The sequence below is a fragment of the Colossoma macropomum genome, unplaced genomic scaffold (genome assembly GCF_904425465.1).
Source record: "Colossoma macropomum unplaced genomic scaffold, Colossoma_macropomum, whole genome shotgun sequence".
Classification (NCBI taxonomy): Eukaryota; Metazoa; Chordata; class Actinopteri; order Characiformes; family Serrasalmidae; genus Colossoma; species Colossoma macropomum.
Window position 1 is genome coordinate 17,263,413 of NW_023494787.1, and position 60,948 is coordinate 17,324,360.

The window sequence follows — 60,948 nt, forward strand, 5'->3', positions numbered from 1 at the left end:
TATCTACAACATTTGGCTAAAATCATCACAGCTCTAAGAATGTTAGTAGCAAGCCATTTAAATATCTTTAAACTTGTGAGACTCTTAGCATCAGATACAGCCACTGGACTCATCCATCCATCATCTAAACCGCTTATCCTTCTGGGTCGCGGTGGGGTGCTGGAGCCTATCCCAGCTGTCATCGGGCGGAAGGCAGGATACACCCTGGACAGGTCGCCAGTCCATTGCAGGGCAGACAGACAGACAGACATACACATTCACACACACTCACACCTAGGGGCAACTTAGCATGTCCAATTGGCCTGACTGCATGTTTTTGGACTGTGGGAGGAAACCGGAGTACCCGGAGGAAACCCACACAGACACGGGGAGAACATGCAAACTCCACACAGAAATGACCCTGGTCACCTGGCCGGGAATCGAACCCAGGCCCTTCTTGCTGTGAGGCGACAGCGCTACCCACTGTGCCACCGTGCCGCCCCAGCCACTGGACTGAAAAAGTTAATTCTATCCCATTTTTAAGTTATTCAAGAATTTAGTTTGAAGCCATTAATAGCAAGTACATGAGTAATCACAGATGGTCGGTAAACTAGGCAGCTTTGTTTTCATTGCGGACATGTCATTCTTTGTTTTTGGCACATCAGTCAAACGTGCCAAAAGTCTATTGTTCATGGTGGTTAAGCGTGATTAAAATGCAACATCTCATTTTTGTAGCTTTACCATTATTCGATATGCAACTCTGACTCTGTTACAGTAAGCCAACCTTGGATACTACTGTGGTCATACTACATACCTGAGTAGTGACATTTTATCACACACCCCTGCACTGCAGCATCCCAGAGTTTGATGGAGGAATAGCATGAGAAAGAGGATGTTATGTGGATGATGGTGTAGTTTTAGTTTTAGCTTCAATGTGTAAATAAGTTCTGTCCATTTGATTTTACTAAATCAGTTTTTAAAACCAATTTTCTTAGTATATTAGTTGATGTGGTTAAAGTCACTTCTGACTTCCAGTGTTTGTTAGCAATATTAGCCTTGTAGTTCTAGTTCTAAACTAAAGTGCTAAAACTTGGACACCAAACATGTTTCATCTTGGCTGATCATCTGCATTTGGGTTAAGTGGAAAGCCAAGTAAATTGGAATTTTCACCAAAGTGCTCCTTTAAGTGAATGTGTATGTAAATAAAATATGACTGATATGAAACATATATTTTAATACAACTGGGTAAATGTTCCTAGGCTGGTTTTTTAGTTGCATTTAAATGTATTCTTTTTCTCCAAATACCAAACTATTGTCCAAATGTCCCATGATTTATGATCGAGAAGTAAAACAGATATGTAATCGTCCTCTGCTTACAAAGTGTTTAAAAATCAAAGCTTGCTGGTGTTTCCTTTGCCTCAGTGCACTAAAAATATTTTTATTTCACATAAAACCTGGTAACACATTACTCAAACTCTGCTAAATAACTTCGAAACCATTAAAACCATGGCATAACTATGCAATAACCATGTCATAAGTTGTCATTACAGACTGTGTCCAGTAATATAACAGTTTGTGTTACCATTACCATTAATTGTCATTACAGATGTAATAACGTTTGATATCATCCCTAACTAGATGACAAGGGAAATGATCATGTGACATCATATGACATCTGCCATGACAGGTTTATGGCATGGTTATTTTCAATATTATGCCGCAGGATTCAATAAACCACTACACTACACAATAAAGCGTTAGCCATCACTTCTTGGGCTATATATAAGCCTGAAGATCTCAAGATCTTGAGGATCCTGGAGATTATGATCAACATACATGCACATGTCTGCACACATACACAGATAAATACATACACACTACAACCATGTGCTAGATGACTCATTCGATGCAAAAGCAGCCCCAAAGAACAACAGTTGGACACATCCCTTAACATTATCTGACAAATAAGTTCACTCTAAGGCATAAGTGATGCCAAATCAGTTCACGCAAACATTGCTCTGGATGATTTACACCAACCAAATCACTGAGAACTGAGATGTGACCCAGTAATGTCAGTCTTTGCCTTTATGGCATAACTTGGGAGATGAAAACAGAGGAAGAATCACATACAAAGACCACGTGGATGAAGCGTTTTTGGTTAAATCCTGGTCCAGACTGAGAGAGAGAGAGAGAGAGAGAGAGAGAGAGAGAGAGAGATAATGTGTCATCCACTGTGCTGTTCTCAACATTTGCAACGTAATGAGGGACAAAGCAAGAAAGAAAGTATACACATTGCGACTAACACAAAAAGGACATGGCCACAGGCTAAAAGAAGAGATTTCCCCATAATCAAAGCTGACAGTTGCAGAGAAGGATTATGGAGATTTTATTATGTCTGAGGGTACAGGGTGCTAAGAGCAGACACACAACAAAGCAAGCAAGCACATGCATGCATGCCCATATGCCCATAAATAAAGTAAATTATCAACAAAGACACTTCACATTAAAGGCGTGAGGAGAAATAGGAAGATTAGAGCACTCTAAGACAAAATCTAACACAAATAAGTTTGGTGCTCCACTTTCTTGCACTGTTAAACTTCTTTGAACATGCTGAACTTTCTTACTTACGACCCACTGTCAACAAAACCAAACTTTTTTTAATCAAATCAAATCTTTCAGGTTTCAGATTTGTTCCCCCGCTCTGCTCATTTTCAGCAAAGCATCACCCTGCTGGGAAATGCATTTTGAAATCTGTGTCACATTGAAAACCATAAATATCTGCCGTCAATATCATCGTTCTTACACACCTACCTTGGCGAGAATTCCTTGGATGAAACGAGATGAGTGAAAAAGTAAACTTTGCAGGAAAATGAACAAGCCACTATGACACACACACAGAAAAAAATCTTTCCAAAAAAGTATTAGGCAATGCATCATCATTACTAGCTCTGAAACATAATGTAGCCATGTCAAACCACACCTTACAGATTTGTGGACCTCATTAGCCACAGCTACACAATGTGTGCTCTCTCTGTTTGGCTCTGTACTGGAATATAAAAACTAATAAGGATGAAAATCAATGCAGGCTGAAGTTTGTTAGCGTTTCGCCTACACCGCATGGTAGCATCAAAAAACTTTGTAAATGCTGAAAGAAACACTGGGATTGTGGGATTTTGTCTGAGTATTAACCAGTGAAGCCAAAGTGGATCCATTATGATTCCAGCAGAGCCATTTTACATCTCTACATTAGAGGTCTGCATGGGTATGAGACTGCAGCCCAAACCTGACCCATACCTGTGACCTTGAGACCTAATTCAACCAGGCCTGACTGGTACTGCTAAATGTGAAACTCAAACCCAAACCCAAACCTTAACCTACTCACACACAATAACACAGATGGGCTGTTGCAGAAAGTTTTACGTTTATGCTTTGCTTTGTTACTAAGAACTTGAGTTTGCCAACAGAAAATGTCTTATTGTAATATAGTGGTATTTTACACATCTGTCATAGATTAACAGTATTTATTATCAGTATATTTTTGTGGAATTGCCAATTGTACATTGCAGAGAACAGCATTCACTGTGCCCTTTCCACCTCCTAACACACCCCCCATCTCATAAACTATTGTTTGATTACAACTTATGTACTGTTTTCAATTAGGGCCACCCACTCCTCAACTCTGGAGCTATTCCGAGCGCAGATATCGACCCTAATGTTACTAGAAAGAGGGAAAGAAATAGAAGGAGCGTGTGATACATAGGCATATGCCTTCAAATAAAAATGAATAAACTTCATAAAAAGTTATTCATTAGAAAATACTAACCCAAACCAACCTAAACCTGTGAAAAATGAACAAGAAAAATCAGCCCAAATTCAGCCCAAAACCTTGTATTTTGTCATGTCATATTGGCTCGGGTCAGGCAGCAGACCTCTACTCTTCAAACCCAGGCCTGAAGCCCATCCATAAGCAAATGTGACACAGGTTAGAATTCAAATGCAAGCTCACTAAAAGTTGTAGATCCATAAGCTTTACCCAATGCACCAACAGGCAGACTAGTCCAAGCCGCAAGCTGGCCTTTCCATGCTCTACTCAAATGCATTGACAATGTTGAAAGTTGACAAAAATCTGTTCCAACCTAATGAGAAATTGTGGTGCATGTGTTTTTATTCACAATGGCTTCCTTTAGAATGAGTAATGAATTTTCAAACATTATTCACATAAGATCACACTTATAGGATAGATTGAGCAGGGATATGGGTGAAGTATTTTAAATTGGGGGCACTGAAAAAAAAGTCGAAGTGCTGAAATTTTAACCAGCATATAGTGCAAAAATATTTGCCTTTTTTAATTAGAATTTTTTTAGAAAAATAGGAAAAATATAATTTGTCATAATGTGCTATAATGAGGTGAGAGACAAAAAATTACACATATAATGGACGCATTAAACTGCTGTTGCAGACCTTGATCACTATGATCTCTTTCTCTTGTTCTGGACAAACTTTATGCAAATAAGCTAAGTGCAACTCCACCCTAAACTCAACCTTAAAACAAGCCCAAAAAAACAAATGATTTGAATATTCTGTGTTTTATACTTATTTTTATCTGTTGCCGTTAAACAATCCTGAGCTGCAGCCCCTTCAACACCTACAGTTCCCACATCCATGAGATCACATGTAGAATTTAAGTCATCTAACCAAGCTACAGTAGCATTAGCATGGTGATGAATCAATTTTTGACATTTCCAGCTTGCCTAGTTTTGATTAGCTGCAACAACATAAAGTCCAGTTCAGTAGCATAGCATTTTAAACTGAAAGCTCATTATGTAGTGAATTTGAATGACGTGCTCTAAAATTTGAATGAGATTTTTGCCCCCGTTACATAATTTTTCTCCAAACTGGCAGCAGTTGCTGCAAAAAAGCTTCTTTGTGGGAGGAGCATGGTAAGTCAGCTGGGCAATGAGTAGTAATGTTCTTGACTTTGTTCTACAGATTGGCTTACCAAAATACTGCACTACACTACATCCACCTCTTCTTGACTTTTCATTAAAGGCCCAACAGGCACCAAGTCATGGCACAAAAGTCCAATACTCAGTGTAAAAAGTCAGAATGGAAACAAAAATACTTTTAATCCAACATGTAAAAGTGGAACTTATCTCTTGATAATTGTATAAATATCCATTAAGTATCAAATGGTCATTTCTTGTACTGATGTCAAAGTGGCAGCACAACTCTAAGCATGCCTCTTAGCTCATTACTGTGTACTTATGAAATGGCCATGGTGACCTTGTTCTTGTCCGAGTTAAACGAATTGGGAGTTGCTTGAATAAATGGATGTGAAGTGACAGGCAATTACAATCCGTGATGGCCTCCTGTCCACCTGACCTCTCTTAGGCATTGTTATTTTTGCTCATTTCACCAGTTTTCATTTCACTTTGCCCAGTGGTCAGACAGAAAGTCAATACTGCCAGAGCACTCACATAGTCACACTGACTCTGACTCTATGCAGGTAAAATTCTAAGACTGACTGGAGCTACTAGATGGGAAAATGTAGGCTGCATCTGTTTTACATAAAAGTGTGAACTAAAAAGACAGCATACTGTATATACTTCATCCTTTAACCTTCAGAGGAAAATCTCTATATCATAATGAACTTGCAAACAAACATGTTCAGTGAGCTTCAGCGAAGCCCTTTTAACTTTTTGTCAACATAACCACTCCTTGTCCCCAGTGGGTGCTCAGCTCCTCGTCTCTGCTACAAAGGCAGAAATTTGCAAATGTAAAGAGTGCCTCTCCCCAGGGCACCAATTAAAACTTCCTTTGGCTGAACGGCAGCTTGAATTCCATCTTCCCGCTCCGTCTTTTTTTTTCTCCTTGCCATAACTTGTAACAAACTGGAAATCTGCACAATAGCGGCCTATTAAAAACAAGAGCCCTGGTGATAGAGAGGAGGGAAGCCACTATTAGTCATGCATTAGGTGAAAATTACTGGATAATTTCCAAAAGTATAATTGGACATTGGGTACTTGGCAATCATTATCATATACTTTGCATGAATTTGGCTGCTGAATAATTTATTTCGTACAGTATACTTGAACAAGATATAGGGATCAGTAAATTCCATTAATGCACAAGCAGAATTTCTGCTAGGAAATGTTAATGCCAGTCACAGTCTCCAGAAATGATTCAGTTTGCCAGGCAAACAGGTAAAGTACTGGGCATAGATTGGTCGTTGCACAAAAAACAAGATGCGACATGATAGGCTAGTCCAAGCTTCAACCATTGCAAAATTCAGACTTCAGACTCAAGACTTTAACCTTTAAACCAGAAGAATGCAGCACAAGCACCAAACTACTACCCAACAACATTGTGTAAAGGAAGATGAGAGCTTTGATGAGTCCACATTTCTGTGTTTTTCACAATGAATAACAATCAAATGTCTTTATTAAGCATAAGATTAGTTTAAACATGATTAGCCACTCATAAGTATGAAATAAAGGGCATGGAGACTTTTTAGCAGAGCTACAAAAGGGTCCACATGATAGATAACTGAATTGTCCTTGGGTTGTTGAAATAAAAGATTTTGACATAGCATGTAAACAGTGCTAATGTTTCAAACATTTCCCCCATGCAGCCCAATCATGGAAACTTAGCTACAAAAAGAGCCCGTGCTGAATTCAGGCCTTTTTTCATGTCACTACAAACAGCATTTTACATATCTCCACTGTCCAAAGAAAAACATGTATCTTCATTTTTGTCAGCTTTTAGTTTTCTGCATTATTTGAACATAGTGGCTGTCTTTTACATTGAGTGATAATTTTATGATGAATGGACCAATAGAAATGCCCCAAACTGACTTGGAATAAAATCTCTTCATATTGGCTTACATTAAAAGTAAAGAATGTTTTTGCCCTCTCCTGTAAAGTTACTGTTTTGGAGATACTTGATTTCCTTTGGACAGTGACGATATGGTCCCTTTGGAATTATAAGGTTCTGTGTGATATTTTTGTCAAAATTGAGTTATTCACATTTTCTTATTCTGTGACAACTTCTTAACATTATGTGAGGTGTTTTTTAAGTTGTGTGAATCTTTGGACTCTTTATCTAGAAAACAAAAAAGTCTCCAAAGTCAAACTCTAACTTAGTTCTATAAGGTTCTATTTTCAAGCAAATCCGCACTTCAAATACACACAAGAGGATCAGTCAGGTTCTGCTTTTTTTGCTATGTTGCCGCTCTGCTCAGTGACTGTGAAAAAAGTTTATAAAACTTTGTAAGACATGAACACATGTTGCTGAAACTCCTGTCTTCTTGCAGTTCTTTAAAAAGTCTTATTATCTTAAATGTTATAAATATTAAGTCTTAAAGGTAATTAAATTGTATACATTTGAATTGATGTGGTCTTAATGACAACACAAATATTAATTGAATTAATTCATCCATCTATTCTTTTTCTTCTTCTCCCAAATAAGACATTTTGGTGCATTAGAGTCAACATTTCTGATAAAAAACAAAACCTCTTAGCCTTTATACTGACCTGCTACACTTCTTTGCTGGGACAGTTTATTACAGTAGCTGTTTTTGTCTAACCTAAAGGAAACTTAAACTAATGGTTCTGCATAAAATTGACCTCTGCACTGGACTCAATATTTAGCACTACCTTTATATTTAATTTGCAATGCTTTTTTGAATAAGAAAAAGATGACAAGAAAGGAATGTTATAAAAATAAATACATAATAAAATGTCATAACAATGTCATAGAAAGCATTAAACCTTACTTTTAGATAGATGTAGCCACTCTAGTAGAAGTAAACTGCTGTTCTTAGGATTAGAAAGTTGTATCTGCATTCGACCTGTTCCAAAAAACTAATTTACAAATTTAATAAGAAAATTTTGATTTTGTATTTTTAGAATAAACTTAGGGTGTGTGTCATTTTCATGTATGAAAGAGGTATGTTCCCCATATCAGTTCTGCTATTTGAAATGCAAAATTTTTGAAGCTTTATATCTCAAAACTGCTCAGAACACAGATAGAACCTGATAGTTATAAGAGGACAATATATCTGCCTATTCAGCCTACAGCAGTTTAGCCCCACCTATTCACACATAAGCTATAGGGAGTGTTTTAGCTTTGACTGCTGTTTGTATGATGCACAATACCGGGCAGCTAATAAGAACATTGTTCATTTACAGGCACAGTAACAAAAAGCTTATTTATGTCTAAAAGATAAAGAGAGGTTTGAAAATGAGTTCTGGAATGACATTTGGTAAACATGTTCTATATATAGCTGTGTGTGATGCCGTGTGACATTAACTTTGATATTTCTTTTTGGGCCACAGGAGGGGACGTTTGTCAGTGAGTGCCACATCAGTCAGCTCATTAGAAGTGAAACATCTTCAACACTCACTGCATGCATGTTTAAAGGCTTGTGCAATATCATTCCACATCGTCATCCACACAATCAGCTATATTTGCAGCTAGCACAGAAACGGTTTAACTGGAACTTTGTCATGACAGCCACTGAACTGCTGTAAAATTAAAATATTGATCATATTCTGTAGAAAATATCATGTCTTTCTGTAGGATGAAAACTGCTTTTTTCAAATACTAGCTGAGGGCCATATTCAATATTCATTATCAAGATATGAGCAGCTAGAAAACCCAAGCTGGTTGAGTGGACTGTAGATTTCTACAGTGTGAAGCCACAGCTGCTATCCTACCAGGCTTTTAAATAGGAGCTGAAACACTGGAGGAGACTCACTATATACATATTGGCCTTAGTTACCATTTAAAAAGATGTTTAAGAAGTCACTTAATATTAAGGGGTTGGCAGAGATTATGGAAGGAGAAAATTGAGGATTAATGTTAAGGCAATATCACTGTATCCTTTGATACATCCAAAAAAGAATGTAATTCTATTGAAAATATGATATGTAAAAATATTCTTAAAGAGATAATGACATTAAACCTCCATACATTGTGCATAATTTATAATCTTAATCCATCCAACATGTTCACATTCTTATTCTAGTGACTGTAAAGAGAGCATATAACACGTGCATAAGCATTGAATAACATATTTGTAAATCAATGCTTACTTATTTATTGACAGCTTATATCAGTAATCACAAGATTGCACAATCCTGATCCATTTATGACCCTGTAATGAAGCAACTTCCCTAAGTAGTGAAACCTATAAAGCAAAGGCCTAGCTAAGTGCACCAAATATTAGTTCTATGGAAGAGCTTGACTGGTAACCCTGGTAACTTTTGTACTTTAACTCTAGTACAAACAAAAAAAAAAACTGATATATGGCATTCCTAAGTCAGCCTTTGCCTTCATAATAGTGTTATAAACAGAACAAACGTCTGTCACTTTCAGGCCCGGATGATCAAATGGGTTTTACAGGCACTTGCCCAGGGCCTAAGCCACTAGGGGGCTCCTGCAAGCAATTATGGGAACATCTAAACAGCTGTTTTGACTCGCAGTGGGAGCTTTACCAACAGCACAGCAGGAAAAATGAACTAACACCATGTCCTAACACTAAGTGACATAAGTGACAACGAAACCAAAATGCTTCCATTATAATCAATGATGCTGTCCACACTAGCTGTGGTGGCAGAGCGTGGTACAATGTGACATGCCGTTTTTAAAGAATGATCCGTTTCTGTTTTTGATGCGTCGCATCAAGCCTGTTACAAATTTTATTAAATACATGCCCTAAACCACAGCTCTGTCAGCAAAGCATCTTTTGACTTGATGCACACTTAACGTTTCTGGTGTAGACGTCCTGCAGCTCTTGCAATGCGATGCATTGCTACGTTTGAACATTAGCTTCCTCTTAGGACAGTAGTTTTGTGTCATGGCCGATCATAATCCTGACGATTTTCACGTCTTTTCCAAATGTCAATTTATTTTTCTCCTCCAATCAATGTTTAATTATCTCACTCAAGCTTTCAGGTTTTTAGCACTGAGCTAGCGTTCCTGTGAATGTACATTGAATAGGAAGCTCAAGGTTTTCAAAAGATGTGACTGAGGGATCTGTAAAAGCGAGACCTGAAACTTTAACAGACAATGCCTGTTTCTAAAGCCAAAGATAAAATGTCAACCATTCAAGTTAAAAAGTTTTTTTGTCCTTGTTGGTAGTGATCAGAGAAAAGATATGAACGTAGGAATGGAAGAAAAACATTTCCACACCTGCCACACCAGTGTGCTTTAGCTGGACTGCTTGACGGTTTGGGTTTTTAATTTGCTGCCTTTTGCCTTCTTTATGTACATTTCAGCTGTCAAACTGTTATTTACATTGTCTTCATGGGAATAGTGCCTTCATTGTCAAGAATGAATGCATGCTTTATAGAGAAGTGTGGAACTGGTTGTTGGGATTAAGTTAACCTGTGTTCTCATTAAAGTGTGCATAATCTTGCCACTATTTTGCTTTGCAAATTCATAATGGTGACATGCCAACAATGTGGTTAGTATGCTGCCATTGTGGTGCTGCATAGGCCTTCTTTAACCTGCTGTGATATCATAACAAGATCAATGACCATCCGAAAAAGGTAGCCTGATAGGGGTAAACCAAACACATGTGTCCAGGTGGCCATATCCCACTACATCACTGACCCCCTGAATGTCATTTACTTGCAATTACTGTCATAAGCTGTTTATAAATATTCAACTACTGCTTTAAAAATATGTGATTCAATGCTTGTCTATTGTTTGTCTATGTCTTATGAAGTCCCTATGTAGACAACATTTAAATAAAGTGTTACCCTTTTTGCGATACTGGCCATGTCATGCATTAAAAACTAGGTTTAGGTCAGCAATCAACAAATATCAATTAAATGTCAATGTCAGTACTGAAATTGTCAGTCTAAGTCCAGTTTACTATTTTGTTTGAAACAGGCCGGCCTGTTTAACAAAAACAAATCCACACAACAGGAAGCAAATAGTTAGACTTGTGACTTCTTGACTTAAGTACAATTTGGACAGGATATATTTTCTAGACATATGTCCGTGAAATGACATCTATAATGTTTAAGACTAATTTTATGATGGAATATTACCTGGGGTCATTTCAACAGTTCATTTTATAGAAGGTAAAACTACCATACTCTTTACAGAGTGTGCACTCTTTTAAAGATTACTGACATGTAAGATTTAGATGTGATTAAAATCACAGACACTCTCTTGCTGCACCTGCCCATATAAATTAACCATGTCCAAATGGTAATTTAGATGCAGGATGGCCGAAGTTCTGCCTCCTTTACCTGCCAACTTTTCTGGCAGATTAAATTCTCGATCAGCACTTCTCATCTCTGTCAATGCCTTCAGTGTGCCTTCTGGATGTCCATCTGTCTGTGGCAACAAGAAATTCAACAATGTCATTTTAGCTAATCAAACAGTGCTTGAGTGTTATTTATGCCCACCCAAAGCATTTAACATTCCATCACAGATGGTGATCTTTATATATAAACTGCTCATGTAATAAGTCTATGTGTTAACTGACTAATATCTGAAATTAGCTTTTTCCTATATTAGTACTCTGTTTAAGTTGAAGCATTATATAAGGTAGAAAATCACAATATTTGTGGATTCTATTCCTGGCAGAATGTCAAGATTCAATACTGTACAATACTGTACTTTAGCTGTAAAAGTTTATTGAGAAGCTGCTAATCCTGAAATATAATTAGCAAGCAAGCAAAAAGCAAATGTGTTTGATAATATAAATACTGCCTCCACTAAATTCCCAGCAAATTATTTTGTTCAGAGATCTCAATGTCAAGATAGTATGAATATAAATTTTACATTTATAAGTTGTTCCTCAAATATGCTTTTTTTTTTGTGGAATTCACAAAAACTCATTAATTACTTAAAGCGGCATCAGCAGACAGACAGGTGCAGACTGTCGTCATTGTTGTTCTATTAGGTACACTACATGGTCAAAAGTACACTCCCACCTTTGCTGCAGTAACAGCTTCCACTCTTTTGGGAAAGCTTTCCACTGTATGTTGGAACATGGTTGCATACATTTGCTTCCATGCAGCCACAAGAGCATTAGTAAGGATTTGCACCGATGTAAGAAAAGACCTGGGGCTGTATTACTGAAACATATTAACTCTGAAATCTTATCTGTTTCGTCACCATGACAACTTCAGTAAGGACTGAATTTAAGACTAAACCTATTACAGAACAACAGTTCTTGAGTTGATAATCTTATCCATTAACTGCAGATGAGAAAAACAGAATTACAGAAACATCCTAACTAGACTAAATTTCCAAAATACTGTCCTGACTGTAACGCAAACAGAAAATGAACACTTTTAAGATCACATTCGACCGACAGCCGATTTGGACTGACTCTGAAGATGAGACTACACTAAAGTCCCAAACTGTCATCACCACTGGACAAGCTTTTCAGTCGGCAGCTGTGACAGAAGAACAGCTAAACAACCTGGAATTAGCCAGAAATAAACCAAATACCATTCTCCAAACATGTAGTCTCATCTTCAGAGTCTGACCAAATCGGACTGAGCCATAAAACTGCCGCAATAAAAAACAAAAAAGCTGCTCAGTCATGATGACAGTTTCAGAATTTAGTGTAAGGAGCTGGAGAACTGCCGGCTATGCAGTGAGTGAGCGGAGCTTGTTACTGAGACGTAGCAACAAGCTAGGAATTGAAAGGAATTGAAAACGTTAAAACACATTAAATGCCACATTCACAGCCCAATTTATTTATTAATTTCTTACTTTATTTATTTAACTGTTGTATAAAAGCAATAGAACACTCGAGGTCATGTGTTATCATGTATAACAACACGGCTGTGATGATCTATGGCACTCGCCTTCGGCTCCTGCGACCAAATCATGGCCATGATGTTATTTTGCGATAACACACTCCCTCTCGTGTTCTATTCCTTAAACAGCAATGATGGTAAATAATGGGAAGATAGAGCTGAAGGTGGACACATTCAGAGACAGAGATGTGGCTTTTTACTGGGAAGAATAACGTTAGCGCAGCTGAACAATGTTTGGGAAATGTTAACTGAAACTGCAGAGCGACGACACTCTGATAAACAGCAGGGGGCAGTGTCACAGTATTCATAACTTCCAGTTGATCACAATTTAGTTTAGTTATGACCTTTTTACAATGGTTATCGTAACTGCCAGACTAACAAACTACATTTGTAACGTTATTTTAATCACATGTTTACATTTCAGCTCTGCACATATTGCTGGTTGCTTGGTAACAGACATGATAGTTGACTGTCTCATTTGATTGAGTAGGTTAAGATTTGCTGAGATAAGATGCTTTGATTAGGTAAGACAAGACAAAATTCTTAAAATAAGATTTGCTTCTGTAATACGAATTTTTGAAAAACCTCATCTTGACCTTGGCAGATCTTAACTTAGGATAAAAAATGGGAAGTCTGTTCTCAGCCCCTGGCTCTCAGTCAGCATTCCAATTCATCCCAAAGGTATTGGATAAAGTTGAGGTTCTTTGCAAGTTAGTCAGGTTCTTCCACACCAGATGTGGCAAAAATGTCTTTAATCACTCTGTCTACTCACTGCCCACTCTTTCAGACACACCTACCTTGTTGCTCCACTTTGTAGGGGGCTTATGAATAATGCAGAGAAACGGATGAACTGCAGTCTGTAACTGTAGAACTACAAAGTGCACCTGTATGGACAATGAGTGTAGATACAAAGTAGGTGTACCTAACAAAGTGGCCAGTATCTGGTATTTTTGTGTTTTGTTTTGTCATCACTTGGTAGCAAATCAGAAGATAAAATATAGAGATTTAGCTTTAGAGACCGTCCAACACCACACTTCATACAAGAGTCCCAAAGACAAAATGGCCTTGTAACATGAGGCCTGTGGATAAAAAGACATGCTGAATATTTTAATGTTATTCAGAATTGTAGTAAAAGAATGCAAAGCTTTTACTTCATTCACCATATTTGTAACAAAGAATAGTAATTCAACCTGGAATTCTAAAGTTTGTATCTACCCTGTATTTACACTAGTCATCCATATTATCAGGTCCACTTACCATACAGGTGCTTTAGTTATTGTTTATGATTGTTTTCAGAAGGTTTGGGTTGAATGTATTTACGTTATGTATGTAAACACATTCAGAGCAGAGAGGTTAATGCAGGGTGTTGTAGGGCAAAAAAAAAGTCCCCACAGAAAACCTTTTTTTTCAGATTTACCACTATTTTACCATTATCAACACTACATGTGTAGGTTCACTGGTGGTTTTAGATAGTAAATAAAATGGCTGCATTAGTGTTTGTTACTGTTAGACATTGCAACCCCTGGTTCTTGTCACCACCACTGTAAAGAAATCTGAGCTAGGAAGTTTCTGTACAGTGAACGCTTTCGAGTCACTCCACTCTGAATGACTTTGTGTACATCTCAGATATAGATTTATACAGAAATTTAAAAAATGGTATATAAAAATGGAAGTGCACTGCTCAATTTGTGCTGAGGTCGATGAAATACACTCTTTAAAAAGATGGTTCTTCAAGGGTTCATAAGTAAAGAAAATGGCTCTATAAAGAACAATGAACACTCAAAAACCCTTGATTATGATTAAAGGATCCTTTGCATCAAGAAATGGTTCTTTGGACTGATGGAGAATGGTGTTGTAGATGGTTCTGTATGTAGAACCTTTTTGAAAAAGGTTCTATATAGCACCCAAAAGGGTTCTTCTATTCTTATGATGTCAAGCTTGTAACAATAGAAGAATGCTTTTTGGTGCTGCATAGAACCTCTTTCAAAAAGGTTCATTATAGAACCATCTACAGTACGTTCTCCATCAAGAACCCTTTCACAATACAGAGAACACTTTAATTCTGCAAAAAGTTCTTTGAATGTTCATGGTTCTTTAAAGAACCATGTTCTTCACTCAAGAACTCTTGAAGAACCATCTTTTTAAGTGTGTAGGTTAGAGAAACACTGGGATTGTAAAAAAAAAGTAATACATGATCAGCCATAACATTATAATCACCTTCTTATATCCACACTCATTGTTCATTTTATCAGTTCTACTTACTATATAGGTGCCTTTTGTAGTTCTACAAGTACAGATTGTAGTCCATCTGTTTCTCTGCATGATTTGTAGGCCCTTCTTTACTAACATTATCATGACTCAAACCCCCACAAGTCCACCACTAGGCAGGCATTATTTGGGCTGTAGATCATTCTCAGTACTGCAGTGACTCTGACATGGTTAGTGAGTGTTAGATCAGATATAGCAGTGCTTCTGGAGTTTTTAATCACTCTGTCTACTCACTGCCCACTCTTTTAGACATACTTACCTTGTTGTTCCACTTTGTAGAGGGGCTAATGAATAATCAACAGGAACAGATGGACTCCAGTCTGTATTTGTTGAACTATAAAGTGCACCTGTATAGACGATGAGTGTAGATACATTGTCGCTGTTTTGTTTTGTCATCGCTTGGTAGCAAATCAAAGATAAAATATAGAGATTTACTTTTAGGGACCATCCAACACCACACTTCAAAATGTGACTGCTGGCATCAGTCCAGTGCAACTTCAGAAACAATTCAAAATTGTTTTTTTTTTTCAAGATGTGTGCTGAAAACCTACAAATGCTTTTCAAGGGCAGCAATGAGGAGGCTAAAGACACTTGAGAAATGTCAGGAGATGTGAAGCTATAGCAACACTAGAGGGTGGGAATCTTTAGGCACCTCACAATTCGATTTGATTACGATTCAGAGGGCTGTGATGCGATTATAAAACGATTATCAATGCATCTCGATGCATCTTTTTTCTCTATACAGGATTTCTATCTTCCTACTGTCTGAGGATTTGGTAGTTTTAAAGCAAAGTATTTGTAATGATCCATAATGTAAATTAATTATGGATCATTACAAATACTTTGCTTTAAATATCTAAAATATCTTTTATTAATAAATCAAATGGAAGTGATGTGGCAAGTGAACTAGAAGGCTCTCATTCAGAGACGCTGCTGCCACTCATCTGCGATAAAATGCGCTGTTACCCTGAAATAAGATCCAGTGGTAATGACTGGACGCTGAATCTTGGCTCCAAAGTGTGCAGCATAGCGCGAAAGCCCTGGTTCTCAACGACCGAGAACAGACAGCAGACAGCAGGTCACACAGCACCGAGGTCTGGCCTCGCCAGTAGCGAACGAAAAAACAGAGATTAAGACAAACATTTGGAGGACTTATTCGACTTATTATTTATAAGCAGCGCGGTTGGTTAAATCTGCAACGAGAGTTAAAAATGAACTCGCTTCTCTTTCGAATTTTCCCGTTCCACCTTAAATGGTGCAGCAGTTAAATTCGGCAGAATTTAAGGTGAAACGGGAAAATTAGAACGAGAAGCTGGCAAATGAGAAGCGACTTCAGCCTCGTAAAACAGGCGGATGCTGAGACATTTTACAAGAAACTCTTCTAGTTTTGAAGAAAGGTTTTCTGGCGGAGATGGGAGGAAAGCGGCTACAGCTAAAGCTTAAAGTAGAGCGAAGTAATTCTGCGCTCTTGTTTATATTTTTAGCCCATACTACGACATTAACACATACTGAGACATTAAATGTTGTGGCTCCCAAGGTGGTTTGACTTTGTTGAAAGGCAAAATGTCTCTTCTTAACATTTGTGTTGTGACTCCTGACCTAACCTGGCTTTAATGCAGAGGGAGCCGGTCGGATTTCTCGCTCATCCAGTAGTGTTTTTGTTATGTGCCGCCACAGACTGTCCGGGCGCTGCACTTACCCACTTCCAGTTCCGCCTTTTGCGTTCCGTCATCGTTACGTTATAAATTAAATATTTAGAAAATTGATTTTTGACATTTGTGAATCGATTCAGAATCGTTCACCTCTAAGAATCGAGTTTTTCCTGCACTCCTAAGCAACACACATCACCAGAAGGAGTAAAGTGAAAACGCCCCGACAGCGCTGAGAAAAATGAACACAGATTTGTATTTGTACACAGCAGAAACATCAAGTGACCTTTATAAGTTAATAAACAAGTTACTGCTCAGACTATTCATTCAAATCGATTTGTTCTCAGCATATTTTTGTTTATTTCAGTTAAAATGTTAAAAAAGTTTTGGATGTTTTTCCTTGCCATACTTTTTTGTTTTCAATGTTTAATACTTGCTTTCAGTAAACTGGTATTACTGAAAAGTTTGTGGTGAATCAGATGATATAAAACATTTAGGTAACACTTTATTTGAAATGGTCCTTTGTAGATGATTAATAAACTGTTAACAGATCATCAGTAACACATCAACAACATATCAGTGAATTATCAGTAGTGAAGCATCTGAATACACTGAAGTAAATATCTTGAAGATGTTCTGTTGATACATTACTAACATTAAGTAGATGTATGGTTAATATGTTACTTCCATTATGCAAAACCTAACCTTAAACCTGGTCCTAATCCTAACTTTAACCTCAACCCATAAACATATCCTAATATGTTTTTGACATGTTACTGAGAGTCTGTTGTGTGATTGTTTCATCTAAAAGGACCACTCAAAATAAACCCACCAACATTTATGGATAGTATTTTTAAGATTCTTAGTCCTTAAAAGTAAAAAAAAACATGCCAGCAGCCACACACACTAAAAAACAAAAAAAACACACAACACACAACACAAAAAAAAACACACACACACACACATTTTCCAAGCCGAAAATCCTCCTGGGTCACACACTTAAAATAAAAAAAAACTTAAATTATGTATTTTTTATTTGTCTAATGAAAGAGGTATGACTATGAAAACATTGTGGTTTTGGTGGCCTGACAGAGGACACAGCTAACATTTCCTTTTATTTTGAAAATGTTCAGTAACACAAATGTTCCAGATAGACTGGGAAATGAAAATGGTAACTCAGCATGAAATTTGTGAAGAGTTTAAAGGTGCTATAACTTGAAATGAAAGTAGCTAGTATAATACCTACTGTCATTGATGCTATTTACATGGTTCTAATTATGTTACCATGTGTTCAGCAAAAAAAATACAAATTATTGGTAAGGACATTTGGAAATTGCTGGTAGAGACGTCAGTATTGAAGAGAACATAAACCATGTCCTTTGCAAAATCTTTGTCTATGCAAATGACAAAAGTTTAGCTTGACAAATCAAGGTTCATAATAGACGTTTGATGATCTTCATTTCATTAATAAACTGCCCATAAAATGTTAAAAAAGAGAAGCCAGCACAGGCCAACCCTGCAAACATACACACTCACACAGTTTCCCGGAGACTTGGGCATCTCTTGCTCAATCCTTCTGCTTGCCTCCTGTCATGTGTTCATTTCTCTTACCTGTCACTTCAGTACAGAAATTGCGTCCGACATCATTATATTTCTGTGCTAGCTGCCATGCAGGTAAGGTCAGACAGCATTCATTTGTGACTGCATCATCTGCATGACAGCCCCTGTTGATCTTTCCTCAACATACCAAAACCAATCCCCATTCTACACACTGCTTGGGAAGCAGGCTATGACCACATTATCTCCAGGGTCATAGGCCAAATGTGAAAAGGGAAATCAGTGAATCAGGAGATGATTGAGAAGCCAACTTTTTTCACCTGTTGAAGGTCTCCTCATAGTGAGGACCTCCTGCTGTCAAGCCTAGCTCTGATTGCAATCTGTCACTGTCATTGGCTGTATTATAGATACAGACAGTGCTACACAATGCATCATGCAACCACAGCAATCACTTGTACATCTAAATGATTTGTATATCTAAATCATAGCGATCGTCTATATATCTAAGTATATCGCCATACCAAAAACATTCTATCTCCAAAATGATAACTTTACAGGAGAAGGAAAAAACCTACTTTACTTTTTATGTAAGTCAATGGAACTAGACTTTTTTCCAAGTAATTTTTTGGGTTTGGGTCATTTCATTTAGTCCATTCATCATGAAATTTACATACAATGTAAAGGGCAACAGGCATTTTCAAAAAAGGAACAAAAAAACTGAAAAACATGAGGTTTTCTCCCGACAACAGCAATATGTAAATTTATTTACCAAATTTAACGTGTTATATATTATGGTAAAGACTAAGGACGTGAAAATGAGTACAACTGAAGAAGAAAGGGGTGAAGAACAATCTGTTGTTTTGCCACCTTAAGCCTGCATATCTTGAAATCCATACAATATCTTCATTGTGACATTCAAACAAAAACTTTTTGATTAGAAATCTGGAGCCAGAGTCTAAATCATCAAGAGGAATGCAAAATAAGAGCTTGTGAGCTCTACAAGCATTTTTCTGCACTCTAAATAGCCAAGGTTAGCCTTTTGATCTCCCATCATCGTCCTCAGCCCACTCCCTTTTATCCTATAATTGACTCGCTTAAGGGCTGAGTTGCTTTATTCATCAATGTGAATAAATAATATTTTGATCCCACAACAAGGAGCCCACTGAATCCAAGGATAATGCACCCCTTATTCATTCAAGGCTTCTCTTGTCCTCCTCCAAAGACACCCACTCATCTGTTTGAGGGCAGTCGATTACTTTCCTTAAAACATCAAATGACCCCCATCAATGCATAATCAGTGTGTAGTAAGGAGATCTTAGCTTCAAAATCTGGTTAATGTCCATCTTTGAGCATAGCAAATGCATTAGTATGCTCTCATGACACTGACATTTAAAAGCATTCGTCTGGTGAACTTGCCTGTGGGTTAAAGTATGGCAGACAAAGCTCTATATAGGCATAAATTTCACATTATTGCAAACATGCAAAATAAAAGTTGTGCTAGAAAACAGCACTGAACCTTTGTCCACCTTTTCTCTGTGTTAATAAACCCTTTGGAAATTTCTGGATTTCAGGAATGTCTCTTTAAAAATGTCAACAAGTCATAATGCTGAATAAAGACAACACTGGTATCAACCCCTTAAAATCACAGGCTAATTATGTACTAAGACTTATTATTCAGTAACTACACAAACTTCAGTGCAAACTGGTTGAGCTATTCTTAGGTTGTAGAACTAATAAAACTTTGGGCCCATAATTAAGAGGTAAATTATGGTTTTAATGAAGCTTTATTTTACAGCTCTACAAGTTTGAAAAAAGACTTGTCCGTGTGGGCAAGACATACAGTTACCATTATCTTTAGGCATATTGCACTGCCCATTGGTTGGCCTTGTCTGAGTTGCATTGACACACATACTTTGACGAATTTGATCGACACTATATTGTGTGGTAGGATGGCATGTCACCCTAAAGCTAACCTAGATCCTGACCCCTTTCAAGAGGACCCTGTTTTCTTCCACCACACTAGCTTCACACCAAAGTCTGCTTTGGCTCTGTGTCTGCTATCTGAGACATTCTGATATTTTCAGTGATTTGTTGGTTTATACCTGATGCCATAGGCAAGACAGAAGCTACAGCAGTTCCATTACTGCCCTGTCATACAAAACCACAACATTTTGGTCATCTGCTCTCCACATCACAATTCTGTTCAAGTGCAATGTGACCTGATCGAGAGATTTTAGTGGACCTTGAAAGAAAAGTTGTTCAAACTTTTAGAATCAATATCATTGTTATATACTTTTCCTTGGAATGGATGGCCTACTAAGGTCAGTGCAGGGGTATGTCATAGGGTCAAAGAACCCTAGGGTGACTACTAAAGTTCTGCTGTTATCTCTTGCCCTTGATTATCTCTATGTTCATTAACCTACTATAGAATACCCATGTTCATTAATCTACCTCACCAAACATGTGTAGTGTTCATGGAAAGTCACCATGGTGGAAACAGCAGTACTCTGTGTGCAAGAAAAAAATTCGTCATGTCAGGGTTCTACCTTTAATTACATTGGAATCCTGTGATATTACCGAAAGCTAACCATTCAAGCAAGAGACCGCAAAAAGTATTGGGGGTTATAGAGAAATTGGGCAAAAATACCTGACTGATTAGGAAGAAATCCACAAATGTTATTACCAGTGAAAAAGGTTCCAGTTGTTTCTGAATGTAAGCTCTGATCATGGGACAACCATGGCTTCAGCAACATACTCCAGTCACTGGTTTAATTTCCCAGGAAGAAATCTGCAAATGTTATTGCCAGTAAAAAAGGTTGCAATTGTTTCCGAATGTAAGCTGTGATTGTGAGGCAACCATGGCTTCAACAACAAACTCCAGCCATTGGTTGGACTTAACTGGAAATTACCTCCTGGTCCTTCTAATGCCAGAAAACCTGCCTCAAGCTGCCTTGTCTCAAACACTATTTAGAATCCACGAGCCTCCCTTTAGCCCAAGAAGCTCACCAAGATCTTATGAGGTTTTCAGCAAGACCAAGGCCACCTGTCTCCCTCCTCATTATTCTAAGGAATGACCTTCTCATAGATAGTGCTCTTCCAAGCAATCAATTTTATCCTGTCTGTGGCAGAGACCAGGCCAGGTACGAGTACATCCAGAAGGCTTTATTAGACCATTGACCTCTCCTACTTCAGAGGGGTTCTTTTTCTCGCACAAAAGGGACAGAGATTGTGTCCATTCATTGATTATAGTGGTCACTGTTCCCTCTCTCTGTGGCCAGCCACCATCAAACAGCTCCAGAAACCATGTTATTTTAATTTATCAATGTCCAAGAATGGGATGAAACTATTATGAGCTTAAGACCATCACGCAACCGCAGAAATTGGCAACCTTTCCTACGGTTTTCCGACAGTCAGTAGTAGCCACCTTACATGCCACTTCAAGGACAGTGTGTACAAGCTGGTGTGGAGAGAATCTGTTAATGCTGCCTTTCAGGCACGGAAGGAACATTTTACTCTCGCCCTCTGTTAAGATACCCTGACCCTGCTCCACTGCCTGTGGTGAAATTGAGCACATCTGAGGTGAGCGTGAGGGGAGTTCTCTCACAAAGAGATTATAAAGCTTTTAAGTCATATCTATGTGCTTATTTTTCCACAAAACTATCCCCAGTTTCAATTATGACACCAGCAACAGAGAAGTCCTGGTGCTAAAACTGGTACTGGAGGAGTGCAGTCACTGGCTAGAGGGAGCACCTCAAGATTGTGGATGGGTTCTGGTTACTCATTCGGTGAGAGGTGAAGCAGGACATCCCTCAGGCTTAAGAAAAAACCCACATCCAGCAGCCTGTCCTCTTTACAAGACTTATGTGCCGCAAGCAGTAAGGGATCAGTTGCTGACCTGAGCAAAAACCGCTGTTGCTACAGAATATCCAGGCAATGATCACACTACACAAATCTTCTATAATGAATATTAGTGGCCTGTCTTGGCTCAGGATGTCAACATTTACATTACATGTTTGGCAAGTGAACTGGTTTTATTATATATTCCTCAGCAACCCTAATCTTATTTATTCACCCTTTGACTTTGCAACAAATCTACACCCTTCATATGGCTATACTACCATTTTAGCGGATGTGGCTCAGTTTCATAAATCTGGCCGTTTCAATCTGTCACTATTGATCCTCACTGTATTCCAGTTTGCTGATTTCAATAGGCTTACTAGCATGATAGACTTCAAAGGCCATCATATCAGTATGTGGTCCCCAGTCAACAATCTCATACTTGGAAAGCCTTCAGGGAGAGACTGGAATCACATTGGCCATGGCCTCAAATCTGGGTACCATTCTCTCTTTAATGGACAGGTAGAGAAGATCAATCAGAAGTTTGTAGATATGTAGGCTAAAAGTGGCAAACAACAAATTGTTCCTCACCCCCTTTCTTCCTCAGTTGTACTTATTTTCACATCCTTAGTCTTTACAATAGTATATAACATGTTAAGTTTGGTAAATAAATTTAGATAATCGCTGTTGTCTGAAGAAAACCTCATATCTCCATTTTTGATGTTTTTCAGTTTTTGACATAATTTGAAAATGCCTGTTTGTAGACTTTTTTGCTTTTGTTTTTTAGTTGGATGGGAAATGTGAGTGGAGCCTGCTCCTTCCCTGCATGGTTAAGGCCCATAACTCTGTTATTCATCTACCAGCCTGACATCATCTAAGTGCATCTTGGGGTATGAGCCTCCTATGTTGCTACTGAACCCATGCCAGACTGATTCCCCCATGGTGGATGACTAGCTCCATCACGCTAAGTGCATGCAGGCAGCAGTTCGTGCCCAGCATCTAAGAGCAGCTCAACACCAAAAAAAGCCAACTGTTGCCAGAGAAAACTTCCCATAATCTAAGCAGGGGGACATGGTCTGAGGACTTTCCAATAACAAGCTCAGCCTCCTCTTGCCCTGCTTGTTGTTCATGGGTGTCTTCAAGGATTTCCACAGGGTCAATCAGGTGTCATACAATTCATCTTAGAGTTGGGAGAATTGATGGACAGTTACTGTGAGCTAATGTATAAACACACACATGAAAGGACAAGAACTCTCAGACAAACTATGAGTGTTACATCCAGTAGTAATTATCTGTTGTAATTTAGGGCTTAAACCAGCGGGCCCCACTTCAAGTGGTACAGCCCTGATTTGCTGATTGTGTCTCATACAGCAGATAGAGATTAGATGAAGCTAAAGTTAGTTTCTTACTTTTACTTCCCATTCCCTGTCACCAGTCAAATTGGGAAACAATATTTATTGAGCCGAATGTTTTAAGATGATGAAATTTGATATATTTTTGTGAGTGCTGTCATTGTATAATGGCCAATTAAATTATTATGCTCTCTATCAAGCTCCACCTTCTTTTCTCAGCCATCTAATCACTGCTTAGCAACTGTTGCTATTAGCACGTGCCTCATGCCTTCAGTTGCTTTTAAAAGATGATTCTGTCCCATAGAAGAGTTCAGTTTCTACTCATCCAAAATCAGAAACAAATTTTAAAAACATTGTCAACAGTTTTCTGCAAATTTTTGACTTTGTACTTCAACATGGGCTTTCTGAAAATGACAAAACAAACATCTAATGTTACTTCAATGAATGGGGACATCACAGGTAAGACATGAGTGGACCATAAACAATGCTCTATGTGTTTGTTTCTATAGTTTGGGAAGGGCTGCATCGTGTAACTCCTGGCTTGAAAACAAGTCCCACTCCAGCCCTGCTCATTAAGTATGCATATTGTTTACTTGAATACATACAGTACTGTACAAAAGTCAGATACCACCATTCATTTTTTTTCCAGTCAAAGTACTTTGTCATTTTCAAGTTATTTATTGGCATCAGGGAACAAACAGAAAACATATATTTAACATAAAATTACACAGAAGCTTCAACAACTAGAAACAATTTTAGGTTTTCAAAGAAATTTGCAGGTATATTTTTTCACACTGCCAAAGTTCAGTCTTAGAATTTGGTTTTATTGTCTGTTTCTCACGATTAAGGTGAACACATTCAATGATGTTGAGGTCTGGACTCTGGGGTGGTCAGTCCACTGTTCTGAGAACATCAGCAGCTTCTCTGTTTAATTTGCAAATATTTATTTTTTTTTGTCTATTTCCTTTTCTCAGTAAAGGCTTATTGACAGCTAAACATCCTTTCAGTATCATAGTGTTGAGTTGTCATCTCACAGTGGAAGGATGGACAGAAACACCTGTGGATTTTTTCAAATCTGAATCAAGAGTGGAGCTTAATTTTCTCCTCTTTCTCAAAGATGACAGCTTAAAGTAATGTCTGATACATGATCTGATATCTGGGGTCAGATTTGTGGTCTATGAGGTCTTGCATGGTTGTTAGGGGTCACATTTTCTTGGTTTCTTTTAAGCTTTTTCATGTTCATGCCAAAATACCAGTGAGCTGAACTTTGTTCTAAATTTAGAGCAAGATCATTCCATAGCAAAATCCATCTATGAGATTTACTACACCATTTTTCCGGAGAATGCTATAATCAAGCCCTTGTTGTAGATAGCATGAACATAAGAGCAATGAACATAATAAAGGGATTAAAAATTTCCAGCACTCAATAATTCATCATCTGCCCTCACCAACCTGAGCAGTTCCTCACATCACAGTTGTCATATTCAAAACCATTATGGCTTGTATTCTTTTTCTCTTGTGTGAAACAATAGAGCCATCATGTGGTAGGAGATTGTGCTAACTGCAAATGGCTGCTCCTCCACTTGTGCTCCTCCATTTGTGCTCCTCCACTTCTGCTTGTATGACATGTACCTTCTTAGCTAACCCCAGCACACAGGACATAAAGAATTGCACAATGTTGCAATAACTTTTATGTTTATATTAGTATATTTTTTAAAAAAATGATTCATTTTCCATTTCTGACATTTTATCAGAATTTTAACAGAATTCCACTGATTTTGTAAAATTCCTACATAATTCAATCATTGAGACGTAAACAGTCATTCAAAGTGGTTTGATCTAGAATGGTTCACTGGAAAGAAACTTATAACGGTTATAATTTTCTTTACAGTGCTGGTGATACGAACCAGGGATCACAATGTGCATAGTTCAAATAGCCATTTTGTTTGGTGTCTAAAATGACCAGTAAACCTGCGTGTCTTCTAGGTTTTATATGTAATGTTGAGAACAGTAAAATATGAGTAAATCTAGAAAAAAGGATTTCTTTCGCTACTACTTTTTCTCGTACATGCACCTCTGTGCCATTAATGTATTTAAACATATCTGTTTTAAACCAAAACTTTATCTCAAAACTATCATAAAACAATGTCTCAGGCATCAGGCAATGTATTCATTCATTCTTCATCTAAACTGCTTATCCTCCTGGGGTGCAGGGAGTGCTGGGGTCTATCCCAGCAGTCATTAGACAGACAGCAGGAAACACCCTGGACAGGTTACCAGTCCATCACAGGTCTATGTATTCCTAACTGTTTCAGGTACTAGCTTTCTTTGAGGATGTTTTAGAGCCGTTAAACACTTTAGACGTCTGGTTCCTATCACCACCACTGTGAGCAATTCTGGCTTGGTAAGTTTCTCTACAATGGAGCATTTCACATTAAAGCACTCTGAATTACTTTGTTTACATCATAACAATTCCATTATGTTGATTTTTTGAAAAATCAATAGAATTCCTTTACATTTAAATGGGTCATTTTTCACAAATAGGCCTTATATTATCATTCCCTTACATACATTCTGGCACCCTCAGCTTCAGTTTAGTTTGCTAAAGCAAATCCCCGTAATGATCTGTAATGATCTTTAAGCTGTGGAGCATTTTGGAAAATCCCAAACCAAGGCAAAATATAAAAATATAAAAAAAACAAAGCATTTTGTTTAGTAAAGAAAACAGTTCTCTCCAAAATTGTTTCAGTGAAAAAAAAAAACTTGTTTTCATTAGTGGTGAGAAAATGAAACTGGTATGAGCCATGATGCAACTCTTGCTAACAAAAATGAGGAAAATTAGTTCTGAACACTGCAGCCTATTAATATTTACACCCAGTATGTAATTAATGAGAAAATTGATAATTTAATTTTGTCTGCTTAATGTCTTTAAAAATGTTAAATCCTCCCTTTGAAAATTAAATGGTTTTGCTCCGAAGCACCAACAAATGAACGCTCTCTCATCACCCCGGGAGTTCAAGTGAAAATATTCAGGGTGCATTAGGCAGAAACAATTGATCAAAACAGGCTAATTAATGTATGTGTTTTACATATATTTTTCCACATCAAGTATTAATGACATTTAATGTATTTGTTTTATTTCCTCAAATGAAACAGAGACTATCAAATATTACAGGCATACCTCATTAGCAGTGCACAGCCGAGGGCACCGCATGCATTTTTAAAGGGCACAATTCATATTAACTGTTGCCTTCAAAAGCATTTTATTGCCTACTATGGATTGTGCAGTGGAATGTAATGGCTGGAATGAGCTCAGTCCTGTTTTTGTATCATTGGTTTATAATAAGAAATGCTGAGGGATGCAGGGGTTGACCTGTCAGTGGGACGCTGGTTCGTCATGCTCATTTTGATAATAATGTCAGCATGTGTGGATATGGCATTCCTCTCATCTGTGATGTATTGAATGCTGAATGTGAAGGACGGTTTAAAGATCACTTCTCTGGAGGCTTCAAGGCCTCTTAAATTTGAATCAACATTCTAATAAAATACAGAATATCAGACAGCTCTTATTGCATATGGAAAACCATTCACGATACAACACATAAACAGGATTCAGTTTTCCAGACTAATGATGCATGTCTTAAGTACAATGTAACCATTGCACAAAAGGCTTAGTATGTGCTACTGGCCTGATTCAGCCCATCCTTTCACAATCGCAGAAATGCTGAAAATTAAAATATTTCAAATCAGTCTTATAGTGGCTCCTAGTGTAAAAAACGAGTTGTTAACTAATCAGAATATTGATAGTATTTACATCAAAATCTACTATTTGCGAAAGTATACTACAGAGGTCCAGTCAAAGAAAATTTCCTCAGGCAAAGGTCCGGAACATCAAAATGTCTAACTTGCATTATGATTCAGTGCCATATACTGTATACTAGCAGTAGTAGTAGTTATATCAACATCTTATGTAGTCAACTGAATGAAAGTACAATTCAGTAATATTTCAACAATATTTATTGTCAGTTTTCTCTTTTTAAAGCACACCATGTAAAATAATCTGGCTCACTTTCTTCTCCAACTGCTATGTCTCGCCTCGTCCCTCCCCTGTGTGTGCACCACTCACCCAGTGCTCAATGTAATGCACAGATCTGATTGGCTGAGTAGCGTCACATGTGACACATGCGATTGGTCTGTGAGTTTCCTGGGCCACTAAAGCAATCCGTAAATGCTAGAAAAGTTACGCTGATTAAAATAGGTCGAAATTAAACAATTCACCTTAGTTTATTGGTTATAGGCCCAGGTCCACATAGGGACAGCATCTGGGTCTGGACTCGGAACGCGGTCCGCCTATTAGTGACCTCTGGTATACTACATGCCCAAAGGTGTGTGGACACTCCTCTTTATTATTGAATTCAACTGTTTCACCATATCCATCACTAACAGCTGTATAAAATTAATCACATGTAATCTCCATAGACAAATATAGGCAGTAGAATGTGACAATATGCTGGGATGCCACCTTTGCCACAAGTCAGTTTGAGAAATTTCTGCCCTGCTAGATCTGCCCCAGTCAACAATAAGTAATATCATTGTGAAATAGAAGCATCTAGGAGCAACAACATCTCAGCCACAAAGTGGTAGACCATACAAACTCACAGAGTGGGGCTGCCGAGGGCTGAAGTATGTAGCACTTTAAATTACTTATCCTTCACATCAATCACTACAGAGCTCCAGACTCAGGAAGCAATAATAGCAAAGGAACTGTGCATCAGGAGATTCACGAAATCGGTTTTCATGGCCAAGCAGCTGCACAGAAGCTTAAGATCACTGTAAAGCATGCCGCCACTGGACTCTGGAGCAGTGGAAACATGTTTTCTGGAGTGATGAATCAAACTTCACTATCTGGCGGTTTGGTGTATGAATCTGGGTTTGGCAGATATATTAATTAAATATTAATTAAAAATAAAAAATGAATAAGAATACTGTTTTGTTCTAGTTATTTATCTGAAACATGTACATTGTCGAGTTGTCGTGAGTACAGTGTACCTGTGTTTAACATGCCTTTAAACTTTACCTCATTTTTTATAAATATTTACATACATATTTTTAAAAAGTAATATCAGTGGGACACAAATTACACCCCAGTCATGGGATCAGCCTGCTAGTCAGCCCTGCCAATATATTTAGTGGGTTCGCTGGTTGCAGATCAGGTAACAGGAAAGAAAGTTTAATCTATTTGGCCACAGCCCTTGTATTTGAATCTCTCAGTAAGGTGTGTGATCTATTGTCTGTATTCTGAGGGGTCACCTTCTATCTAAATACACATAGCAAGCTGAAAAAATCCATGGAAAACGCAACATCTGGACACACATCCAAACACAGCAGGCTGACTGAAATATGCAAGTGTGCAGGTATTATGACTTGATTAAATTATGAGCGGTCCACTGTGATCAGATGTGACCTTTAAATGGTAGGTGTAGACAGTGGCCTTCATGTTCATTCCTGTTAGCTGCATCTTGCATGATATTGCGAGTCTTTGGCATATCTGGCATTTATGTTGAAAAGCCTGCATGGCTCTTTTGCAAATGACTGTAGATATTTAAAAAATTATATACATATTAATATTAAACATATAGTGATCAGATAATTTATATATTTACACTATAGACATCAGACAGATATAAAATGCAAGAGCATATATTATATATTATTTACGCAATGTGTTTAAACCCAGTCAAGACCAGAGTACTAAATTAGCCCATTCATATCCAGTGACTACATTTAGTAATAATAAGGAAAAATGCAACAAAATGTGTTCTGATTGGTCTGAAATTTGGTATAATAGTACCTTAAATGAACATCTATCATTACTCTTTCGAACTTTTCTAATGACCTGTAAATCTCATACTTTAATTTACAATCAAATTTGTTTTTTCTATTGTTTTGCTTAAAAAAAAAAAAACTATAGCCCCATATAACCAGAGGACTGAATATAATATAATAAATTAAGCAATAACATTTATGATTTGTATCATTTGAAACATTTATTCAGATTCCTTAGGATAAGTACATATGTACCAAAGGAAATTTAAGATTTCAGAAATAGACAGATATAAACAAATTTAACATTAGGTGCACCCAATGATTAGAACACTGTAAGAGAAAATCTTGGAGAAACTGAGATATCTGGTCTATTTTGCTCTTTGTTAGTGGGGTATGTAGTATTATTATACTTAGATCAAAGGAGCTCTCTGAGGCCTTCAAAAAGTAAGTTGTAGATGTCTTTGAGTCTGGGAAGGGGTGTAAGAAGATATCCAAAATATTGGAAATCAATATTCCACTTTCCAGAAGATCACCTACAAGTGGAAAGGATCTAAAACCACTGCCAACTAGTCCAGGCCAAGCCAGTCTGGCAAATCCTACCCAAAAGCAGACAGTAATATGCTAAGTCTTTAGGTACCTCAAAATTTCATCACAGGATGCAAGTAGCTCTTGCCACTGTTCTGCATCTACAATTAGAAAAAGACTGCACAAATTTAACCCACATGCAAGGTGCACCAGAAGGAAGCCTTTGCTATCTGAAAAAGAGCATCAGGGCAAGGCTAAAGTTGCTAATGAATATCTAGGGAAGGACCAGGACGTCTGGAACAATGTGCTATCGAGGCGAGTCAAAGATAGAGTTGTTTGACCACAGTTCCAGAAGCCATGTTCGGTGAAAAAACAAAGACAGCATTTGATCAGAAGAACCTCTAGCAACTGTAAAGCTTGGTGGTGGAAATGTTATGTGTTGGGGCTGCTTTGCTGCCTCAGGGCCTGGCCAACTTGCAATCACAGAATAGACTATGAATTCTCTTTCATACCAAAGAGTGCTTGAGGAGAATGTGTGACCATCAGGAAAAAGGTTAAAGCTAAAGAAATGGACCTTTCAACAGGATAATGATCCCAAATATACAAGTAAATCCACCAAGGAAAGGCACAAAAGGAGGTAATGGATGGTTGCGGAATGGCCTAGTCAAAGCCCAGATCTGAATCCCATTGAAATGCTGTGGTGGGATTTGAAACTGTACAGGCATAAAACCCCTCAAACACTGCAGAGTTGAAAGAATTCTGCATGGAGGAATGGGCAAAAATTGCTCCCAGTAGATATCAGAAACACATACACAAAGTTGTTTTTGCCACAGTACTGAAGCCAAGGGTGTACTTACTTTTTCAACAGACAAAAATGGCGTTAGTTTTGTAATAATTGATTGCAAGGCCAAATTTCCATTGTTTTTGTTCCATTACATAACATTTATTTATACTGTTTAACTGAAAATCAGATACTGATCTGTAGTCATATATCAAAAAAAAGAAACATTTCAAGGGGTGTATTTACTTCTTCACATGACTGTATAATGTACTATATAATAAAAAAAACAAAGCATATCAGTCTAAATAGTGCAGTAGTGTCTTGTTAACTGAGTAAATAGTAAAAATCTCGTCACTGTTCCAAACTGCTGAAGATTAGCACCTATTGGTAGGTATTAAATGTCTTGATAATGGGCAGTTTATACCTCTGTGTGTTGAGGTAGGATAGCAAAACACTTAAGTCACTTTTATGCCACTTTCTTTCTCTCTGACTGATTCATAGTTGTTGATTGTTTTAAAGCATTACTGCTAAATCCTGGTAGCTGTTTTAAAAAAAAAGCATTTAGGCACAGATTTCTTGACATAGATCCATTTCATAACCTCAGTGAAAGACTATATAGCTGTACTACTGGACAGTTTTGAAAGTTTGTTCAACAAATTGAGCACACTCCTCAGTTTGGCTTAAATGTAGCCATTGTAAATTATCCTGTGTCTACCTTACTCTAATGCACCTGAATCAACACATAATAGGCACAAGTTTCTGTATTCTATAACATATTAGTAAAATGCTGTTTGCTTTCCTACAAATGCTTTAGTCTATGATGTGGATCATTGGCTACAGTGCTTGACTAGAACACAAAATCTTAAATTATACCATCAAATATAGAGTAGCATGCAAAAGTTTGAGTGCCCTTGGTCAAATTACACATTTTGTTGAAAATAAGTAAACACAATCTATACATATACATTTTAATGCACAATTACTGTTATGGAATGTATTAAACAAATATTTTTTTCAATATGTGAAACTCAGCAAATAAACAGTATTAAAATGTGAATTAAAATGTGTAGACATGTCATATTTCAGTTTGTTCTCTGTAGAGGATGTGTTCACATAGAAAATCTGTAATTTAAACAGGGGTATTTAAACTTTTGCATGTGACTATATAGACCTGAACAAACATAACACTGTTCTGGGCTGTCAATGAAGCTTGTTTGCTTTTCTTGTCATCGAAGAGTTTAGCTAAGCTTTGTGTTCAACTCTAAGGCTTGGAAAAGCATCCACAGTGGAATCAAGCTTTTGCAGCAGGCCTCACAGTCCCCTTGTAATGGGGGAGCAATGGGAACAAATCCTATATATCTGTAGGTTATTTGTAAGTGTTTTTGTGTTTTTATATACCAAAAACAGTTATAGTGTATTTTACATGAGCATTTAACAACCTCTGTTTATTTCATAGAAGTTGTTTTTGTTACTACACCTTTAAGACTGATAGAAAATAAATGGTCTCTTTTCTGATTGGCTGCATGTCCCTCATTCAAAAGATACTCTTTTGTCTGAAAATCTTCAATGTAAATGTGCAGAGCTAAACTGCTGTATGCTGAATAGTCAGAAACTTTAACAATGTTTGTGCTACATCTATTTTATTCCAAAAAAAGCAAGTAAAAGTTGTTTTTCTGTGATATGGGTCACTTAAGCAGTTTACTCACATTTCTGTCACTGTTTCAAACTGCAGATGATTAGCACCTATTTGGTGAAAGAGTCTTGTTAATGGGCAATTTACACCCATGTTGGTGTCAGACCAAGACCACAAAATACTTAAGCGACTTTTAACACGTCTATGGACAAAAAACCTCAAGCTTCTATACCAGTGAAGATTCATACTGAGTACAGAAAAAAAATATTCTGCGTAATTTCCCACCCACAGGACGAGAGTGATTCATTTGTTCACTGAAAAATCAAATGTACACAATTTTCCCGTTTTCTCAAAAGTCAGCCAGTGCATTTGGTTCTTTAGTTCTAGACTGGAGCTAACAGCCTAATGTAGCAAAAAATTAAGGAACGGCTATGTAAAATCCTTTATTTTCTATTATACTAACCTCATGGTGTATTATTTAAATAATTAAAAATGGGACAATTAAATATATTTTAAAACGCCATAGGTAGGACACATTTATTTTAAATAAGAGCAAATTTTTGCTGTTGGAACAAAACCTTGTATCTCCACTTTTGGCAATTTTCACATAGTTTTTGACATAATTTGAAAACACCAGCCTTTACATTATATGGAAGTTTTATAATGAATGGGCCAATAAAAAATGTGCAAAATTGCTTGGAATGATAGCATTTCACATTTACTTGTATTGAAATTTAAGGATTCTTGAAAAGATACAATTTTGGAAATACAAAGTTTTGTCCAACAGCAACAAAATATATGTACATATATTTTTCTTCCATATGGGTTGGGCTAAGGGAAAAAATGTGCACATTTGATTTTCCTGTGAATCAATCCTTTAACATTCAGGCAGAGCAATGACTGCAACATTTCATATATTCTGAAGATTTCAGTTTATCAGTAAACATCAACAGAGCCATGCGTAGTTTGAAAAAGGCACCCAGGAATGACTGTAATTTGATGTAATTAAGTTTTGAGCAAATGAAGGATGTTTCAGTCAATAGACTTACAAACTGTCTAGTTTTGCTCAGTATGGTAGAGCAGTACTGAGCAGAAAACAGAAACATGCACAAAGTACAGACTAATGCAGCCTTACACGTATACAGAGTTTTCATCGACTGTAAATCAAAACACAAAAATAGACTTCATGTGTTAACAAGCAGTTTAACTGATACCGTTCAAGTAAAAAAAAAAAACTCATTCAGAAGATTAAACTGAAAGTTATTGGCACTCCTGCATCTTCCTTTTAACAAGACAGCAGTCCTCAGGACCGCCGTAGCCAGCCTCTATTTTGCTCTATAATATTTTGGATATAATGGAAATCTATGTCCTATTATGTTTGATAAGAGAGAGAGTGCACTGCAATAGATCAGAGACCATTACTCCATCCAGAACATCTCCAGATCACTCAGAGACCTTTCCTGTTTATGAACTCTGCTTTTTCAACTGAACTGGACACATTCAGTGGTGTTTAGTTTAGGGCAGGGGTTTCAATCCCAACCTCAGAAATTCACACGATCAAAGCAAATGATCAGCACTCTGCAGATCTGCTCTCGGTGTATTTGGAGGCACACACAGAATTAAAAGGCAGACAGGCTGGGGGTCCCTGACCACTGAAATAAAAACTACTGAGTTATTGGACTGCGTTTTCTCAATAGAAAAGCTTGACTGGGTCTTTTTTTGTGTGAAAATACTGTAAAATGATTTGAAAATGTGCATTATTGGAAAATTGGAGGGCAAGTTCATTTTTGGTTGGAATATCAAATGCATGGGTTATATTTCAATGTATTTTGTTTTTGATTATGTAGTGAAAGAGGCAGGTAGACTGTGTAAAAATCAAAGAAACTCCTACAATAATAGACAGAAGAAGGCTTCTCATGTTTGCAGAGTCAGTAAAAGCATGATGCTGTGGCCACTGAGCCTTTTTTTGTGTGCATTTTGAAACATGTCTTGGGTCATTGTGCTAGAGGAAGATCCATGGACATGTTTTTCAACTGCATTAAAAAAAAAGGAAAAAGGAAAAGAAATTGATTTTACCATGGAAATTGATTATATTTCTGTGTTTTGTTATCCTCTAAGTGAGAGATAGAGGAAGACTATTTAAAACCTTTGGTTAAATAAATACATAAATAAGTAAATAAAATAGTGACGATTATAATTGTAAATAGTATCCAATATACACCCATCAGGCATAACATTATGACCACCTCCTTGTTTCTATGCTCATTGTCCATTTTATCAGCTCCACTTACTGTATAGGTGCACTTTGTAGTTCTACAATTGCAGACTGTAGTCCATCTGTTTCTCTGCATACTTTGTTAGCCCCCTTTTACCCTGTTCTTCAGTGGTCAGGACCCCCACGGACCCTCACAGAGCAGGTACTATTTGGGAGGTGGATCATTCTCAGCACTGCAGTAACACTGACCTGGTGGTTGTGTGTTAGTGTGTGTTGTGCTGGTAAGAGTGGATCAGACACAGCAGTGCTGCTGGAGTTTTTACACACTGTGTCCACTCACTGTCCACTCTGTTAGACACTCCTACCTTGTCAGTCCACCTTGTAGTTGTAAAGTCAGAGATGATAGCTCATCTGCTGCTGCACAGTTTGTATTGGTCATCCTCTAGTCCTTCATCAGTGGTCACAGGACGCTGCCCACAGGACGCTGCTGGCTGGATATTTTTGGTTGGTGGACTATTCTCAGTCCAGCAGTGACACTGAGGTGTTTAAAAACTCCAGCAGCACTGAGAAACAGATGGACTACAGTCTGTAATTGTACAAAAAAGTATATATATATATATATATATATATATATATATATATATATATATACACATAAACATATATATATATCCATTTAAGAGTGTAATAATTTAGATATACAAATAAAATACAGTTCTGAATACAAAAAAATGGGAGGAAATAAATAAATCTAAAAGCGCTTTTCCACTGATAGGCAGCAGAGGGCGTGCTCACTCTCACTGGGCGGAAATCACCAGAGCTCCGTCCCACTGACGTCACAGCGCCATTCTCTGCCTGTCCTTTGTTGCGCGGCTCGGTCAGCCATTTTACGGAGAGGAGTCGGTGCAGAGAGACGGTTAGCGCGTGTCTCTGTGACCCTTAGTAGCTGACTTTCTGTAGCGACCCAACACGTTTTCGCCTTTAACCAAGAATCTAAGATCTGTTGTGATCTTGTATTCAGATCTGCTGTAACGGCTCCTCGCGCTTAACGGCCCGCTATGTCTCGCGATCGATTCAGAAACCGCGGAGGAGGATTCCAGCAGCGAGGAGGAGGAGGCCGCGGCGGTTTAGGAGGAATGCGAGGTGGAATGGGAAATCCAAATTTCCGAAATCAGAACACCCCGCAGCATCCCTTTCAGAACCGAGGACCCCAGCCGGGCGGTGGGTTTAAGCCTAATCAGGGAAACCAGCCTAATCAAGCACATCCTCCTCCGAACCAGAGTACACCACAAAAGCCGGAGGCGGGGAGCGGTAACGTTGCCCCGAAGCCCGAAATTAAGTCGCCGCGCCGCAGCAGCAGCCCCAGCAACCCCCGCAACAACAACCACAACAGCAGCAGCCGGCACAAGGTCCAGGCCTTCCTCAGAACAAAACCCCGACTCAGCAGCCGCAGGGCGGCAGCGCAGGTCCGCCGAAGATGCAGTCTCCTCCGCCGAAGAACATGAACGCGAAGCAGGAACCGGGAACCCCTCAGAATCAATTCAGAAAAAACCTGCCGAAGCCGGCCGCAGGAAACGGCCAGAAACCCACAAACAGCCAAGCTCCGCCGCCTCAGACTGATCAACAGGGGGACAAACCGCAGGTACGACGAAAAAAAGCGATCTCTAAGAGTGAAGTTGTTTTCATGATACAGGCCCCTGAACTGACTGTCGCAGGCCTCAGCGGCCCTCAGCGCCTCGCTTCAGCGTTCAGCCATTTTGTAGAGCTAAACAAAGCACGGCTCCTAGCTGACGAGCTAACGAGTAGCTGTACGTTAAATAGCGCGTAAAATACGGTTCATTTTGTGATTCAGACCTAATAGCGGATATGTTTTATAATAGTCATGTTTTTTTTTAATTTTCCTTGCCTGTCTCTTATTGCTGTCTGTGTAAATGTCTCGCTTTTTTTCGTGTTTTGTGTGCCTCTCGCTAACGCGAGGGAGCGTTAGCTAAGTTATCTAACGCCAGCTAAGCTACCATTCGGCAAATTAAACAATGTAGCCAACTCTAGGTAAGCTAACTTAGCCGACGTAGCTCAGTTCTTGTTTTTTAGTTTTTTATTGATATTCAGTCTTATGTAAATATTAGCTACTTATGTTAAGCCAGGCTATGTTTGTATTGAAATGCAGGGTTTTATTTTTTGGCCTTTTTATTCTTTAGCGCTGTTCGCCACATCCTCGCAGCTAGCTAACGATGGCCGAAGCCCAAATGGCTCGTTACTGGACATGTAGGTTAACGTTAAAGTATTATGCGCTGGGATATTATTTGTTCGTTTGATTACTTACGTAGCGTACAATATGGTCTGTAAAGTCATTTGAGAGTCAGTTAGCTTAGCGTATTATTTTTGTTCACTTTATAATATTCGGGTAGTCACGTTTAGTATTGTATTATGTCATGTTTATTCTGACGACCTATTTTTCCACCGCAGCTTAGAAATGGACAATATGACGATATTATCGTTAACATGGTAAATTGTCACGTTACGTTGCGTTTGAGCATAGCGTGGATGTCACTGGTGCTTTTAGAACATCAGAGAGCTTGACTAGGCTGTTAGGATGTAGACTAACATTCAGATACACGTTTGATTTCAGGAATTGAAGGCAACACTGTCGTTGCTGCGCAAACCTGGAGAGAAAACCTACACTCAGCGATGCCGGTTGTTTATTGGCAATTTGCCCAATGATATCTCAGAAGTGGATTTCAGGAAGTTGTTTGCAAAATATGGAGAACCCAGTGAGATCTTCATCAATCAAGGCAAAGGTTTTGGTTTCATCAGACTGGTAAGGCTTCCTCATACTTTTAAAATGTATAAGCAAATGAAGTTCAAAGCTCTGAGAAGCTAAATGGTTTCATTTTTACTTTTTTCAGGAGTCACGTGCGTTAGCAGAGATTGCAAAAGCTGAGCTGGATGACACTCCCATGAAAGGCAGACCTCTTAGGGTTCGCTTTGCAACCCACTCTGCTGCACTTTCTGTGCGCAACCTATCCCCCTTTGTCTCCAATGAGCTTCTAGAGGAGGCATTCTCTCAGTTTGGAGTGGTCGAGAGGGCAGTGGTTATCGTAGATGACCGTGGGCGTTCGTCTGGGAAGGGCATTGTTGAGTTTGCTACCAAGCCTGCTGCACGAAAGGCACTCGATCGGTGCAATGACGGCGTGTTCCTGCTCACATCGTAAGATCTTAAGTACTACATTTCCATTGTTATTTTGGTAAGGGTACTATTTGTCTTTGCTTATACCGTTTTTTTATTTAATTCTCCAAACTACTAGGTCACCACGTCCAATTGTTGTTGAGCCGCTGGAACAGTATGATGATGAGGATGGTCTACCAGAGAAGCTTGCTCAGAAGAACCCAAATTATCAGAAGTGAGTTTCTGTGCAACTATAGTTAGTCCCTGCAGCCTTTGTAGGAAATGTATGTTTTAGAGTTTAATGCACCCTGGATTTATAACTTGACTGTGTAACAATTAACTATTTTTTTGATGACTGAACTGATGTATGAGAAGGTGTGGATTTAGTTGGACTGATTAAACTAATTCACTGTCCTTGTGACCTCTGCTGTTGCTCAAATACATGCTTGTGTGCATACTTTTAATTTATAGAGAGAGAGAGCAGCCTCCACGTTTTGCCCGACCAGGCACGTTTGAGTTTGAATACTCCCAACGATGGAAGTCTCTTGACGACATGGAGAAACAACAGAGGCAGCAGGTTGAGAAAAATATCCGTGAGGCTCGTGAGAAACTGGAAACGGAGATGGAGGATGCCTACCACGAGCACCAAGCTAATCTGCTTCGACAGGGCAAGTGTCTAGTGTTAATCATTGTACTGAATATTGTTGTGGGCGCTGATGCATAGGTATTAATGATACTTTTTTTTTTTTTGCGTAGATCTTCTGAGGCGTCAAGAGGAACTGCGACGCATGGAAGAGATGCATAATCAGGAAATGCAAAAACGCAAAGAGATGCAGCTGAGGTATGGAATATAGATCTGTTAGGTTTTTAATATGTAAGATTGTCACACTTTTCTATTTAGTGTAATATGGAATTAGTTTTTAGTAAGTTTTGATTATTGCGTAGCAAGCTCTATGAGCTTCATAATCAGTAACCCTCTGACTGGTAGGCAAGAGGAGGAGCGGCGTAGACGGGAGGAGGAAATGATGCGGCAGAGGGAATTGGAAGAGCAGATGAGGCGTAAGCGTGAGGAGTCCTACAGGATGGGCAGCAGCTTCATGGACAATGTAAGTTCCACCTTCAGAATTCCTTGGGCACTTACTTGAGCAAAATCTTTTTATGGGTATATAGACTAGTCTGTGGGGAAAACTCATGGCAGCTACTATTGTTTAATACTGACCAAAGGGTTTTTTTTAATTTCATGTTTGTCTTTGTGCAGAGGGACAGGGAAATGAGGATGAATCCTGGAGGAGGCCTTGGTTTGGCAGGTAAGTCTCTTAGCTGTTTTTAGCAGTTTGGCCTGTAAAAGTATTTCACAAATATTCCATTTTTGTGTAATGTGTGTGTATGTGTGTATACATACACGTTATAAGTACTACAGATTGGTAGACTATGAGGTAGCTGTCTAAACTAAGACAAACCCTTAATAATGTTACGTGAAATTACTTTTAGGAAGGTTATTTACTTGTATAACTAATGATCACAAAACAAATCAGCTAAAGTGTTTTACAAAACATTTTTTCTTTCATTAGATATGCCTTTTGGCTCCCCCAGCCAGAAGTTTCAGTTTGCTGGAATGAACTTCGATGGTCACCAGGGCATGGGTGGACCGGCGTCAGGGGGCATGGTGCCCAACGAAATGGTAATGTATCCAGTGATGGCAAAGAGTGAAAGGCAGAGTGTATTGTGTGATAGTTGATGTGAGTGTGTGGAGGATGTGATCCTTAAAGATCAAGAGGAGTTGGTTGCTCACTCTGAGGCAGTTTATGGGTTGAATGGTTGCAGAGCTGTCAGTGAGGGTTCGGTAAAATCTGTTGGTGGACTGATTTTTTATATCTGTGTCCTTGGTGGCAATGTTTGCCGCAAGCGTTTCCTCAGCCATTATGCTCAGCTTCTCAATCATTTTTTTTTATTCAATTTGCTTAAAAGGTCTGTCTGTACTAAAGCCCAGGCAATGAACTTGTAACTGTTTACTCACTGCATTCACTTGTAAGTCCTGTCTGATGTGATGATTAAAGGCAGGCATGTATTTCTTAGCATGGGTAGAACTGTAGCCTTTGAATTTTTGCAATTATTTGTAATCTTTGCAACAATAGACCTGGACTACTCTCTGGTTGGAACAGTTCTGGCCTTCTCTTGAAATGTATTTTTGTGCTGGGGGAAAACTTGATTGCAATCCTTTAATGACTGGTTCAAGATTGTTGCCTCCCATATGGAGTGAGCCAACTGTCCAGTGGCACTTTGTAGTTCTGAGACACTGAAGGGGTTTTAGTGCAGATTGACTTCAAAGCAAGTATATTCTTGTTACTCCTGACAGTAATATTTTGTAGATCAATGCTGAGCTTTTGGATGATCTGATGGTCAATGGCAGTCCCATATGAGGTCTTGCTGGTTACGGGTGGCTTCAAACTCTGCATCTAAATTCACACTGGCTCTTGACAAACCTGGACATTTTTACTTATTTTCTGTTAAATTATACAGCCACATCTGGCTGGCTAAATAACCAGTGCCATTTGAGTTTAAATTTGAAGTGGTATTTCAAATCACATCTGATTGGAATTACTGGGGCAATTTTATCAGTATGTCTACGTCTACATTTTGGTGTAGATTCCATATAAATATTAATAATCCTGAACACTTGATCGGAAATGGCTGTCTGAAGTACCGTGCGAAGTACAACACTGGTGTATACATGCACATCTTTAGTTATAGTGAGCAGGTTGGTTCCAAATCTTAGTATTAATTTGAAGTGGTATTAATGTGGATATTGTGTACGATGGCACACGCCCTCTGCAGAAGTCTTTGTGTGAGGTCATTGTTGCAGAAATTTGAACTGCAGTTAAAGGCTGCTTAATTAATTGCAAAACTTCTCTGCTCCAGAGCTGAGAACAGAACTTTGTTTTTGTGCTTAGACTTAAGCTGCAACACTTAATCAAATGGAAATGTGATCGTGTGTATTAAGTGATGCTGACTAGCTGTTTCAAGAGGGAATGAAAACTTTGTTCCCATGCTAAGTCATTTTAAAACTGAGATCACACTATTTTGTTTGATTGAAATTATTGATTTCTTCAACTGACTAGCTCTATGACGCTTTTTTTTATAAGAAATATCCATTATTTACACACCATAAAAGCAGAGGTTGATCCATTGATACAATTGGTTACTGAAGTGATTCCAAAGTACTGCCCTAGTTTACTAACTAGGAATTTAAATGATTAACTGTGAACTGACAAATAATTGTTCTACCAAAGCTATCAGATAAGAATGTATTCCATATTACTTCGCTGGTTCCTATTTAGTTAAACAGTTGCTTTCAGAACAATGTTTTGAGAGAATGTTGGTGCAGATTTCAGTTTACTAAAGTATGTTTAATATGACTACTTCATATTTCATGCTTGTGCCTGGCCCTGCTATCAGTACTATGTTCCTCGGTGCATACAAGGCACTTTTTCCTTTCTATATCTCTGCATTCATATAGAATCAAATGGATGTCTTCATACATAATGCTTGGCAGTGTTCAAAAACCAGTCATATTTCAGAACTGGAACTATCTATTTTATAATTAATGTTTAGATGGGTCAGGTCCTTAATTTTAAGCTTATCAGATGAATGATTCATCATTGACGAATGATGGTTGGTTGTCAGTCAAAAGAACTTGCCAAAATTTGTCCCATAATTCCAACAGCCTTATACCAAAATAGATGCAAAGGTCATCATTTATTGTACTTGCATGTGCATAAAATTGTTACGTTTTGCATGCAAAATAGAAACTTTTTAAAGAAATTTGCACCATTCTATAATAATGCACACACATTATTTGAGGAAAATGAAGGCAGTAAAATGTTTTGCCAACTTGAAGGCATGTTAGTTATTGGAATATATACCTGTATATATGTGTTGCTGAAGGCATGAGTGTTCCCAGCCATACCAAGTGAAATTGCACTACTCCTTACTATGCTCAGATTTGCCATCATGAATGCTGTTTGAGACGTTGTAAAAGGATGTGCATTTATTGTAGTGTTGCGCACTGACAGTATTAAATGAGTTGTTAGTTGGCTGGTACTTTCCAAGATTATTTAAGGGTCCAAGCTCAAGTTAAGCTCATCTGTTTGTAGACAGATGAACAAACTGACCCCAAAAAAGTCTATTCAAACTAAAGGTACTCTCCAATGATTTTAATTTGTCACTCTAAAACAAATACTATGTTTGTGCTGAACACTTTATTCATGTTTCTTTGCACATTCTAGACACTGATACATGTGCCATCTATTGAGTTTGACATACAGGTCATTCATAATAAAAGAAATGACCCTGATTGATTTTGTTAGATCATCACAAAGGACCCTCTTCTCCCATGGTTACTTCCCAGTGAAAGTGTTTATTTCCAGAGCCTAGCATTCCAGCATGTTTGGCCTAAATATTGATCAGAACGCCAATTCATCTGTGAATAAGTGCTTTAATGCACAAATCTGACCATTTTATTAAAGGATTTTGAACTAGTACCAGTGAAAATATTTGCAGTGGCTAGATTATGCTGTCACACTGCAGCTGATGATCATGTCAGTTTCCTGAGGCTTTCCAAACTTTACATTAATGAATTAAAGCAATGACTAGAAATCATGAGGAAAACCCTAAATCACCTTGCTCTGTCAGTATTTGTCCAGCCTTTGGAGAGTTTTGTAAAGTCATTTCATTTTTATGGTCCTATGCCACAAGCCTTGGATTCTGGTGTCAAAATGTGGTTTGGTGGTGATGAGATTATATAATCTCACAGGACAATCACAGCATTGTCTTTACTATAGCCACGCTGTGAAGCCTTGGCAGTAATGCGCCCAACAGCAGGGTCAACATGCTGTCATCTTGGTGTTGCAGTGATTTGTGTCAGTCAAACTATAGTATGCAGGTGTTGAAAGGTTTTCCTGAAACGTTCATGACAGGAATTGGAATATCTAGTTATGCCTCAAGATGTGGTTTGGATAATGTTTTTTTAACTTCCAATTTACATCACTGTCCTTGACCTTTGTGTTGATTCAGTATTGATACATATGTGCATTCGGCCACCTTAACTCGGAGTCGCTGATTTGCTGCAGTTGTTTGAAGTGCAATCTCTTCAAATTGTAATCATTTGGATTTTTTGGCCCTCGGCCCACTGTAAGCGTTGCACTTTGGTCCCCCCAAGGCAAAATCTTTGAGCGCCCCTGGTCGAAGCACTCAAGATGTAACTATGACTGTTTAGTCCTGTCTGATTTTTAAGTGATCATGAGTGCATCAACCGTAGCAGAATGCTCAGTTGCTTGAATAGTTTTTTGTTCATCACGGGAGAACAGGGCCCAAAGTGAAATCACCTACATGTATATACAAACTTGCTGACTGGTTGTCTAACAGACAGCCTTGTCAAAGTAATTAAGGTTAAATTACAGCTTCTTTGAGAAAGTAACACTGAATTTAATCAGTCTTTTAGTTTTATTTACCAGAATTAGCAGGTTTTTTGCTGTATGATATATTTTAAATTGTTCCATCTTATGTTGGGGCAGGAGCAAGTAAGGTCAGCTTGATGGAGTGACGCACCAAAAGTGTGTTATATATGATTGATCTATTTAAATAGCATCAGGAGTTGCATCATAACCAAAATCCTCTAATACACTTGGGGAAACAGTAATGAGCATAGTTTATACTTAAGTACTTTGTGTTGTAATGTCAAATCATTACCTTAGAAAAATCCTTAACTAGTGGATTCTTTTTAAATGAACTGCTTGAAACCGCAATAGTAGTGTTAATAAATAAGAGCATTTTTCTTATTTGATTTGTACTATATAAGAAGCTGCTCTCCAGTGGCTCCTTAGGATTATCCCCTAGAAGATGATTAGTAAACTAGATTTTTCCCAATAATTCACTATTAATTTAGTGATCACTAAATCAGGACATAGTGCTGGCTGTAACTTTTTGCTGCCTTCCTTATGTGATTGCTGTAGTTCCGCCTTTGTTTCATTTTATGGTAGGAAATTGCTAACGAATACATTACCCTCTCTTCCTTTTCTATGTTACCTGTGGCACCTGTGGATCTGCATATTGGAACTATTTCGTCGAATGTTTCCCTTGGATCCCCACTTTAAAACGCTTGGCTCAAAATATGAACTCGTGGAACTTGCGGCTATATTGGTCTTTATTCCTGCTCATGGACACAAACACAAATCACATTTCCTCTGCCAAATCCCCTACATCATATGCAAACTGGTCACTGTAGCGCAATGAGCGTTTCCCTCAGGGTGGCCCTGGAGGTCCGAGGGGCATGGGTCCTGGCAATTCAGGATTTGGCAGGGTCCGTGAGGAATTCGATGGACCTGCCAAGAAGCCACGCTTCTGATCTGGCACTTTTTTTATATGGCAGAGCTCGTGTTTGAATTCCCAGAAGTTCTGGGTCTTGATGTATTTAAGTTTAAAGTATTTCTTTGCAGTTTTAGCCTCAAGATCTCTCCTGTTTGTGGCAAGATATTTTCTTCGTAATTTGTGTGTTCAAATTAGATAGTAGTAAACTGCTCAGCAGGAGTCATCTCTTGCTTAGCATATTCCATGTAATATCTTTTCTTACTTATATCATGCAATGTTACTTGTTATGCTGGTTATTCTTGTAAGTTGTTCTGATCTTTCTATGGGCATGTTCTGTGCCATTCAACATTTTGAAGTAATCCATGTAAATTTACAATAAAGCGTACAGTTGGTTCTTCAAACCCCATGTAAATGTTGTCAGCACAGTGTTTGACTAAACCCTAAAAATGTCTGAGCTCTTCTGAAATTCACTTTAATCGTTAGAATTAAATTTATGAGCATTATGAAGATTAATAAAACAATACTCAATTTGGTGTGGCATGCACAGACTAGAGCAAGGCCTTAATTGCGGTGTTTCAGAGTAACCCCTTTTGAATCTATAATTGATTGCTGAGTTTAGCTTTAAATTTTACATTTTAAAGATATTGTGCTCAAAGTTTGTCTAAATAACAACTAAATTAGTTAACTTTGATTAGCAGTTAATTGTTAGTAATTAGCAGTAAAAATTGATTATTGCTAAACCATATTTAACATGTACAGGATTATATGCACACGGCATAAGTAAAATGTAATAGCAGCTATTTATTACAACACAAATATAATCCTCTAAAGTGGTGGCTTACTCAATTTTAAAATTAAACCGAGGACCTCTGTCTCAATGATGCAACTTTATTAGAAATTGACAAATCATGGTAAAAACTTTTAATGTCAATTTCAGTTTTCGTATTGATACATTAATAAAGTAGTAATGGGTACAATATCAGTAATATAAACAAAGCAGTGACATGATTACAACCCATTTAAAAGTCAAACGGTTAGTACCCAACTGGACAAATTTGGGCTTTGCTGTTCTTGGCTTCAAAACAAAATGTTAACTAATTTTAGCTTAGCAATACTGATGATGAAAGTGAAAGTACAGCCTTATGATAAAGGTGAAATATTTTCTGGTGAAATATTTTTGCGGCATTATACTCATGGGACTTTTTGCCCCTTTTTTACTCCCTCGACCAGAACATAGCCATTTAATAAATGTGACCTTCGTTTTGGCTCCATTGGTTAAGAAAAAAAGCAGGTAGGTCCATCTAACTCTGGGGTCAAATCTTTCCCCATTTTACTCTATCTTGTAAATTTTACAATTGAAAATCATGGATAAAGTGCACATACGTGAGCAAATGAACAACCAGGTAATTTTTTTGGATTCATTGCTTTCATACATATTAAGCTTTGCCAATGTAGTGCACTGGAGCCACTATATAATGTAAAAATGTAGTGCTTCAGTCTTCCAGAAATCAAATCTCATAATCGCCGCCAGCTGTAACTTTAGAGCTACAGTTAACACTAAAAATGCCAACACTGGCTTGTACTAAACATACGTTTATAGTTTTCTCTGAGTAGGTGGAATAACTGACACCATTACTTTTGTTTGCTTAAATTGTTGGTTTCATAGGTTCAGTTTGGTGTTGCAGGCCAGGTCTGTGTAATGTAGACCGTTTGAGATGCATAATTATCCAAGGAGTAGTTTTCCTTGTATTGGCTAAGGTAATGATATTGAAGAAAAATATAACTGCTATTGTATGTTGTGTTGGTCCTTTTGTATATTTTCTCCCTTAACAGGTAACTGTTCCCAAGTTTCTTGGACATCGAAACTTTGTGTGGGAGTTTACCCACGCATCCTTGATCTACACTTTTTTTCGTGCCCTCATTAGAAAAGAGAAGTGATGAGTTCTGTATAAGGACTTTCCTTTCAGAACTTTGAGTCAAGATCACAAGATAATCTTGAGTTTGGAAACGGCTTTTTGAGAATTGTTTTTAATTAAGTTAAAAACAAATTACATTTCTAATATTTTTGACATGAATACAGCAAGCTATTTTTAGTTTCTTTTTTTTTTTGTTTGTTTTTTCCCTGCTTGACATGGTGGTAAGTAATAAATCAATTATTAAAAGAAAAGTTTGTATTAATATACAGGTTTCAAATCCTGCTACTGGAGTATAATATACCCCAGCCCCATGCTCTGTACATTTCAGTATTTTCTCTGCTCTAGCACAGCCATTTCAATGTAGGAAAGTTTTTTAATTACCTTACAGGTTGGATTTAGTGTTTTGGAACCGAGAAAACACTAATGTCCAGGGCAGGGTACTCCAGGACAAGGATTTGGACACAGACAAGCTAACCGTGAGCTCACTGTTACATAAGTTTGTTTTTTGGCTGCAAGCTTTTGCCAATTGGCAAAGTCTACAGAACGTTCAGATTCTTATAGAAATTTAGTGACGTTCTCATTTAGATTAGACTTGGCTTCCCTGCTTGATTTACTTTCAGCTTTATTTTCTCTGTGCTGTGGCTTGTAGAAAGCAGTAACTGCATGTGCAAATTGAATTTCTTAGAGATGTGTAGATAGTGTGGAATTATTACCTGTTACATAGAATTTCCACACTTAGGAGATGATGGCAAAATATTTTTTTGATGCATAACTTCAATTGAGTTTTACTAATGTTAGATATGATATAACTGAGTTTTTATGAAGTTGATTAGATGAGTGGTTTATTTATATTTTGCCTTTTGGGAGTATCTTTAGCCAGAATTCAGTAAATATTTAGAATTCAGTACTGTTTTGGAGCTGCTTTGCATTCCTCAGAAAATGATATTAACGGGCAGAGGCACTATGGGCACTAAGAAGGAGGAAAAATGCAAGTTGATATGCCAATAAGTTACGTTATGAACTGTAGTGCTGGGAAGTATTGATAACTTCAATATCACATTTCTCAAATTTTGCAACATTGCATATGTAATATTTAAATCTGCATTAATAATGGGAAGCTGTGCTACCTAGTTCTGGGAATCAGGAATACAAACCTGATTTATTTTGGTTGGACATTGGTTTAATTTAATACAGTAATACCGTATTGTAAATGTTAACTACAGAGAAATCAGGTGTCCAGAAAGGAAACATACTGTTTAATATATGGTTTTTGAACTTGTTGTTTTTGTTTTAAATCTGAAACATCCAGCAAATTGCACATGTTGCAGTTAATTGTCATTCTGGATACCATAATTAAATAGCACAAAAACCTCACACCTAGCCACTTGGCAACAAGGGGACTGCTTTTTTTTCTCTTGGATAATGCTCCTCTATGGAAAGTATTACTATAAACTGAAAAGCAGTGTTAGGATCTGTCATGGTATGTCATTCAGTATAGACAATATATAGCCCAACACTTGTGAACAAAAAGGTGTGGGAATTTGAACAGAAATGAGCATGTGATCGCTCATTGAAGTACACAGTCAAGTGTAATAATTCAGTACACTATTTTATACACCATTTGGACAATAGGGTCAAAGCCCCAGCAACAGAGAGGAAACCCCAAAGACATTTTCAAAGAAAGAAAACCTAACCTATGCATCCTCTATGGCATGAACTCTAATATTTTAAGCTGGTACCTCAAATAATTCTGAAGAATTATAACTTAAAAATTCTGAAGTTCAGTTAATGTAAGTTGGAACTATTAGGCTACGTTTACACAGCAGGGAAAAGTGGCCCAAATCCGATCTTTTTCCTCAAATGTGACACAGACGTGTCATCTGTGTGGCAGTGTGAACATCAAAAAACGCATTGAATCTGACATTTTCAATTCCAGTTTGAGACGCTTTCATAGGTGGTACTGAAATCCGATACGTATCCGATCTGCGGCAATGCGACTCAGTCTGAACAGCCAGATCGGAATTCATGTGACTTTTACGTCAGTACAACTCAACATTCGTCATACTTTCGTGCTGCTGACACGCAAACATTTAGGCTGATGTTTCTGTACTAAAAAATTAGACTCATCGCAGCCGCTCCGTGTTCAAACAGAACGGCCGTACGAGGCCGGGGGAGACCGAGGCTGCAGCGTCAGAGAACAGTTTAAAGAATCCGAGGACACAAACCAAAGAAGTGGCCGTGGCCGAATAACGTGCCCTTTTTCGGCGAACTCTAACACATTGTGGGTGATGAGTCCAGCTGTCAGTCACTGGAACTTTATACTTGCTCATGTGATGCTGGCGAAGACAAAAGTGAAAGCTGCAGGAGCGACTGGCATTTGCTGGCCGTCATGACTGTTTACCTCTGGACGAGACGCCACGTGAAGCACTGTTTTGCGCATGCGGGTCGGTTTAGGAGCGTGATCTGTTCAGACTGATGTAGCGTACAGGTCACATTTAAAAAGATAACGTGAACAGCCAAACAAAATAAATCAGATTTGGGCCACTTCTACCTGCTGTGTAAACGCAGCCTTAGTTTCCAGTCTTTCTGACACTTTTAAGCTTAACATATGAAGGGGTCTTTGGTTACAAGTCTTACATCAAGCAGCACTCATAAATTTGGGGGATTAGAAACCCACTCTGGTAGAAGTAATGTAATTGCAAACAGCTTGTGGAAGAACATTTTTGTAAAGTTGGTTGTGCTGCACACCCTTCCCCTGGGCAGATTATTCTGAGCAACTATGGCTGCTGTTTTGAAGTGTCCTTCATATTCTAGTGACTTACAGTGGTGGTCAAGTGCGGCATTGGGTGTCTAGCCCAAGGTCTCCTTGGGGTAGAAGTGGCATTCCTGCCTTGAAGAGGAGTTGAAACTTCAGTCTTTTGTATGCAGTGGTGATGGTGTTATTCACTACACTGTCATAACAGCACTGTGAGCTACACATCCAGTACTTGGATATTCAGCAGGACCACCTTTTGAGCCTGAAGGTCCTTACACTCCGAGCATGATTTATTTGTGAGGTTTATGTGGACAACAATAAATTAATTCAACCATGTGGATGTCAGAAATGTGACTTTTATTTGATTTTTGAGTTTTCCCAGGTGATGTGAACTCACCGACCAATCATAGTCACCTCCGGCATTGGCATGGCAACAGCCATGGTGAACAATTGGCTGAATCCCAGCTACTATAACTTTTCACAAATGTAAAAAGGATCAGAATCTCCAAAAGCATTTTAAACAGATGTCAGTCTCAGCTAGGAACATCTTCATTGTAGCCTATGTGGAAGCACTGAGTTTAACAGCTTCTGAATGAAGTGATGAAGCTCTTCACGTTACTTTTACAAAATGGACAGTAGCCTGCTCAATGTCACCATTTGCCCAATCTATGAGGAGCTAAGGAGGTCTTATTTGCAGTGGAAGATGTTCTGCCCTCTTGTTTTGTCTTGTGTGGAGCTGCATCTCATAAAAATCAACTCATACTGAGCCACAGCGATCCAAGCAGAGAGTTAGAGTTCATACACTCCACATTAAGCCGGATAAATTGTTCTCCTTTAGCTTTAGCAACGTGAAAAGCATCCTGCACAATATCACAGGTTGCTAGGTTTGTAAAAACCAAAGAATCCTTTTGATATTTTGCCTGTTTTTTTCCAGCACCATGAATAACTGTGTCCAAATATTTTGCATTTTCATGCCATTTATTTGCATCACGTACGGCTTTCGAATTTGACATGAAATAGATGTAACTGTCCAAAAAAACTCATTTACACTTTGTAGCTTGATGCAGCAACACAAGGATTTTCTCTTCTGATTCAGTAATGAGTTCTTTCCTTTAACAAAAATGTGTAACTAGTCACTTTTATAAGCTGACTCAAAAGACATTAGTGTGCGTCAAAAGATGCCTCTCTGACTGTAGTTGTCCCTCATAAGCTAAAAGCATACAACAGTTCCATTGTATTGGATTTTGCATTACTGCATATTGCAAAATACATTTTCCATCTGATTAATAAAGCTTTTTCTCTTCTCAAAGGCACATGGGTGGTTTCACCAATGGAGTTCACTATTTAAAGTGTGTTTTGCTAAAAGCATGGCTATGGTTTCTGAACTTCAAATCAATAAGCTGCAAGGGAGTATGCATTATAGTGGTTTTCACTGCTATTAAAGGGTGTTGGGCACGATACAAAGCGGAGTGTATAAAAGTTGGTAAAATCACTGTAATGCACTGCCTTGAGTGGATTACTGTTTTCATAAACTGGTAACAATTTAAAATGCTTGAATGTTGAATAAATAATTTATTTTTAATTTTTCGCCAAGCTATGCAGCTTGACTTTACATTGTTTTTTGTTTTTAAATATTACTTAAGTTCATTAAAAGTTTAAATCATATGGATTCAATATGCATGTATATCAAGTATTTCACTACAGTTTTAACTTGACATAAGATGCACCAGAACTCATAACACGTTCTCCTTCCCCAGCGTGACAACTGGGTTTTTGCGTGGAAAATATAGGATAGTATTTCATCAGGATTTGATTGGAGTTACAACATAGACATGGAGTCAACAGATGGCTAACAGGCTACTCCAGTAATATTAAGATGGGCAAAAGAAATAGCTTTTGAGAAAGTTTCTTGTTGGGATATTCTAATGGCAAAAAATTGTTGAAATGCCCTTCCGTAACTACTAGTATATTTTATTAGCCAAAGTAAAAATCTCATTTTATGCCGCCTAAAAGTTTGAAATGGTCCAGGACAAAATGCCTGAAAGGTAGTTCTGAGGTTTTGTGGCAATAATCTTTTAATGTTGTGTTATTTTCCCCCCCTCTTGGATGTAAAAATCAGAGAAACCAGGCCTGTTAACTACGCTATTTTTTAGGAAAGTAAACAAAGCTTTTGGTGTTTAACAACCAAAAATGCCCACTCGGCCTTTTGTATGTGTTAGAGGCGGGCAAAATTATAACATTTTGTTGGAAGGTTACAGGGACACAATTATTTTTGAAAATGTGACTAATCATGCTTAAAATGACCCAGGTACGTTAACAGGTGTATATATAAAAAAAAAGATCCATTCTGATTTTAGATTAACTTTAGCTAACTCTTTACAACAGATCGGTCTTCTTAAGTGCATAAAATATACTGCAGCATAAGCAGCCACTACAGGCAAAATTACAAATAATTCCAGTGCTTTATATCAAAATGTAGGTTGAATGCTTGTTCAGTTTACCTGATATACTTCATTTGGCCACATCACACCTTGTGCTGTAAGCCATGAAAAGAATTTGTATAGCCAGTATAAGGGAATCTGTTGCATCCTGGAGGAACCTCAGATTTTAGACATAACGTGGCAAATCAGGAATTTTAACACAAGTTTTAACAGGACTGTGAAGTTTTAGTTTGGCCTGCATTTGCGATTAAGTACATCTTATTTTGTTACATCACACAAGTGCCTTAACACAAGTGCACACTTTGAGGATGAGATCAAGAATGCAGAGGCAGTGCGGCTATAACTAGGCTAGCTACTCTAACTCCAGTTAGCTAGAACGAAAAACAATGAAAACCTGTTTCTGTTATTAATGTTGTCTCAGCAAGCTAGCATGTCCTGCATAAACATCTACTGAGGAGCAGAAAGTGTAGATGTCATCATTTACCTCAGCCACCACTAAACTGCTAAATGCTGCTGATCTTTAGTCTCGTAGCATTTAGGCAGCAGTTTTTTCTGCTACATTTCCAAGGATCATTCCAAACTCATTTCTTCTGAAAAAATTATAGGACACCTAGCTGTAAATAAATGTATTTGTTTATTTTATGCATTTTATTCAGAGATTATATCTAGGTTATGCAATACCGCATTTTGTAACTTAGATGTCAAAGTTACTGTGACATTTTGGTTTAAAGTTTGATTAGTCATTTTCACTTGAAGTGTTTACAAAAGCCAGGCCGTTGGCTCTGGGTTGTCTAAGCCAGGCCGTTAGATCTGGGTTGTTCGAGAGAAGGCCATTAAAATGGAATTATATATATATAGCTATATCCAATTTTTTGCCCATTAAGTGTGGCTGATGGCTCGCTGTATGAATAATCGGTAATTACTCTCCATGCAAGTTATTTACTGGAATACTTAGGCTAATAATTCAACATTGTACATACATAAATCACAGCATCACAAGGCCACCATGCAGTTGAACACCACTATCGAGAGTGTGGACAGATGAGTAATTTCATGCATTAGTACAGTAAGTGGAGAAGACAGTCAAGACTCGACGACAAGCAAACTCTTCGTATGAGGTCCAAAGGAAATTTGTCATTGCCAGACTTGATGCATTTCTGTGAGGAGAGCTTGTCTCTGTGTCTGTAATGTGTATGACGTGGATGGTGGTGCTGTAGCTAAGCAGTAGCGGCCAGTGTCCAGCTTGCCCTGCTCCACAGTTGAGACTCCAGCAGTTGATTACAGTGAGGATGAGTAGTTCTGCAGATCAGTGGACAGTTGAGCCTGGACTTGTTTACGTCAAGAGGTTTGCTTGCATATCATCAGAGAAGGTAAGTGCACATGTCATGTCTCTTGTTCAATGATGAAAAAAGTCTGATTCGCCTTCCTGAATCACCTCACATGCTGATGTTATTGGGGTTCTGGCATCACACTTCTGAAAATGGATTCACAGTGCAGAATTTGTTTTTTTTTGTGTTGTGGACTCAATGTGGATAACCAGCGATTACGGTACGCCAAATGAGATCATGTTCTGTGAAAATGGAGTAGCAGGTATGCAGTGCAGACATGTTGGATGTTTTTTTTATGTATTTTTTTTTCCTCGGACAGGAATGGACTGATGCAATTAGTGTCTCATAGTTGAGCAGCTTCTGAACTTTTCATGTAAAGTACATAAAATAGACGGGACGGGGATGGGATGGCATCGTATGGACATATAAACCATCAACAGCAAAACCTGACTGTCTCCTTATGAAAGCATTGCAACATTCCCTGCATATATATATATATGTGTATATATATGTTTGTAAATAATATAATTATTTAAGCAGTAGGAGGGTGTGGAAGTGTTCAAACTGTACATGTGCACTGAAGACTTAATCTGGGATCAAATCTTTTTCAGAGTTTTTGGAAGTAATCCAAATCTTTACTACTCTTACCTTGGTGGACTTTTTCTGACCTGTTTTTGAACATTACTTGAACTACTTGAACATTTAACATACAGCAGGCCCTGAAACTCTTGTATTTCTTGCTGAAATACTTTATTAGTGAAATAAATAGGTTTACTGACCTTTGGCTCTGAAAGTTTGCTGTATTATGAATAAGTATCTCACCTAATAGCTCATCAATGATTCATTCAGACACTTTGGTCATTTCCTCTTTAACACATTAAAACCTGCCACCAGAGCAATTGAGCAACATGTATTTTGACATTGCGTGTGTGGATAGGAGCTTTGTGTGCTCCTGTTTTGTATTGCTGTATAAAATAGTCATTACATCTGAAAGCACTGATATTTTTGAAGCAAACATGCATGTATGTTCATAACAGAAATCTAATGGCTAAAACTTCGATCTGTTCCATCAGACTAATGATTTGTTTGTTTGTTAAAAATGGTTGTATGTAACAAAACAATCAGCAAATATTCAGCTTTATTAGATAATTTTTAATCATTAAAATAAATGTGATGACAGCATTAAGAGCTGACATTAAAAGAGAATAGTAGCTTAAAAGACAGGAAGGCTTTTCCCCAGCATTAAGGGGTTAGCAACTGACTTGTGTGGAACAAATTTAAAATGTCTGTTTTGGATGCCAAGTGGTTGCAGTGTTTTGGTTCTGAAACTTGACTTTCAGTCTGGGTCAGTGTTAATTTGATGTGTGTGTGTAAAGAACATCGTAATGGAGACTTTTCTCAAAAGTTTGTGCTGTTTGTCTTCTCACCACAGTGCTCTGATTTTGAGCCTCCATTCGAACATACAACTAGCCACATTATGGCAGGATGTTCAGTAATGAAGGAATGTTTATGGGTGAGCAGTCTGAGTTCTCATAAGTATTTCTTTGTTGGTCTGGGGTTCACTTTAATTTTGAGTAGTTAATGTTACTACACAAGTGAAAGACATGTTGTACCTCAGGATGCACAATGTGATTGGTGTCACATTGGTATCAGCAGTTTCAATATAGGATATTTTGCTTTAAAAAAAAAATGGTATCAGGCTGATGTTTAGATTTGAATCATTTTTAAACCATATTTGATATTGTACTTTAGAAAAGCAGAATGTTTGTGCCACTGGGCAACTGTGCAAAAATGTCTACATTTTATTGATTTCACTGCATTTGTGACCATATAGAGGTAAATATTCTATTTCACTGTAAAGCTAATCCAGGTGGTAGTCCCAATTTCTGTGTTTTATAAATGGTTATGTATTGGTATCTGCCAGTATGTACATGCAGTTCCTATATCTGTGCATCCGTGGTTTAACCCATAAGTAATGTGCAGGTGTAGCAGATGCCGGTCAAAAATTTAAGATTACTTCAAACCAATTAAAGATATTTACAACGCTCCCTTCTACCTCTCATGAAATGCAAATAAGTTGCCAGGGCAATCGACTGCATCGCTCAGTACGTTAGTTCTGCGTAGTTGGACATCTGTCAGGCAACTGAGGAACTTGTATGTGATTCGTCATTCATATTTTTACAAATCTTGCGTAAGTGCTGTAAGCGTTAAAATCAGCAATTTTGTTCTAGTTAGCTTACCAGTTCTTGACGTCTTCAGTTCCTACATAGTTTGACTACTCTGCTGGTTTTTACAGTTCCTTTTACTCCTTGTGTCCATGGTACAATTCCACTGATTTCTTGTGTTCAAGTGCAGTCATTTTAGCAACGCACGACGTGGTGTTCAGAAACCTCTTGTGTACACTTTTCTCTACACATCATGGTGCAAAATCTGTCTAAACCCACCTGCTGAAAACCAGGTGTTGGGTGTTTGTAGCCCTGATGGGGCAAAACTGCTTTGTAGAGCAAGTACTGGATGAGCATGAAGGCTGTCCAGGGATGTGTGTCTTATCTGCACTGTGATCCATTTCTTCAGTCTCCTGGTCTCTGACTGTGATTAGTTGACATGCTTTTACTTCATATGGAGTGTGATGCCAGAACTACCTTCTTTGCCTAATGGCTGCCTGTGGAGAGGCAGACCTTAACCCAGATCTTCAGGATCTACTCTTCTGGAAACCCAGCACTGTGAATGAGGTGATATTGTCTGCATAGAGATAACATTCATCAAGTGCTGTTAATGGACTGTACATCAAGACTCTTAGATTTAGTGTCACACCCAGTTTCTCAGCAGGACATAAATGGCATTGAAAACATTTTCCTCAACCAGCACATTGTTAGATCTTTAGAATGTGACTTGTCTTAATATGTAGAATTTTGTGACACTTCGCAGTATCACCTCACTTAAAGTTAAAATATAGATGTTAGTCAGGATAGGCAGTTGAGTTCTTTGCTTAAATATTAAGGATTTTCTCTGTTCCTTCCTTCAGTAGTTTGTGACAAATTGATCCGGTTTTACATCTATATTAGCTTAGTCAGTCATGTTAGAATGAAGTCTCAGGACCATGCACTCTGTTTGTGCTTGTTTACTTACTGTTTCTCTCTCACTGCAGGAGCATCAAGTGGTTGAGGCAGGCTGAGTGCCAGACCTTTTGAAATATGGTAAGTAGTGTTTGAAGTTGAGGTCCTCTTGCAAGTATTCACAACTCTGCATCCTGTATGAAACAGGAATGAGTCCTTGCAAAATATTTTACAGCTCAAAAAAATTGTTTTAGACCATTTAAACAGATTAATAATTAAACTTGCAGTTCTGAAACCATAAAACAAGCTATGCTGTGTGAAATCAGGAAGTCCTGTTTTTGGCCTTGCTGCCCAGCAATATAAAGTTTAGTTGTAATTGTATGTTGTTCACATTTGACCGTCCAAAAAGAGGATTTTTGGTTTGTCTTAAAGGGAGGTACACAAGAAAATCTGCAGAAATCGATCTCTGAGATGTAAACAAAGTTGTTCCAAGTGGGTTGACATGAAATGGTGCATTGTCAAGAAACCTAATTGGCTCAGATTTTCATCACACTGGTGGTGATGCGAGCCAGGGGACTTTATGTCTACAGCACAAATGTAACCATTCTATTTCTGAGCATGAATAACCAGTGCACCTACATTTGTCTTCTGAGTGTTTTTAATTAATAATTTTGATACCTGTAAAATAGTGGTCAATCTGAAAAATAATTTTGCATTGTGTACTATTTTGCCTTACAACACCCTGCATGTACCTCTCTGCCATGAATGGATTCAACAAAAATACATTTCGGCACAAAAGCTTCTCAGGACTATGATAAAACATCTCAGACATCAGCTAGCATATTCATAAATACTTCATGCAACTTTGTGAGGTAGCTGTTTTTCTAGGAATACACATTTCACTTACATCTTAACCATTTAACTGTGCAGAAAAGTATGAAATTCATCCTTTACTCAGACTTGCTGCAGCCCTGGATTTGTGTGTAAAGTTCACAGCAGTCATTTCTGGAATGGTGGACAAAATGTTTTTAATTAGTGACCTTTGGTCTTATGTTGGCAGCAAGTACAGTCCATGTATTGTACTGTCTCTAAGTTTGTTTTACTTACGAATTGCTCTCTCTCTCCATCTCTTTAGGTCAATGGATAAATGTAGTCTATGAAACCAGTACCTCTTGAGGCTCGCATGGATATGATCCTCAGGAATAAAAGCTGCAGGTTAGTAGAACACCTGAAACTATATATATTTTTTTTTTTTTGTGTGGGGATTATATAGATTTGGTGTAATATAGAATTTAAATATAACTTGTGTATATACCCCAAATCTATAACGTCTTAGTGTGCTTGTAGAATTTTGTATAAGCTGAATGTTAACCCGTTTACTTTCACTTCTTTTTCCTCCCTGTCTTTTCTGTTCTTAGAGAAGGTGGCCGAATTTACTGGACAGGAGTCATAAGGATGCAGAGTGCAGCATTTGCGGACTTTGCAAAATGATTTGAACACTGTAAAAGAAGCTGTTGCTTTTGTAGATGTTACCAGTGTTCTAAATCTTTTTCCCCTAATTTTACATGCAATTTGAATTACAGTCTGACTATCATGCACCCAGAGTTACAGTCTCCATGTACCTGGAACAGTTGCTTTTCCTGTTGTATAGTTTCAAAACCAAAAGTCCCAGTACTCTGCAGTTTGGCAGCATTTGTAGTGTTGTCTACAACAGGTTAAGTTCAAGAGGTTTGTGTTTCTCTTGTTTTATCACTGTTGTATCTTATTGGGTTGCTGTTAATTCTGGCACTGATCCAGCGTCGAGGACCGGAGCCTGCAAGCTGATAGCACGAAACAGAAGTTGCTGTGAATGTGGGTCAATGGTCCTGTCTGACCTGCATTGTACAATGGCCGGCGATAGAGTTTCTGAAATAAGTTTTTGATTTTTTGATTCTAAAATAAAAAGTGTGAAGCATCTGTAACGTGTGTTGTCTTATTTTGCTGTGTTTATTTATATAGCACTTTTTACAACAGGTGTTGTCACAAAGCAGCTTTACAGAAAAATCCGAGTCCAAGCCAATGGTGACAGTGGCAAGGAAAAACTCCATAAGAGCAAGAGGAAAAAAACTTGAGAGGAACCATGACTCAGAAGGGGAACCCATCCTCCTCTGGTTGACACCGGACAGCAAACTGCATTTGTATAAAATATTAGAATACAAAATGGGGAAATACAGGGGGAGCAATGGTTAATTAGATAAGAGCTCAATAAACCAACATGTTTTGCTGTTGAAGTACTGCATGCACATTTCCTGAAACAGCAGTGTGAGGAAGTATATACATTTTTTAAAGGTGTCTGACCTCACTGAACATTTTGCAGTTATGTATCAGTAAAAAAGCTAGAAGATCAAAGCGGTAAAAAAAGACGATGTAAATTCATGATAGGTGGACAAATAGAAGTGCTTCACAAATTTTGAGAACAAAATCTCAAAAAATTAACTTGTGTTAAAGGTTTTTGCGTACGTAGCTATGCATGCAAATGACTTGTAGATTCAGATTCTTGAAACAGCCAGAATTTCACAGCTTATCAAAAATTTGACAAGAGTAGTATAAATGAATTTCAAATCATTATAAAGTACAATGCATTGTAAATAGGTTGAAATCTATACAATATAACCCAATACAACCATTACATCATAGAAACAGCATTCATAGGTTTAGTTAGTTTATGGCATGGATATAGATCATGTACACCTTTAGTGGTTAGATTTAAACTGAAAGACTTTAAAATACATCAACATTCCTTTAACTAACATCAGGGTACTTTTTTGCCCTCAAGCTGCAATTTTGGAGACAATAATTTTGTTACAACAACATATTTTTCAAGAAAAGCGACAAGTTGGGGGGAGAAACATGACAATGCAAATCATCCTCCTCTTAGGGTTCTTTTAAACTGTCTCATGTCAACCCAAGTCACACTGTATCCTTTTTTGACCGTGTGGATTGACCGTATAATTGAGCATGCTTAAATTATCAAAGCCTAACCATCAATATCATGCTTAAAGCTACTTAAAACCACTTAGTCCTGTGTGTGTGACATCTGGCCCCTCCAGTGGTTGTAAGCTGACCTCAGGAAGCAGGAAAGGAAAAGAGGGAGGGAGAATTGGGTAGCCATGTGATCAATAGGCTGACATTTAAATCTTTAATGCACATTAATTATTTATGGCCTTATTTGGATACATGCACCCCCAGGGGTGGCCGCACTCGGTCTGTCTGACTGCAGCGTATTCAGACATGAGTGGAGCGAGAGCCCCTTCAGGCGTGGGCCTGAACGCTGTGCAGCTGAAGCACCAACAAGCAATGCAGAGGAACCGAGCTTTGAGCCGAACGTACCTCCTATCCAGTTCCATGCCACCACTACCACGTGCCAGTGGACTGAGCCTCGGAGAATCTCTCAAACTTCCATCACTGACTAAAACTGTGCATCGTCGGACCTCCATGGTACCACTCAGGTGAGCTGATACCTGAAACTATAAAGGCTGGATCTCAAAAAGATGTACTTAAGATAGTAAAACAAGCCACTTTATTATAGAGATTTTTTTTAGGGGTTTTTCCTTTTTTTCTCCCCTTTTTTCATTTCCTTACTCTGGTGGTTGGTGGGCTTGTGTTCATTTGAAGGAATGGTGTATACAAGGCTTTTCGGATGGAAACCTGCAGAAGTCTGAGAAGAATCTGCTCCAAAGATAATTATCTGAAATAAACCAGCTGCCTTTTGAAAGAATACTTTGCCAAAAAGAAAATTACAGTCTTGGATTGCTGTGTGTAACATAAACACCACTTGGCTTGACATTTGGTTTCCTAACACAATGAAGTGAATGCAGTGTTAAGTGTGGCACAATTGTCCAAATAGTTTCCACTGTCCGCTGTATGTAAATTACGTTTTGTTGATTTTCTAAGGGAAAGAAGTGAACGCATCCTCTAAAGAGAACACACTTCTGCATAGTTAACTGTTTATTTGCAACATTTAACAGTGTGTTCTGTTTTTTTCCCTATATCTAACATTTAGCAAATAAATATAAATTGTACACTAAAATCTGCAAGAAAAATATATATTTCAGTTAATTCCCTGTAAAGGTTCATTTCTTTTCATTTCAAAAATGAACAAAATATGTAATTTGATAAGTGTTTTTAAACTTTTGCATATGACTGTGTGTGTATATAAAATATATATCGCTGTTGTCGGAAGAAAACCTCGCATCTCCAAAATGGTAACTTTACAGGAAATGGAAAAAACCTAGCTTACTTTTAATGTAAGTTAATGGAACCAGACGTTTTTCCAAGTCATTCTGGGCCATTTATATATATATATATATATATATATATATATATATATATATATATATATATATATATATATATATATACATTTTTGTTGTTTTCCAGTTTTTGACATGGTTTGAAAATGCCTGCTGTCCTTTACATTGTGTGTAAATTTCATGAAGAATGGACCAAAAGAAACGGCCCAAAATGGCTTGGAATAAATTCTGGTCCCATTGGCTTACATTGAAAGTAAAGTATGGTTCACTTCATTCCAAGACTAATTTAAGGATTATTCTTTCAAACGCTGCCTGGTGTTTCAGATGGTTATCGTTTGAGCAGTTTCTTTGCAGACGTCTTTCATGATCTCATTAATGAACACAATCTCACCAACATCACTGTAAAACAGCCTCAGACTTTGTTTGGGTCCAGACCTCAACATCATTAAATGTGTTTGGGGTTACTTGAATCAAGAGGGGCAGAAAATGCAACTAACATGATGAAATAATATTCCCGCAAATTTCTTTGAAAAACTGAAAGCAAGTCTCCTGAAATAAGAACAGAAGCTGTAATAAAGGCAGAGTGAACACACTAAGTACTGAAAAATGTGATATTATACTTTTATGAAGGCCTCAGTGTGTTTTGTGTTGAATATACCTTTTTTCTTGGTGCAGAAAAAGAAATAATGTAAAGGTCATTTTAACTGAAAATTGAGTAAATGAATATATACAGTCATATGCAAATCTTTGGGCGCCACTAGTCAAATTACATTTTGTTGATTTTCTGTGAAAATGAGTTAAAAGTTATGGCACATTTAATGTTTTATGTGCTATTTTTTCCAATATGTTAAACTCAGCAATTCAGTAGAAATTCACACTTAAATTTGTAGAAAATGCCATATTTAAGTTCCGTGGAGAGAACGTGTTGACTTATTTCCACTTAGAAACAACAAACATAATTTGACTGGTGCTTTCAGACTTCTTCATAAAACTGTTTATAAGGCTGTTAAGATTATTTGGTTAAGTTTGCATTTCAAACCCTCAAACATAGAAACCAATACATTAAATGTGCTCCAGGTCAGTGTGAAGAAGCTGCACTCATACACTAATCTGAAGCCAGCTTCATTTATTAGTTTCAACCTGCATCAAACCCAAAAAGTAGTGTTGCAGATCATCCTCACCTCAGTCACCCAGTCACTCTGACCATAGAAAAGC

General features: G+C 37.9%; 2 protein-coding genes across 3 annotated transcripts; both read left to right on the top strand.

Moving 5' to 3' along the window:
* Positions 1-35,296: 35,296 nt before the first annotated feature.
* LOC118804886 (splicing factor, proline- and glutamine-rich-like) lies at positions 35,297-35,885 on the top strand (the record flags this gene model as incomplete). Its single annotated transcript, XM_036565500.1, has 1 exon — positions 35,297-35,885. A coding segment is annotated over exon 1 (414 nt), but the record flags the coding sequence as incomplete, so codon positions are not given.
* On the top strand, positions 35,801-57,397 carry LOC118805463 (splicing factor, proline- and glutamine-rich-like). Of its 2 annotated transcripts, XR_005007053.1 has the most exons (12): positions 35,801-36,055; positions 37,043-37,231; positions 37,320-37,621; positions 37,719-37,814; positions 38,051-38,247; positions 38,336-38,420; positions 38,568-38,685; positions 38,838-38,886; positions 39,151-39,260; positions 55,534-55,582; positions 56,577-56,656; positions 56,860-57,397. XR_005007053.1 is itself a non-coding variant. In XM_036566256.1 (10 exons), the coding sequence occupies exons 1-10, from the start codon at positions 35,891-35,893 to the stop codon at positions 43,980-43,982; spliced, it is 1,431 nt and encodes a 476-aa protein (XP_036422149.1). In that variant the 5' UTR covers positions 35,801-35,890; the 3' UTR covers positions 43,983-44,357. The 2 variants fall into 2 exon arrangements, 1 of the variants encoding a protein (XP_036422149.1); XM_036566256.1 differs by lacking the exons at positions 55,534-55,582; positions 56,577-56,656; positions 56,860-57,397 and adding an exon at positions 43,863-44,357.
* The last annotated feature ends 3,551 nt before the right edge of the window (positions 57,398-60,948 follow it).

Bases quoted from the DNA above. Each gene is read 5' to 3' on its own strand.
- LOC118805463 (XM_036566256.1), top strand. From the start codon at position 35,891: ATGCAGTCTCCTCCGCCGAAGAACATGAACGCGAAGCAGGAACCGGGA. The intron at 38,248-38,335 runs GCAAGTGTCTAG...TTTTTTGCGTAG, and splicing joins AGCTAATCTGCTTCGACAGG to ATCTTCTGAGGCGTCAAGAG. The intron at 38,686-38,837 runs GTAAGTTCCACC...GTCTTTGTGCAG, and splicing joins GCAGCAGCTTCATGGACAAT to AGGGACAGGGAAATGAGGAT.